This window comes from Chaetodon auriga, chromosome 2, assembly GCF_051107435.1.
Source record: "Chaetodon auriga isolate fChaAug3 chromosome 2, fChaAug3.hap1, whole genome shotgun sequence".
NCBI lineage: Eukaryota > Metazoa > Chordata > Actinopteri > Chaetodontiformes > Chaetodontidae > Chaetodon > Chaetodon auriga.
In genome coordinates this window covers 11,375,330-11,444,894 of record NC_135075.1, presented here as the reverse complement: position 1 = coordinate 11,444,894, position 69,565 = coordinate 11,375,330, and the positions used below count along the sequence as shown (strand labels likewise).

Sequence of the window (69,565 nt, the reverse complement as noted above, 5' to 3'; positions counted from 1 at the left end):
TGTCATCTGTATTTAAATTCGACTCTCATGCGTCATTTCAAAATGCTTGACCATCTGCAGGCGTTCTCTCCACCCTCAGAGGGACTTGGACAGCATGGCAATGGCTAACAGTCAGCCCACTGTGTTTGCACAGGAACACAGTCTGAAATCTGTCATGGCCTCTGTTTATATTTAGGCACTGCTTCGTGTCTCACCCTGCTGACGAGTGTGGGTCTCAGTCTGGAGTGGGCCTGCTCCTTTCTTGATACAATAATAGTGATTCTATGGCATCATTGTCCTTCAACAAGTTAAGTCACAATTTGGCCTTACAACAAACCCTGAAATACAAAGATTGGCTTTTACTGTAGATCCTGAACCACCTAATACAGTATGGGGGCAGTTAAAATATACCACTTTGCAGAGAGTGGTGCAGCTGTCATCTGTCCAGCTCTGTTTTCTACAAGTTGTATTCATACACAAATCTCCATTAGTCATTTCAAGAGAAAACTTTTGTGCCAGTGCAGGAAGCAAAGTGATGCTAGAAAAGATAAGAAAGAGGTGAGATCAGAGTAGAGTTTGGTTTGCTTCCCTTCTCAGACTAGACATCAGTACTTTAATAATGATGACCACAATCTTCCTTTAACCGTCCAGCTGGTGAGAACAATGTGGCAGAAAGTTTCCGAGGGTGACTGTTTGCATTCTTATGGAGGCCAATATATGTTTGTTTTTTATTACTATAAACTATTTAACCATTTAGAGGCACATAGAGACCATAATCCCCATGACTTCTTTCAGCTTGTTGTTCAGTAATGTTCATATTGTATCCCATAATATCAGATTAGGTACTTCATTATTATTATTATTTTAAAGTTGTCAAGAAAAAGCATACAAAAGCAAACGAAATCATACCCTAAACATGTTTCAGTTTCCATATTCAGATATTATGTAGTCATAAAAACCTCAAAATCAGCAAACCTTTGCAAAGATGTCCACTATCAATATTCTGCATGTCAAGTTGCACTTATCACACAACATGTACTGCAAAACTTCATATTTAGTCCCTCTAGAAGGATTTACTTGCAGCCACATCAGTGAAGGGAATAAGGTGTTTACTGGACCAAAACAACCGCAGTGTAAACAGGTGGTGCAGCTACCAGCCCTCACACCACGCTGTGTCTCACTCTGCCCACACCACTAATCTAGAAAGCATGCACAGAAACACTTATACACCACCATATGAAGAAATCATTTGAACTTGCAAATGCAGATGGAGAATGACTTTTATGAATTAGTGTTGTGTTTCTGTGGCGTTCGAGGAATCACAAGTTTGTCTCCCACATTTACTAAAGGTTGTTGCCTCTTGATATGTAACTCCTCCGGATAATCTCAGTAAAACATCTCAATCGAGTTCCTAGAGAAAAGGCTGAAAACTGCAAGGCTAAATTACTGTTTGTCACCAATTTTTCAACTGATGGCAACACATAAAAAAATCTTTAAGTGGACATATACATTTTCTGCGCGGTTACGTCATTAAGCTAAGAAAAAAATCACACATTTGTCCTTTGCTGCCACTGAGGGTCACCAAACAGTGCAAGCAGCTTTACCCATGTAGCTCTATTTTGAGACAAAGGGACAAGAGACAACATTGGGATGAGTGACAAGCAACAGCTGGGAAGGAGGATAACATAAGCCTGGAATACAGTGTCACAGGAACACAGGTGTCAGTCACAACGGCTAATTAAAACAAAGCCAGCAGTGTTAATGAGAAATGATGAGTGAATGTGCTGCAGCTCTCATTTCTGTCAGTTTAACTTTGACAAACTTATCAGCGAGGAAAGACTCGGCGATCTCAAGAAAGTTCATAGACAAACGAGAATTAATTGACTTGAAAAGCAATCTCCTCGTTCTTATGCACGTACAGAGTGATGTTGGATTAGCAGCGAGTGTAACCGCATTTCATGGCTACAAACCTTGGACAATGTCAAGAAATAACATGCTGAATGACTATAAGCAAAATCCTTTTTGGACATGAAAGCTTCCCTGAATTTCACTCACTGAGCCATTTCCCACGCGATGCAGGCTGACTTTGATATGAGAAGAGAAGAGCAAAACCTCATTTTATAACTCAAAGTAAGTAATTAAGGGTAGCTGAATACCACTGTTTCTGCATTCATGTATGCAGGGTCTCTTTTTGGGAAGTGTGTGGTCTATATATATATACAGTCTCCCATCCACACTCTCAAGTTAAGTTGTTTCCTCACTTGCCAATGTGGAAGGTCACTGAGAATTTCTACCAGACACTCAATTTTTTTTTGTCTGCCACTACTGAAAGCTATGCAGGAGACTGACTCATTGGGATCTGAGAGTGTAAGCATGGAAGACATTGTGTCATCATTTAATCCCCGACAATTCTTGAGAATAGCTTTTTAAAAATAGTCCTTAATAGTTTGAGAAAAACCACCATTTCCTGCCTCCACCCCATGTTCATCATTCATCTTCCTCACCTCACTGAGGGGATCAGAAGAAGCCCATCACATATACATGTTAATAAGAGGGTTTTGTTTTGTTTTTTTTATTTTGTATCTTTGCTACCAACATGGAGTTTCTAAAAACAATACAATATGTTGTGTTACTGACACTGCTACACTGGTTAAACAGCAGAATTGACTAGACATTTCTTAAGAGGATGTGAGTCCAGTCAAAACCACCAAAAATATCTTCAAAAATGACCTAGCCAGGTTTCACTTCTCCCTGCTGAGACAAAGATTGATGTGCCAAGACGTTTGGCGAGAAAAGTGACACAGCCAGACATTCATCGTTTGACAGTAAGAGAATCCAAACAGCTGATGTAAGAAAAATCATCCACTCACATTTATATTGCAATTATATTTCATTCATACAAAAACAAATGGAAATTAAGACTTAAATACGTGCAGCAGGGTTACAGTCTTGCAAATGTTTCTTTAAACCTGCATTCATTTTTTGGCAACTTTAAACAAAATATTGACATGTTATTATCCTTTAAAGGTTATATGACAAATCACAAAGAGTTGCTTGTTTACACATCCAGCAGAGATGGAACAGCATTAGCATTTTTTTTGGAGTTGTGTTTGTGTTCACACTCCCTCTGGTCTCCACTAACTGCTGAGGGAAATGTTTGGTTTTTTAGCCTCTACTCTGGTGTTAGTCTGTCTGTTGTTTGGTGCTGGGCAGGTCACATACAGCGCAGGTTTATCAAAGCTTTTTCACTGAAAACAGCGGCCTGCTGAGAAGACCTGTGACACTGAATCAAAACTAACGTTGCGGCCTGTAAAACCAAAGACCCTTCTTGTTCTCACTCCCAATTCATTACATACAGATGCTCGGTCAGGACTCTCTGGTGTCACCTGGGTACCCTGTTAGCCTCATCAGTGTGAGGGGTAGTTCATAAGACTTCTATATACAGCCCAGTCTCACCCAGCACGTCAAACGATGATGTTGGGGTGGTTTGGTAGATCAAGCACAAGACTTGCTCCCAGGAGACCAGGGTTTGTGTCCCATGTGGAACCAAAGGTGAAAGCTGATGTTTAATATTGTTCTGAGCAGGCTTAATTTTGAGAGTCCAACTGGACGTTGCATATTTATTATTACTAACTTGATTGCAGAGGCCTGCACATTGAAAAATGACACATTAATATAAAACAGATGAATTTCTATTTAAATGTACAGATTGAAGTGCAGAGTAGCTGTAAATGAATCTTAGTGATAAAATGTTTAACTCACTGCAATTGTTCAGCACTGCATGAAAGCCCCAGAACACATGACGTCACACCAAACATCACAGTTATTGACCCTGTTAAACTGAGCCTCCACAATGTGAAAATAGTTGAGGCCTCATGACTCAAAGGAGCATGCAGGTCACAGTACTTGGCAAATAAGTTGGCCGCTAGCATATTGTCCTTTTAGCTAATCAAATGTTTAACAGGCAAACCCAGCAGTGGACCAGCTGCTGTTGCATGCTTGAAGTCTTGTACTCTTGTTCCCAATGCTTGAGAGTGGTTTTCAGTAGTGCCCGCTAATCTCTGGAACGACAAATTCACCCAGGGAACCAGACCCAGACTCCTGGAAATAGTCATCCGTTTTGTCTTCAGTCAATTGAATGACCTTGTTGCTTAAAAGGTCCCTCTCTGTTTCCAAGGCCTTATATTCCCTCAGTAGTCTTCTCAACAGGTTGTTGCAGCAGGAACATAACTGGGTTGAATTCTGTTGAGACTTGTCAATCTGGCACATGTCGGCTGTTACAGAGCTGTTGAAAGGAAACTGATCTGTATCTTCTTTTGTATAAACTGGCAGAAAACAGAAATTGCGGGTTATGATTGCAAAACTTTCCATTGAGGAACCAGATTAAAGCAGAGGCTGTCAATGTGCTAAAGCTCATGTTGCATTCGTAAGGCAAAATGTTGCTGTTCACAACTTACAGGCGAGGAACAGGGAGATGTTGAGTGTGGCTTGGATGATACACAACACTCCTAAAGTTAAAATCCCAATTCTGAAAAGTCTTCTCTGTGTGGGTTCAGCACCTGCTCACACACACACACACACACACACACACACACACACACACACACACACACACACACACACACACACACACACACACACAGCACAGTCAATCATCGTGTAATTCAGGACAATGACACTGGTATTTGACCCCCTCTAACATTTGATCACACTGCTCTCTGAATGTTCCGTGTAAAACTTCTATAAATCAAAGTTCTTCTTCTTGAACTGAGCGACAAATCCAATCACCGTGGAGTGTTCCCTGATGCTTCATCATTCAGATATCACATTATTAAAACACCAAGGAAGCAACACAAGAAACTATCATTAATGTAATCCCTGACGAACAAAGCTGTTTTGCAGTATCCTTCAATTGGAGCTCTTAATTAATTTTTCATTTTTTAGGCTGTATTTACTTGCGCTCTTACCTGACTGCTGAGTCTGACTGTGGCTTGTTTCAGCTCTGCTTGGCTCATGTATGATGGTGTAGTCAGAAAGCTCAATCTCTTGTGCCATGATGATCGACTGCAAAAAGGTTTGGTCTTAAATTCACTGGAATTCTGACACACTGTCTGATATATGGCTTCGGGGGGGGGGGGGGGGGGGTGTCAAGGGAGGAACTTGGTGTTTGATTTGAGGAAACACAGAGTTAGGAGTCAGCCGATGACTAAATTTAGGTATAAGAGAGTCCTAATTTCTGTTCACGCATTTAATCATTCACCTTTCACTGTATATGAAAACTAATTATGAGTCAATTTCATTTTCATTCTTTTCATAGACGTCTTAAACAGCTAATCTTTATGCAGTTCCAGGTTGTCACAAACTGAAAAGAGAACCAATTTATTAAGGTCTTGAACCGGGCCGGTCAGATCTAAATTGATCGGCAACACCAAACATTCTGTTTTGTCTGGGGCCGAAATCAATGTTGTGACCCGACAGCAGTCCTTGTTTGGAGCACAGTTTTGTTAAAATGGGCATTTCACCCCGTATCGCATGTTTTGGACATATTAGCAACAGGAAATATCAACATCTAATGGGCAAGATTGCCATTCAATTAACTGGGCACATTCACGCTCCTCACATGATGAAGCCTTTCATTTTGGACAGCCATCCAGTGCCCGACTCAAACAAAATTGTCATTCTACACAAAAGATTTCCAACTGGCATACAGTGGAGCTATCTGTCGGTTCAGTCATTACATTTTAAATCATTGATAAAGCTCAAAGAATACCAAAATTCTAACTCTCTTGTTCACACGTTTGGAATACCGGTCGTATGTAATGATGTATATTGCATTCAAAACAATGTTTAAATCACACACACACACACACACACACACACACACACACACACACACACACCATAGCTGGACAAGAATCAACTCAACTGATGTGCTTAATCTTTTGTATTTTCTCTACTGTACAGCAGCCTATAGGTTAGGATATGTTTCCACACTATAACAGCTACATCAGAATCAGAATCAGAAAAAACTTAATTGCCAAGTACGACTTTACACATACCAGGAAATTGTTTTGGTTGGCGCATGACAAATCTTCTAAAAATAACCTATTAAAAAGTAAAAAATATAACAATATAAATGTATACACAGTCTGGTTTTTTTTTTTTTCGGAATATATAACATCACCACATGCTTCCTCTATTGCCGATATAAGTAGTGTGGACTCATGAGGGTTGCATTCACATACCTCTCACCACCAACCTTAAAAAAAAAACTGAATAGAGAGCCCACTTTCAACCCTTTATTCCTGACACCTCGACTGCTAATTGAGAAGCAACAGGTGTTTGCCCGTGTGAGGAGTTAATGGTGTAATTGGCTGGTTGAATTTATCTGAATGGTGGCTTTTTTTCAGTAAAGGCTGTGCCAAACCTCGAGCTTGGGATGGTTTTAGTGGCATCACATGCCGGTGTTAGAGTTTACAACAGACACAAACTGTAGGTGACATTTGAAAACTGACCAATGCCTTTCAAAATCCACAAACACAAAAATGTGTCACTAGATAATTTGCTTGTAAAATTTAGGTACTGTCCCTAAACATGAACAGCATGTTGATGTATCACAAGCTGAGCTGAAGCTAACCCTGGGAAGCATAATATATAAATATATTTTAACAAAATGGAATGATTAAATTTGCTGTTAGGACACAGTGCAGGACATTCAGAGCCAATTTGTGACTTGCGCACACCCTTCACCCTGCATTTTCAGCAAGAGCAGGAGATCACAAGGAAATTGACAATAGCAACAGCTGGCTGGCAAACATTTAGAGGCATAAAAAGAGAATGAATACATATGCAAACAGCTGTCGACCTCACAGTTGAGATGAACATGTGAATTACATGTGTGATAAGGCACACATACACCGGAGCCTGTTTGGCTTACATTTATGTGTGAACTCTGATCCAGCCAATTTAAAATTTTCCCTAGAGGTGAAATCCAGGGGAGGAAGATGTTAATACCTGTCACCTGAGCAGGCTGCCACAGTGAAAGCAAAACTTTATCAGTTCAAATGAAAGCTTCAGTGGTGCAAATGATACAAATACTGACAATACTGTACAACTCTCATATCCTAACAACCACAGGGGAACCTTACATGATAGAGTTGTGGAGGTGGGTGAAATTAATGGGTGTGTTCGGCCAGAGAAGAGCTGCTCCATGATGCCAAGGTGGATTACAGGGTGCAACAGTGCATTCTAGTGGCCAATAGGAAAATCACAGGAAGCATTAGGATAATCTGCGCAGCTTTGAATATTTTTGTGGGGCCAGTTTGAAAATGGTTTAAAAAAAATGATTGAATCATGTGTAGCAGCACATAAACTGAGCCCTTATTATTTCTGGTGCTGCTTGCTCAGATAAAGCTCGTTTAAGGGTCTGTATTGTCTTTTTGCTGTGGGGAACCATCATGGGAGGAGGCCCAGGTTATGAATACCAGATGACTTGGCAATGCTTTACCAATGCTGCTAAAAGTTTCAACTTTAGCTACACTGATAAACCAATCGGTAATGCCAGTGGTGTACTGGCGTGCTACAAGTGAAGCTCATGAAAAGAGACTACAATGAGATTTGGGGGATGTGGTTTAGATGATATGAGTGTATCATGTATGACGCTTCCACAGTATTTATAGCTGAGTCCATCCATGCAGAAAAAAACAATATCAAACTCAGAAGCAGAGGCGCACACACATACCTGCACACATGGTGACTGCACACATTCACTAGAAAACGCCCAGCCATTCATGCACACAGCCCCTCTCACAGTGTTCCATAGCATGCACCTGTGCACACACATTCACATTCAATTACATGGATTCAGATGCACTCATGCAAGGGGGCACACACAAACACCCAGCTGCATGCATACAGGTGTTTTGTGTGTGAATGTGGATGCACCCACTATTGCCTACAGTGCTGCCGAACAGGCCATGATGTCACTCTGCAGGCAAGAAATGGATCACTGAAGATCTTCATTCTTTGAAGCAATATTTTTAGCCGTGCTAACAGCATGGCTCTATCGATGTGTCTCAGTGTCTGCATGGCAACCAGTCCAGCACTTTGATCCACACTGAAATATCTCGACTATTAAATGGATTCTGAAGAAATTTTGTACATATATTCATGGTCCCCAGAGGATGAATTCTGTTTACTGGGTGAACCCTTGACTTTTCTGCGAGCGCCACTAGCAGGTTGACATATTTGGTCTTTAGTGAAATCTCTGGATGAATAAATGGATGAATTGGAACAACATTTTGTGAATACTGTCATGGTTCCTGGAGGATGGGTCAAATTTTGAATTTATATGAATGATAATACTTGACGGGCGGCACGGTGGCGCAGCAGGTAGTGCGCGTGCCTCACAGCAAGAAGGTTGCTGGTTCGAACCCTGGGTCGGGCAGGGCCTTTCTGTGTGAAGTTTGCATGTTCTTCCCGTGCATGCGTGGGTTCTCTCCGGGCACTCCGGCTTCCTCCCACAGACCAAAAACATGCTCGTTAGGTTAATTGGTCTCCAAATTGTCCATAGGTGTGAGTGTGAGTGTGTGAGTTGTCTGTCTGTGTGTCTGTATATGTAGCCCTGCGATCGGCTGGCGACCGGTTCAGGGTGTACCCCGCCTCTCGCCCATTGCTAGCTGGGATAGGCTCCAGCCCCCCGCAACCCCGAAATGGGATGCGCGGGTAAAGAAGATGAATGAATGAATGATAATACTTGACATTGCCACCCTGTTAGCATGCTAAACTAACATGGTGAACATGATAGACATCATGCCTGCTTAACACTTGCATGTTGAAATTACTAATGTGAACATGTCAGCGCGCTAATGTTTCACTCAAAGGTCTGCAGTGCCTAAACACAGCCCCACAGCCCCACAGAGCTGCTAGCATGGCTGTAGACTCTATGAGTGTTGTTTATTCACCAGATACTGCTGCCCTGATCGTGAGTTTCATATCAACACTGACACTTCTTTACACTCTGGACTTTTCTTGTCCTCACGTACAGTCAAAAATTGTCCTTGTACTGTCACAGTTTATTTGAAATATTATTAAAACTGTTAGTTTGGCATTCTTGACAGCCAGAGCCATCTATTTTTTGCATCATATCACATTGTGTGCAGTTATGTCTGCGATGAACAGGGTGACCAAAGATTTATCTTCTAGGGAGGAAATGAGCCAGATGTGGCGTGTTGTTTCTCATTAGTGACATGCAGCTCACTCTTTTCCCTGTTAAAACAAATACGCTGCCTCGCCTGTGTGTGTGACAGCTGGAGATGAGTACTCAGTTAAGTGGAAGAAAATAAATCAAAGCACTTGCCATCTTTTTGTGATGATTTGTCTAATTCTTGTCTGGTATGTCGGGGGGGTGGGGGGTGGGGGGGGCAGGATGGGAAGAGATGAAGAGGGAGTTGGGGAATGAGGAGATTGTGTGTGTGTGTGTGTGTGTGTGATGGGGGAACAGATCAACTCAGAGACAGACAGACAGACAGACAGACAGACAGACAGACACAGAGAGAGAGAGAGAGAGAGAGAGAGAAAGTGTGTTTGGACCAGCTGCACAGCAAATCTGTTTATTCTGCACAATTTGGCATCAAACACAACAGACTGCTGAGTGCTTGCTACTGCTTGTGGTGCCCCATTAAAACGGAATTTATTGCTGCCTTAAGAGCAAGCCCGAATTACACATTTTTCCCTCTGCGCTCCATCCTCCTCTCTCTCTCTCTCTCTCTCGCTCTCTCTCATTGGCACTTGTTCTTTTCTCCCGGCTGTGGTGATGGTCGTGGTGGTGGTGGTGGTTTTTTCCTATTTCTAGCAGCAGCCGTCAGACAAGTCATCATAACGGTTCATTACAGACCCAGATGGGCAGGTATGGTTGGCATGCCCGCCCACCCATCAGCACATCACTGCCACCTCCAACCTCACCTGAGTGAGTGGCACTCAGACATCACACTGAAGACAGCCTGCGCTGTCCGCGAATGTGGTGGCATCTCACACAGCTATCACTCAGCACATCGTACGGCTCACAGATGCTAAACCATTTTCAGTGTTTCACTGGCCTTCACTCTCCCCTCAGAGGCCTTTTGGTCAAAAGGTGTCATCTGAGCAAGTAAGACATTCTTGTCATTTGCAGGTGTCCCATGCTACATGCATGCTGAGACATTTTAATGTCACATCTCTGTTTCAGTTGCATCCAGATGACAGTGACTAAATCAAGTCCCTGTAAGATTTAGGACACATAACATCGCCAGCCTGACAATCTGTTACCCATTTAATTTACACTTGTAACCAGACTTTGAACTTATGCTCTAAAGAGAGCGTGAACTCGGGGCCCACATCTCGCTCCATAAATCTCCTCAGCCAATGATAAATTCATATTTAATGACCACGGCTATCGTCTGGGAAGGAGGAGCATTCTTTCATTATTGCCTCTTTCCCCTGCTGCTTGGTCGAGATAATTGATTTCTCTGTGGTAACAAGGTATCGACCACGCATGGTAGCTGGCTAAGACGGTGGTTCGATTCAAAGGAGGGGTGGGGAGGGAGCAGAGGGGAGAAAAAATAGAGGGAACGAGGGATGAAGCCAAAAGAAGAGATGCAGAGCGAGAGAGCGAGAGCACTGAAAGACGACCAGCCAGACAATTATTTGCAGTTAAAAAAACTCACTGGCTTTAGTGGGTGTAGATTGGACAATGACTCGTCTCCTTCTTCAGGGCTTTTATAAGCCCGGTGCAGAACGTAGTTTGGTATATGAGCGTTGTATGTTTAATTCACCAAATGGAAAGCATATTGGTCACACAATCTGTCACATAATTCAGTGAAAACAGTGTCAGGAACAAATCTGGAGGAGCACTTTTTAAGCACATGCTTAGCCTGCTAAGGAAGCACCGTTTGGGTTCTGGTGCGTATGTTTAGACATTTGCAGTCTTACACTTTTGTTACATGAACCTGACAAACTGCTCATTCTCTCCTGCCCATTTTTATGTGATTCCAAAAGCAAATCTGTACTATGCTCGGCCTAATCTGTCAGCAGATCTTCCAAACTTGAGAGCGGCTTCCACATTAACACAGCAAGAGCAAAGAAATGCTGCTCAGTTTGTGACAAAATATGTAAAACACTTTGTTACAAATGCACATAAACAAATTGTCAAACACAAGGCACGCAAGGACTATTTGTCTAGTGGTTAACGTGGCTTTTATATGAATAAACACATGATTATATACATGATCAGATGGGTGGCTTTGACTGGCAGTTATTGAGTTAACATCTCTGAGGTGCTGACATTATTGGCCCTGACCTAAAGGCTACATTGCAGACACCCAATACATGCTGCACTGCCAGACGTATAGACTGTATTTTCAATGCGTCAATTCCAGCGATAACTGACTTAAATAATGTATTGATTGTTTTCGGCTTGCAGAGATGGTTAATAGTTCTGCTGGTTCCTTTGGCATCACTGCCTGCAGTTCACTGTATAAATAGAGGAATTAAATAGTGCTGTTGTTGTTGTGTGTTTACCAGCTTACATTGTAATTTATTTAAGAGCTCTTAATTGGACTAGTTACTCATTTGGCCCTCGCTGGTCCCACAGCAGAGTGGAGCTCTATCACTGCACACTGGGGCATGCTGGAATATGGAGCTGCAGAGACACACTGTACACAGCCAGCTGTTTGATGTCTGCAGCCGCCGAGCGTATGCTGCACCGTACAGCATAAATAAACACACAATCCCCGGTGAGAGGACAGATCGACACACTGGAGACCTTATTTCAGGCTAATGAACTATTAATGCTGATTTGAAATTCAAACATTTTTCGAGGGTCTTCTCTGCAGTCATTCGTGGTTCTTTGTGTGTGTGCGAGTGAGACGGAAAGGGAGCGAGAACAAACTAATTTGGATGAACTCTGAACACCGTATTTTCAATTCTCCCCCAAACAGCTGGGCTTGGATCTCAAAGGGCCTCGTGTTGTTGAAGCTCTGTACTGAATGAGGCCATATAAAATGTGTGTCAATGGTCTCAGCCTGGCGTAGCGCTCTCCACAGCAACCGTTAATGGCATAACTATAAGATGTATAAATGATCCCTGCTTTAATTCATAATAATGTTAGACCTCATCGCCTGCCCACTCAGCCCAATAGATTATGGAAATAGCTGTAATGACTATTGGAACAATGAGCCAAATTGCATTATCATTCAGTGCCACGTCGGCTTTGGAATAACTGGCACTGTGGTTTTGCTCTTTCACTGAAGATCTTGAATAACAATGGCCAACATTCAATTTACAACAGGAAAATGAAGATGAAGAGTGTTAAACACGAATGGAGGTTTTAGGCTGCGTGAATTAGGCTTTAATAACATTCTCACAGTTAATAGGGTAACACTAATCCATATCCAGGTGTAAAAGGGTTTTTTTTAAGGCTGCATTGCTGCTAACAAAACCCACACATCCTACATGTGTCGCCCCACACGCCCATCTCCTGCATGAACACCCACTGAGACAATAAAAGCCAGTCTTTTGATGTTTTATTTTCAGCTCAACCACTGACTTTTGTGTGATCTTATTTGAGCGAAGACAAACGATTGTTAACAATCTTGGGTGAAAGTAACTTCATCAGTTAGACAAGATTTCATTAGAGAAATATAGACCCATATAATGGAATAAATGTACAACAGTGTATAAAACATAATGTAGTATTACTATAGTCTCACAGCTCAAACTATGCACATTTCTTCATCTGCTGGCAAAAAATGTTAGATTTGGTTTTAATGACTCAACACTATGAATCCGGTTTGGTCAAGTCCTCCTCTAAATACCTAAAAATTGAACCATTAATTGCATCATCACCCTAAAATCTGGAGCAAAGGACAAAGGCGACAGTGAGAGAAGCAGAAAGAAGAAATTTCCCCAGAGGAAGCATCACTTCTTGTGCATTACTGGTGATGTAACCGTGCAAGAAAGCTCCAGTGGATTCAAATATTTAAAAGCGCAAGTGTGCATGCAAATCAGTTTTCACATTCAGAAATTAAAGAAGCTCCAGATTCTACTTTGCGATGACCACACAGATGTAAGGCTCAGATTTCTGGCTTGTGAGAGAGAGAAAATATTGGCTGAACTGTCAAATCACAGGAATAACTTACAGCATTTCCAATGTGTCAGTAATACGGACTGGTTGAGTGCATAATGTATAGTAGATCATCTTCATTGGTTAAGGCTTGCGCAGCAAAAGTGGTGCAACAGCAGCCTCTTGTGGTGAGTACTCCCAGGTAGAACACACGTTCACTTAGATTGTTACAGTGCAAAATGCAACATTATTCCCATTTAGTATCAGTGTTTACATGTCGTATTGTTAAAGCATATAAAGTGTCATGATTGGTATACATCATGGCAAACAATCAACATAAATATAAAACAAAAATGTTAAATCGTGAATACAAATAAGATGTCAGTTTCAGGACAATGACCAAATCCAAAAGACAAAGAGACACTGGCCAATAATACAACTTCTTTTCTCTTTGTACATGTCATGTGTTCAAACACCTTTGACACTATGGTTACAACCACAGCAACATGAAAGAACGCATGCACAGCCTCTGACGAAGATAATGACTTCAATTAGTTTTCAGTGGTTGCTTGGTCATTAAATCCCTCAAACTTGTTAAAATCACATAGATGTTGCCACAGTTTTAGTCAATAATAAATCATTAGTAATCAAAGATATAAAAATAAACTTAAACAGAAAAAAATGGTTATAAAGTCTTTCATAAAATGCTTGAATAAAAAAATTCAGTAATAAAACTGTTACATGCTAACATTGCACAGTAGTTTTCCCACATGATTATGTGAATATATATTCAGTTATTGCAATAAGTAACCCAAAAGTACAATATGATGAACTTTTTTTTTTCCTTTTTTGCCACATTACTTCAGCTGTGGAGAAGCGAAGAAGTTGCCCTGGCGGTTAGAGGCAACTGATGCTTTGCTCTTGCTCCCAAATCTAAAAGGGTGGGGGGGTAAGAATTTTTAGCTTAGTAACAGTAATTTTAGCAAACACAACTGACAGAACAACTGTGAAGACAAATGTTTAGAGGTACATAAAAACAGGAATCCATTCTTAATATATGTACAACTGAGTTAGCTTCATTTGATTATTGACGATTTGATAAGAGCTTAGTTTTTTTTCTTGACTGAAACTTTTAAGGTTCAACTGCTCTTCCACTAAAGACTTGCATATGTTCAACCTCCCACACAGTGTTAACATGTGTGGGGTCAGTTCACATTAAACCAGACTGGTGATATTTTGGTGTCATGCTGTTTACACAAGATATCAATAAAAAATGCCTCAGGCAATGTGTCCCATATAAGGGCGGTTATATGCCGACAATATACCAGCATGCAAAATGTTCAGTGGATTATTGTGCTGATTATTTCAGTGTCTCCCTTAATGTAAAAACCCACATGGCCCCACAAAATGAAGTTCAACCAGTAGCTTTTATGATAAAGGCCTCACACCCTTAGCACGCCTGTGTGGGTTTACCCAGGATGCACCTTATTATGCACACATTTATTATCCCAGATTAGACCTCTTGTCAGGACATTCTGATTTGGCCTAATAGGGAAGGCACAGGTGACAAAACTTGCTACCACTGAAAAAAAGAGCTTACATGGTGGTGCTGGAGAGGGTGTGCATCACGCGCTGGGACAGTGAGCTGGAGGAAGGCGTTTTGGCCATCATCTGGTGCTCTGGAGTGGTCACTGGTCCCAGTATGCTCACTACAGATCAATCAAAGATCAATACAATAAAGTTGACTTTAATCTGTTATCCACTTACACACTCACACACACTCCCACACATGCTCACACTCACACTCATTTTCCACTATTATTCCAAACGTGACAGTATTCCAAATATGCTGACATTATTTGTGTTTTAGGGAGCATTCTTTGGACATCTGAACAGCACATTCAGAATAAGTGTCTAAGCCGGGGTTTTTATCGCCTCTTGTTTACAGTCAGCTCTGCATGTTGGCTAGCCAGCAGTTTGCAAGGCTGGCATAGACACACGCTCCAAACAAAAGCCCACATTTCTGGTTGGAAGGAGAAACACACCTACTCTTAAATATGATGAAACACTTGGATTTCAACAGGTTTTTGGAAAGTGCAAATATTGCAACACCAACCTTTTCAAGGGCGTTGATAACTTGTGAATATCAACATAGTCTGTGTCTGGAACTTGTATTGTTGGTCATCGCCTGTCAGCAGCTTACCTTTGTGGTCTGGAGTGTCAGCGCTGTTCATGCCTGTATTATCTGGATAAGCAAACTGGCCCCAATACTTTGCTGGAATACTGAGCAAGCGCTCTACCACCTAAAAAGACAAAGTAAATCCAGCATCTGTCACCAAACCCCTTCTAAAGAGCAGAAAAGGACACACAACCATGGACTTAAACAATGTGCTACTTGACTAGGGACTTCTCATTCATTTTACCCTTGGTTGTCGGCTTGTGTCATGCAGGATGGTCATAGGTTCTGGGTTGGGAACAGCATGACCCACAAGAGTAGGGCCAAACACCCTGGCCAGGTTGTTCACATCCATCTTGGTGTCAACGCTCTGAGAGACCCTGGGAAAAGAGGAGGGTGGGACATTTCACACAGCCTTACTCACAATGAAAGTTGATCTGTACCACAGATGTAGGAGGTGACAAAATACTTGCTCACTGTAGTCTCAAACATGAACAACTTGGACAAAGTCTCTCTGGCTTACAAGTAGTCGCTGTCTAATGGGTGGAGGGTAATGTGAGCAGATGGGAGTAAGAATAGAATAAAACAAAAGGCTTCTTCGCTCTTCTGAAATGTAGTGAAAATTACTTCTGCAGATGGATCACCAGACAGGCCAGAGTGTCTCGGTTGGGTTGAGGCAGCTCACTGATGGTCTGGTACAACATGGCAAGACTGTTGCCATCGTCCTGGATTTCTGCAACATTACACCAGTTATTCATAGTTAGTTATTTAATAATCATGAAGGTGCCTTTTCCCTCTAACCCATGAAGCTTGATAATTCACTCAATTGAAATACTTGTTCTGTAAAGAACAATGTTCTGTAAACAGATAAGAACCCTCTATAAGTGACTCTACTAGTCTCAGAAAGTCTCACCAGCTGCTTCCATGAAGGCTTTGTTGAGGTGGAAGGTGAGCAGTGGCTCTGGAAGGGATCTGAGGAAGTCTTTGAGGACACCCGTAATAACGTTGATGTCTTCTACTTTTTGAAGCGGAGGCAGAGTCTTTCCTCTAATCAGCTTCTCCTTCAGCTCTTTCACCATGCGTTCCTGGCCAGAGACTCTGTACAGGCCGACCTGGGGCAAGGAAATGTCATACCACACTACTGAAAGAGATGACTAATTAGAGAGTATTCATTTATTGTAATCGCTCCAGGGAAAGGGATCAGACTATAACATGAAGGTTACAGGTAAGCAAGGACTTTAATAAAGTCTGTCTCACCTCATGTAGGCCTCTGTGCTCAATCTCCCTAATGCAGGAGATAACCAAAACTGGGATCATTGGAGAGGTGACTGGAGCAAAGTCAGCCAGGGTGGCCTGCACACAAAATATGTCAATTTATATGTGCATAGGTAGAATGAAAGTAAAAGATAAATACTTATGGAGTGGAGACATACCATAAATATGTGAGAAAATGAGAAAAATGTACCTCTTTGTTCTTGATGGGAGTGCTAAGAGCTGTGGGATTACAGGGCAGGGGACACTGGTCCCGACACTCTGGGTGAGTCACCACCCTACAATCCTGGCAGCGAAGGTATATCTTGCCAAACTTTGTTCTTCTTCCGCATGGTACACAGAACTCTGACTTGATCACCTTAGCGACAGAGGGAACAGAATACCCAAGGTAAGTAAATACTTCCAGTAGTACTTCAAGGTGAACTGTCTTGTAGCATTGATGCAGGTAGACACAGAGTCCAAATCTCATTTCACATTCACAACATAACTAAACAGTCTCACTGTTTTGGGGATGAATTGGTGCTTCCTTCCTCCTCCATTAGTTCTGGGGGGCCGCGGTTTGGCTGGAAAATCTTGGACTGGGGTGCTGGGAGCCTCACTGGCAGTTTCAGATTGGTCAGTAGTGGTTGTGTCAGCCCATGCTAGTGCAACTGTAGACACAATCACATGTAGGAGAAACCCCAAAACCAGTCAGATTGATTTTGTTGTAAGGGCCGATGAGGTCCAATCATCATCCATCCATCCATCCATCCATCCATCCACTTAAATAAATAAATTTAAATAATCTCACCACTCTTTCTGCTGCGCGTCCAGTAAGGCACAGTTTCAATGGTGGAGACAGCCTCGACAGCACCGCCACTCACAGGGACGGTGATGGTAGTTTTGGCCACTATAGACTCATTCATCTGAATCATATAAAAAATATATAATGCTCCTTTCAACCAAACTGATGGACATTAATTTTGAGTTGGTTTATACACTTAATGTTTTCAATAAAGAAAGATTAAGACCCAAAGTTGTTCTACGGAAACAAAATGTTTCTATGGTTAATGTTGTATTGCACATTCAGCTGCAGAGGTCAGCATTACCCTGTCTGATGTGCGTCCAGTGGAGCGAGGTTTCTTCACTCCCTGTGGAGGGACCTCAGAGAGTTTTCTGGAGGAACGCTGCGAATTAAAATGAACAGTAACTTTCACAAACACTGGACTGGCTGCTCAAAACAGTACAACAAATAGCAAGACAAAGTTGTGCTGAAGTATAGAAACACATGAATCAAACCACTGGTTGCTTTTACACCTAACCCAAAACAATCACTTGACCATCAATACATGCAAGGAAGCATCTATTCACAATCAAACATAACTCACTCGTTTCTGACGTTTCCGCAGTCTCACAGTCTTCATCACGGAGGAATCCCAATCCTACAAGAAAAGTGAAGAGACAGACCAAAGTATTTACAAAGTCAGTTCATTACAAGAGTTCCTTAATGAACACTGTTGTGCAACCACTTGATGCTCAAATCATCAGTTCCCCTAAAATATACAGTGATACTTTTGAGAAAGAGGGTCAATATACCAGAGAGTCGTCTGTTTGGTCAAAGCTGATGTCTGACAGCAAAGAACCTGATTCATCGATGGTAGTTAACCTGTAAAATGAATTAAAGTCAATTCAAAGGCATTTAATCTTGCAGTCTGAAGTACTTCCTGTGTCCATGGATAGTTGGCAAATGACAACATTTTGTTGAATTACACAAGTTTTAATATAGTCACTCATATTTCACATATTTAACTATATTCCCTACAATCTACAGTATGTATGCTGCACAGGAAATGGCTGTATTGACTGTATTCACTAGCTTAAGAAAGGATGAGGCACAGTGGTAAGATGCGCACCTAAAATCATTATTACTGTCATATAAGTACTCTCTGGGGGGAATAAAAAAAAAAACATATTGGTTGTTTCAGAACCAGACTAGGAGGATCTGACCTTCGACTGGAGTTGAGATTGTTTTTAGCGGTCTGTGCTGCTCGGGAGTGGGCACTGAGGAAGGCCAGGGCTGAGCGCTGCTCCTCGCTCAGGTGGACACTGTTGCCGTTGTTCTCAGATACAAGCAGCTCCCGGATCAGCTCTAGCTGACGTTCCTATTACACATGCAAACCAGCAGGTAGGTAATGTAGTAATGATCCATAAACAAAAAAAACACAGACAAATGAGGAAAAGTCCATTATTTAGTGATAATGAAAAATCACTCGTGACACAAAATTTACTGACATATGAGGTGAGCTTTACAAAATGCAGTGCCCAATGACATTATCTGAAGATTAACTCCGAGCATTTCCCTTTTTCTAATTCCCAGTGTGTCCCCCACACAACCCTGCAGATACACAAGATTTATAATAGTGTTGCACCAACCAGCTTCTCATAGACTGCCTCAGCCTTCTGCCGCCGGCGGATCTCCACATCCACCTGGTTGCGAGCATGCTTTAGTTTGACCTCCAGGGCTCCCCTCTCAGTCTCTACTTTTGCCAGCACCCCTTTACAGGAAACCAGCTCTTCATCTGCCTGCAGCCACTTCTTACGGCACTCCTCAAAGTTCATTGCCATCTGGAGGAACTCTGAATAAGACAACAGAAGAGGAGATTATTGTATTTCCTCCCTGCACAATATACCTCTTTCCTCTGTGGTGGGCATGTGTGATGGGCCTCCAAAAGTCCACTGGTTTTTAGTAGCAAATATGCAAAGTAACCTTAGATGGAGGACAAAAAGACAGAGTGCTGTGCTGTAAAGTGACAAAAGACAGAGTGCTCTGCTGTAAAGTGTGCAGATAAGCAACAATGCTTCCCCTGTTAGTTAAAATGGAAATAAACTGCATTATCTGGACTATTGAAATGTAAATTTTTACTACACCCCAATAGCTACTTCGACCCCCATTTGTGTCATGGGCTGCAGCATCAGTTTCCACAGCATGTTTCTAATCCTGGTCGCAGCGTTTACTTAGTAAAGCAGAGGTTCTGTAATCAGTACTGCGTTTGCATTCATTGTCTGTGGCCAATAATTCATTGCACCAACTAAACACATTTCGGAATGGAAATGCACCGCATAATGCTGCGACTAACGTTAGCACCATGCCACCGCAGACCATTTGAGCTGCACTAACGCTACACAAGTACTTAAACTCCATCGTGTTTCACTGACATGATTCTTAGGAGGTGCCAAATACCAAAACAACGTGTAGAAATAACTTACGTGGTTCAATGCCCTCATTCAGACCGTCCACCTGGGCCCGTAGACTCTGAAACTGGTTGTACAGGTTCACCACAGACGACTCCATTGTGTTTTACTGCAGCTGGATGAGCTAAAGTTGACATCAACATACTTAGATTAGTCGGGAAACATGGGTGAGCGAGTAGGATAAGCATGCTAGTTGCGTCATGGTTACTTTTTTTGTTGAGGTTTTTCATTGTTATTAGTGTTGAATGCATTTAGCCCCATTCGGGACTAGTGTTAGCGTTGAATGAGCAATTTACTACAAATGTTACGTGTTCGTAAACAGGCTAACGTTCAAGACACGTGAAATGAAACAAATACTTGACAGTCCGGAAAAAACAACGTAACTTACTTTTAGGTTAACTCTCCACTGTATTCGGTACAACTCCAAACCACGCTACGCCAGGTTTAGCGTTCCTGTTCCTGTGAGTTTCGGCATGCTAACTTTAACGTTAGCAAGTTTAGGTTGACCTGACTTAGCTGCCTATCGATACGTGGTTCAGAACAACAGAAACAAAACACTTACCTGTGCAATATGTTTCCTGTAGCAGTGCGGCTGACATGGGATGTAACAACGTCTGATGTTAAAAGCAGAAGTTAGACGTTTATTCCCACACCAGCATGAGCAGTGCCACACCTGTTTGATAAAGTTTGCGTTCTTCTTCAAAGTTCAAAATCAGCGCCGGTTTTCTTCTTCGTCAGCTGCTGTGACTGAGGTCAGAGCGCTCTATCGCCCCCACGCATCCAACGTTGTAACTGCAGGAGATTGTAGCGATACGTTCCATAGAGTCGGTCTCCAAGGATCCCCTGGAGCCACAGAGGGGCTTAGAGGTATACCATAAGGTCCCTATGACATGATTAGTAATTTATGTAATATTCAAAACACATTTATTATATGGCATTATATAATTCGAACAGATGACCACAGGAGGCTTAGATTATAGTAAGCAGAAATTGAAACTGCACTGTACGATATAAACACAAAAACTAACATTTCAGGTTCCATAAGTTAACATATTCATTTGTTGAAAAAAAAATTTAATCTCTGTTTCTGTCATCCAATTCATCATCGGTTATTAAACTATAACCATGTCAAGACTTCAGAGGTCCTCCATACATTAGAAAACGACATCATGGTCTACTATGTTGGTTATAATAACCCTGTGTATCTATTAATTGACTGTAAACAATGTTTGAGGTCACTTTCTTTCAAACCTGCTTCTAACTTATTAAGTGTATCCAGTATCCCCTTTGGTAATATCAATAACTTTGCTATATGAGCCATTTATTTCACATAAAAATAGGACAGACAGTTTTGCTTGAGGTGAGTCAGTCCAGTATCTGTGCCTCCTGCTCTCCTCCTGCATATCAAAGTATGCAATATAGTATTGTGAAATTATGTGTGAAATCATAAAATCCTTTGAAACAGTCAGTGACTGTGTCCTGTTGTCATGGCCCTGGCACATGGGCTGCACACAACAGCACCATTAATCAGCCACGGATGGCATATCTGGGTGCAGCAGCAGCTCTACTGTGCAACATTTAATGAGGGTAGCGCGCACGTGCGCGCACACACACGCACACACACACACACACACACACACACACACACACACACACACACACACACACACACTCAAACACTAAATCAGTTGCAGTGTACATGTATGTGTCCATAACACATTAGGGATTCTTAAACAACTCAAAAATAGACTATAAATGATTTGTGTGAGCTTGGGTTTTTATAATGCATTAGCAGTCTGATTTAGCATTACACTTGTCCCCAGAACATTGCATATGCTTGTGTATGTTCTTAATATTGCAGGTCCATTACAGTTGATTTTGGGGTAATAGGGTCTGTCAGTCAATATGTGCTCTCTGTCTTTATCAATTATTCATCTTTGTATATATGTCCTCCAGTCACAGATCATTTAGCTGCCAGAATTCTCTCTAACATCAATCACTGTCAGCCCTTTCTTCAACTGAGTCCACTGTTACTGTTATCTGCTCAGTGTAATCTGGCAACAACTAAGTGCATCACTAAGAGAAAAAATGCAAAATAGTTCATTTTGCAAAACAGAACAGTTGCTTTCAGGAGATATTTTTCATTCATCATTATGTTTTTAAATGTGATATGACATAGTGCAATTAGGTCTTAATTTATTTCTTATCAGATCAAACAACATATTGTAAAAGGTACGTTACCACTTTGCCAAGTTTATTCAGACAGGCAGCATAAGGCGACATACACTCCCACAATCATATAAAGCATTGCACAACCAGTAACTTGTACTCTAATACCTGCACATATTTTCTTTGATTTAGAAGCACTTTTTAGGACAGAGTGTTTACCTGAAGAATGAGTTCACAACTTTGCAGCTGTCTGTCTAAAAGGTGCATTGATACCACAACAACAAGGTCCAAATTTCATGAGTGAACAAAGTATCAGGAGGCTCCAAAGCACCGAAGTTTCAGAGGACACACCTGCAGGTTGTGCTGACTACAGGGTTAGGTTTTCTCAGTGGCACCATTGGAAGGGTAATGGATGTACAAGCAGCCTCATGGGGAACACTTGGCAGATATACATGTACTTAGGAGGATGCATTGAAGCAGAACACACCCTCTATACATCCTGTGCATTTGTGCTCACAAAGCAAACGGAAGTTTAAGGGTCTTGATACAGATAAAGCAAACAAGCTTTTGAAATAGTTTCCCCCAACGTTATGCATATAGCTTCTGTCCACTTTGACATTTATCCCATAAATGAACAAATGTGCTTATAAATTATTGAACATAAAAAAATCATCCATAGCTTTAGAGGGAGTGGACACAAAACATGAATACCTGGCACTGAGATAGTATAATGTATTGAATTTTACTGATTATACTGAAGTTCTGTGTTCATGATGGGGTTGTATTAGATGACAATGTATTGTAAGTGTGTCTCTTATGAAGACCACACTGTGATACGCATTGCACACTACATTACAGTCTTACCTTAGAGTTCAATCAACACCTTCCTGACAACAAAAAGTGAACATTTCAAGCTTCAAAAAGGTGGTCTTTATTGCAGAAATAATATATTGACTTTCATCGTATTTTAAAAGTGTACATTTTCTTTTCTGTCAATCCTCCATCGATTTGGCAGTCTGGCACCGAAAGTCGATTTAAATATAATAGTCCGGCGTTAACAGGATGTTTTTATAAAATGGAATGGCACACCACCGGCAAAACTACTTCCATCATCTGTGTGAGGACGCCGGATGAATCTGTTGGTGCTAAGTGAGTCTGCAAATCTGTGGAAACGCTCTGGCCAAGTGAGTATAGGGAAAAGATAATGTGCATAGGTGCACTCCAACATCCCATCAATTGGATTATAAGTGGAATATATCTCTCAGAGAGTGTTTACTGGAAAAAGGCCCCCTCTTTCCTTCACTGCTTCAACAACAACAAGATTTCCATCTTCCCTTTTTTGGAAACCTGACACGTAGTAAACACTCCAACCCAAACACGTTCATGAGTGGATTAAAGAACAAATATTTTCCAGTTTGAAAAATGGGAGGGAGCTCTATAAAAATATTAGTTTTATTGATTTAGGCTTGTTTGAGCAGGAAAATATCTTGTTGCTTAAAGGAAAGACAAGGACATTCAAACTAAAAGAAAATAAAAATGCTGCTCCTGTCCACAGAATCCAGTACTATTTATAAACTGTAGATGTAAAACACTTACGTACTGATAAAACTATTATATTACATAGAAGTGAGATAAGCCCTGTAGTGTTCTCAAGGGAACAGCAAGAAAGAGTCAGGCAGTGCTCAAGGCTGAAGCCGATTCACAATGCATTTGTAACAGTGTTGTTTCCCAGAAAAGAGCAGACAAAAAGAGGAAAGAAAAAAGAAATTGATACTTTTGCAATGGCTCAGTATAATAGTTTCAACATTTCCTCTCAGAGTTGTTTTAGATTTAAAACCTTCATCCTTAATGACTTCCTTTTGCAGCCACCTGAAATTATTAAGAACAAAAATCATGAAATAAGTGACAGTAAATGGGGGAAGAAACTTGGCATTGGAGATTTCTTACAATTTGCTGTAACTACGTGAGAGAGTGATTTCAAAGTAAGCTACCGTCCTCCAGTTTTTCTAGAGTCATAAATAATGTTGCTGCATGCAGAGAAGTGTGAGGAGGTTCTGAATGTTAAATGATCACTGATCCAACTTTAGCCCTACTGTCACAGTCTCTCATCTACTAATCTCCATGAGAATGGCGTGCAGGTTCCTGGGTACAGCACAGCTGCTGACAATGGCGAAATTAAATGTGGCCTTTCTCTAAGGGTCTTCATGACCCCATGGTGCAAATGGGAATGACGATGATCAGAATGATAACCACTGCAGTGCCAATGAGTGCAAGCAGCTTGCAGACCTTGGCCCGGCGGAGGCCAGCCTCCTTACGCCTGAGTAGAGCATCGTAGCCTGGAGTGTAGATGTCGTCCATCCAGAACTCCATGTTGTTTGGGTTCAGAGACTCCTGGCCCTGAGGAACAGGATGCCATTTAAAGATTTTTAGAGGAGATATACAACTTAAATGGATTAAAGGCAAATCCTAATCTGATCTAAGATGTTGAAGTAAAATTCAAATATCAAACACTCTTTCCTGTTGTGCATCATTCACTTATGTTGTGGTTATTTCATGACAAAATGTAATTTCATCTAATTTTCTTGAGCTTGCATTTATAAAAATATGTCTACGTAAAACAAAACATTTAGCCCCATTTAGTCATGTATGGACTACGACCACTGGCTCTGTATAGGAGACATAGCAGGAAACAGAATGTCATTAAAGGACAAATGCAACCCTTTCAAAGTCAACAGATCTTACTTGTAAATCCAAAGGGGTGACTCGTGCCTCTCTGTCGTCTACGGTCCATATGGGCCTTCCTCCCCCCTTAGCCAGTCTGGGATCCATGATCTTCCCAGAGGTTAGCCCACCTGTCAGACTGCTGTCTTTGTGACGGAACAGGGACGAGTTAAACACTTGTTCCACCAGGTTGGAGGATTTATGGGAGAGTAGATTAGCTGTGCTGCCGGATTGATCTGCCTGGAAGGAAAACAGTCCAAACACATTTTATTTAAACTGTACATACAACAATTCAAATTTTAGCCTTTTAAAAATTTTGATTGATTTGATGAAATTCAGGCAAAGTTGACAATATTAGCTTTAAATCATGACTAAACATGCACATGAATTTGAATATATGTGAGCTGTGTTTCTTTGCAGCCCTGAACAAAACACTGTTCACTGTAAAGGTTTGAACTAATGCCCTAAACAGTGGCCTGATTAGCTTGTCAACCAACCGCATAATCACACACAACCACTAAATATGTCTACCCAGCAGACCACAGGGCAAGCTACAGGCCTAACATTAAGTGGTTGCAGAGCATGTATTTACACACGGTGCAAACACTGAACTTTTGCCTTTGAAAGTGAATCCGTTTAAGAACTGATGCTTACAGGGTGAGAAACCCATCTCTCATCTGACAGTTATTTTTCATGTATCATGGAAAATATAGAAAAGAATGTCCAGAGTAGAATCACTCTACCTGTCCATGTGACGCTTTGCCATCTTTGCTTTTCGAGAATGACACTGTCCAGTCTCTTGCAGAGGTAGAAACACTCGGCTGTTTGGCATCAGAGACACTTTTCTCTTCTTGCTGGGTTTTGGAGGCACGGCGTGACGACGCATCCTTCTTCCCCTCTTTCCTCCCTTTTGAATCACCCTGACTTTTGCTGCTTTCTATTTGCTCCCCAGGAGTGTTCCACCGACTCCAGTCCAGACTACTAGTGCTGGTCCCTGGAAACAGATGCCCAGACGCAGACAGAGGTTGAGGCTCAGATGACTCAGATGGGGTTAGAGGGTGGCTCATGAAGGAGGAGACACCACTGAGAGGCTCCAGCCATCTCCCACTACCGCCTTGTCCACCACTACTGACAGGCTGCTGGATCTTTTCATCCAGTCGCTGCAGGGCAGACAGTACCTGAGAAATCTCAGCCTTAACATCATTCAGTGACTCCAGTTGTCTTTCTATCTGGCTCATACGGAGCAGCAGCTTACAGACACTGGCCTTAAGCCCATCATCACTGCTTTCCAGAGAGTGGAAAAGCCTTTGGAGTTGACCTAAACGGCCACGTCTGGCCTCGGGGGTGTCCTGGTTAATGGCTGATGATCCATCGCTTGGATGCAGGACTCCCGTGGAACCACACATGCTTATGTCATCTAAGAAACGAAAGATGGCACTGATGTCATCCTCACCAAACTCGGGGTCGTCTAGTGAGGTCATGAAAGAGAGGCGATCAGCGTGCACCAGGCTACGGAGGCGCCGGGGGTCCGGTGGGTCTGTCTGGGTTCCCTGAGCCTTGACTATATCGCCTCCACTTGGCAATCCACTATCCCCACTCTCACCTCCCGAGGACTCTCCCAAACTGCTGATAGCAGGGGTTGATCGTCTTGGAAGTTGCCCCCCTTGTGATTCCATCCCCTGTCCAATGCTTTCCCGGCTTATCCGGTCCTCTAGACTGTGACTCTTGTTGCTCCAGATGGGCCTCTTGGTCCTGGGAGGTTGAAGGTGCCGGGGGGACCACTCTGGGACTGACCCAGGTCCGAAATAAGTTGAGTCCTGTAGGTCATCAAGGCTCTCGTGTTTAGCCCGCTGCTCTGGCGATTGGTGGACTGTGGTTGGTGACGGGTAAGGATTTGGGATCATTTCAAAGCTCTGATTGTCGAAGCCTTTCTGCCCCGTGCTGGGGCTAGGAGAGTCACTGTTAATGGTCACCTGGGGTATCAGAGGCGGCTGGTTATGGAAGTCCTTTCTGAAGATGTTTCTCCTCTGGTCGACAGATGATCCCTGTTCAGGTTCAAACACCTCCACGGGTGCAGAATCTCCACTAGACTCACTGTCCGTCTCCAAGGGCAGGTAGATATTCTTCATGACTTCGTTGGGAATTTGACCACTAGGGTACAAAAGTGTTGTGTGAGGCAAGTCGAAAGACACAGCCCTCGCTCTGATTGGAGGGGAAGACACGAGTGAGATCGGATCAGGGGGAAGACTTGCTCTCTTGCGGGCCGAGTAATTAGATCTTGGAAACAGCAAGTGCTGGTCGATAGGCCTGCCACTGGAGTCAGAGTGGGAACGTGTTTTCTCTCGACCATAAATGTTCAGCTGGTGGATTCCAGGCAGACTGGGGCCTGGAGACTGGTCGACAGGGAGGACCGTCTGGGCCCTCATTGGTTGGCTGTCATCAGTGGCCCCACCCGTCATCTGAATAAGATTGAATATAGTTACAATATCAGCAGCGACGCCTATGGGTGAAAGCCCCTGGCCTCTGGCAGAGACCCGGTCTCTGAAGAGAGTAGCTGGGAAACAGGGGTCCCGGCTGGCAGCCGCAAACAGCAAACTCCTGAGCTCAATGAGGTGCTCCAGGTCAAAGCGGGTGCTGACCATACGACAAAGGTCCTGGAAGGTCAGAAATTGGCGCATATTGGCCAGTTCCTCCAGGATCCCCAGAAGGACCCCAGAGTATTCCTGCTGCAGGTTAGCCATGGCTGCCCACCTGAGAGGGAAAACAAGGCAGTTAGCACAGCAAAGCAATATCATTTGTAGAGCAGCTATATAAAATAAATAAAAAAAAAAAAAAAAAAAAAAAAAAAAGGTAATTCAAAGTGCTTTACAAAACAGATAAAGTCACCAAGACAAGATTAAAGACACAGACATGATTACAGGTGGTATTAAAGCCACACATCCAATCTGAAGTGTGATAATAATACATTAATAATATAAAGTATGTTGTGTATTATTGTGTATTAATACTACATATTGATAAGAATAAATAAAGCAATAGTAACAAAACATTATTGGACATTATGCGTTACGGTATAATATTTGTTTTTTATTCTCTAAAACATTATTATATATCTTTATCAATGCTATTGTTGCATTACGTGTTAATCATACAACAGTACTAATAATACACCGACGTTTCGCATTAAGATATATTGGATAGCAGTTCTCCACTAATATCTGACTGTTTTAAATGAAAAGTTTCGCTTAGATACAGTATCAACGGTGTTTCAGATTTGATAGTCTGCACAGAAATGGTCGTATCAAAGTAGACTTTTCAGCTCAGATGGAAAAAGCCCTTTGAGGGGGAATCTGGAAAGCGACCTTATTTTTAGGCCCTAAAATAACCGATCATCTGATCTGATGACGCCGTCACATTGCGCACATCTTTGCCTCACTGGACATTTTTCATCTTCTCGTTTCTACAAACAGCTTCAAACTCGCCACTTGACTGAACAAATGCGGGATGTCTCGATGAATAGATTAACATGCTTCCTGTAACTTTATTCCAGGCTTCTTTAAAAACGGTTTGAGGACGTAAGACAGGACATTTCCTTGGACAAGGCGCATCAGTCTGTCCTGCGAGTCCCCTGATGCGTTTGCGTACCAGCTGCGAGAAAATCAATGACATGTCAGCATTGCAAAGGCAGTTTGGGTTATAAACATCTTACTAAAGGTGTAGCTTAAGCGGAGGTGAACCTGATCGCATGTTGACTTACCTGAATCTATTCAAAGAAAATAACAGTCACGGCTGCGTCCATGAAAAATTACAAATAAAATCCAGTTTTACGCAAACAGCGAGGCCATATTCCAGATGGATCCGTGTCGGCTCATACTGTCACAGTCCTTTCATGGGCTTCTCTGTTAGTAGCACCGACTAGCCGAAAGCCCAGGCAGGAGAGGAGAAAATGAGAAATCAGGTCATCTTCCCACAAGTCCCTGCAGGCCCCTAAGGGACCTTAAAATACATCCAAACGGTTTCCCCTCGCCACAGATCAGCGATGATACACGCAAAGCCAAGATTGCACCTACATTTCTGATTGATAGGTTGGAGGACAGACACGCACACCTGGCAGGACACTCCAGAGTGTATGAGTGGGTCTGATCCAGGAGCATATTTTCTCAGGGTCCCATAGCAATAATTTGTTATGTGTGCAAGTTGAGTGTACGAATAAAGGTCAGATTAAAAATTGATGTTTGCTAATTGACACTCCTAAAAGTCCAGACTGACAGTTAACCATAAGGTCTTGGGTAAATTGCCTGCTAGACTGCTGGCTTCATGCAGAACTGTCTGCCAGACTTCAGCCATCCCACACTTTTCACCATTACTCTGCATTATCATCCATAAAGGGTTGTACTTAAAGCCCCATTAGAGCAAGAGAAGGGCAAGGCTTTCATCGCTGAGTAGTAGCACTCTGCTACAATCAGACTGGACATCTCTAATTCATCTAACAACTCACAGAGCAGCACATCCATCATCCCATGTACTCAGGAATCACCAGGAATCAATGCAGTGAATGAGCCGTGGCATGAAAAGCAATGTGGCTGTATGTGCGGGGCGGTAATGTATTACTGTCAGGCCTGCAGCAGAGGACTTCTGCATACCAGGTGAAAAAAAGCAGAAAAAATTACAATGCTTTCAAAAGATAATTTGCTTTTGTCATTTTTTCAGTTTCATTATTTAATGGTACATTTAGAAAAAAAATACTGTTTTGTCACTGTTGCAACTTTTCAGCTCCAGAAACATTTAGAATTAGACTGACGAGCCCATTTACACATAAATTAGGGATGGATCCCTCTTGCATAACGCAAACAAACCTGAGGTTCCAACTGGCACCAACAGACAGGTACTGGCACTACTTTATAAGAGTAAACTTTTTTCAGGACATTTCTGTATGAATAATAGAAATAAGACTGCGTTAAGATTTCAGATGAGATTCCTGTTCCCTTTTCTTCTTTGGTTTTGATTTCACCACTGGAGTTACAATCGTTGGAGTCAGTGAAGGATTCAAGGCTGGATCTAATGCCGGGTTCAGGGAAAGCAGGTCCAGTATAGTAGCACTGTCATTACCTGTGGAAGTATGACATCATGAAGAACAGAGACACGGACACAGGAGTGGCATGTGCATATTTTTTCTATATGAGGTAAAGGTGCTCACCTGTGTTGTCCTCGTCATCGCTGGGCTCTGGATTTGGACTGTCGAGAGAAACCCGGGCCAAAGCTGCCAGCTCAGTTATGAAGCCTTCTTCTGCCTCCTAATGGACACAGAAACACAGTGCTGACTGACAATAACAATGCAAGCTTGTAAACCTAGTCATAAATCTATTATGAGATAAAAATGCATAGAAGACAGGAAACATACTAACCAGCAGCTGGGCTTTGATCCTTTCCATGGTCTGATCCTGGGCTACTTTCTTCAGCCTCAGGTCAGCGTATATCATTTCCTGTTCCAGATCATACTGCTCTAACACCTTCCTTTTGTGGAGTTCAACCCTGACACACAACAAAACAAAGAAATTGTATGTATTTAATGCATTTAAGACTGACAAAAGTAGTGCAGTGCTCCATTGTTGTACCTCTGTTGAAACTCAGCAGAGGTTGGTTTCTTGCCCCAGTTCGCCAGCTCCCTCAGCAAGGATCTGTTCAGCTGACTGCTGCTGTCTCCTTTCTCATTCTCCTCTGAAGGAATAGTTTAGAACAGAGGAAAAAAACATACAGGAGTCTTTGTAACTTCACTAATGTCAGGGCTTATACAGATGTATATGTGCATATGTGCTGTCATCATCATCTCACCGTTGTTAACGTCAGACTCATCCTGTTGTAATTTTTTGATAATGTCCTGCAGATGGGAATAGTAGCTATGAATCAGTGTGGTGAGAGAATCTTTGGTCACATACACACTCTCCGAGGCAGCCTCCGTCAGGTGGTGCTAAGGAGAAACACGTGTTACAGAAAGTTGATTCTTACTGATGAGTGATTAATAGCATGATCCTCACAGAGAAACAAGCCAAACCCTACCTTCAGGCTGTCATCCTGTTTGGGGGAGGTCTGTGACTCAGTGGGCGGGGTCTCCATCATCTGCTGGATGGCGTGGCTGAGGGCGTTGCCTAGCACCAGCTGTGCATGGCTCTGAAGAAGCTCTGTCCCTGTTTCCAGCTCAGACAGGAACTCCTGCTGGAAGCTGTGGCCCACCAGCTGACTCTCTGGACCCAGATGCCTCTCTGCTAGGCTGGCGTTGCTATTCTGTGATTGGAACAGGACAACAACAGTGTTCAACATGCTGTGAATGTGGGAAGCGCTGTATTTTACTGCGGTTTGTAACTTGGCTTTGTTTTGGGCTGCTTAAAAGAATGTATTAATAAAAGAACACATTTTCCCCACCTTGAGATTCGTATTGACACACGACTGACTTTTACTGGGATCTTCCAGTAGCCCAGCTCTGAAATCAGTCTGAGAGAGCGCCTTCAGCTTGGACAGCCTCATCTCCTTCAGCATGTGCAGGCAGAAGTGCCTGACCACGAAGTACCTCTGCACTGCTGCCAACAGGTGCTCATGTTTCTTCTCTATCAACCTCCCCACTTGGCTGAGAAGAAGATTGTACTGCATCATTTCTGAGTAACTCATAAAAATTGATTTAGATTCTGCATGAGTGGATATGGCCACACGGAGGACAGCTGTACTGTAAATCTATCGTTAGGGCACATTTAGTTGTTGCTTTCATCGACACCCTCAATATGCCATAAATACTTTTTGTCTTGCAGTCTCACCTGTTGAGTGTGTAGCTCTGTCTGGCCACCATGACTTGGAGGATCTTCATCTGTTGTTCACTCAGATGTTTGAGACAGGCCTGCACCAGAGCCATCTCCTCACTCCAGACCTGCAGAAAAAGTACGATTAAACGCCTGCAAATATCTCATGGACTTGGTTTAAAGTAACATGAAACAATGTTTAAGAATACATGTGAAATAGTTTTTGGCGATTCGCCAGATGGTGTCTACCTGTCCATCTTTATCCAGCTGAGCCCTAATGTCCTCCAGCTGCAGCTTGGTAGTGCACTCTGTCTGCTGCAGCTGTGAAACCAGCTCCTGCTCCAGGTCCAGCCACAGCTCCTCACAGCGCTGAGCGGGGAGCTTTGACTGGGCAGGGACAGAGGTGAGAAAGACCTCCTTGGATAGCTCTCCAAGCCTCTTTGACCAGTAGGCACGGAGTTTCTGACAATAAAAAAAACATATGGAAACACATTCGCACAAGTATATGCACACATAAAAAATAAAGCATTCGATGCCTTACCTTCCAGTGTTCACAGAGGGCTTCAGCCATCCTGCTGTCCTGCTGCAGCTCCAAGTCACAAATCTGCTGCCTGTGTTTCATCTGCAGCTCCTGGTACACCTGGACGACAGGTTACAGTTCACATTCAGACACCAGTGGACATACTGTACATGCACCTTATGTATTTCTACCTTGTCTGTCTTTTCATCTACTACATATGCAATCACCAATTGTAAAGCTAAGAGTAGAGACTTAAGAGCCAAACAAGATGATTAACATGAAAGCGGTTGCTTGGCCTATGTATCGTGTACCAGGAATTCCTGATCTACATACTGAGGTAAGGGGAAGCAAAATGTTCTGACCTTGGTGAGCTGCTGTAGATCACTGTGAGCCTGTTCCAGGGCACGGTTCTTCTCCTTGGTCTGGCTCCTCAAAAGCTTCCTCCTCTTGGACTCCATTCTACTGCGCTTGTCGTTCACCAGCTCCTTTGTCTTTCTCATGCACTCTGGAACACGATCAATCAACTACTGAATGAGCCGGATGACTTGAGCTTTGTCAAAATAACTGCAGTTTATGCAGACTATGGTCTAAATGTTCATTTATATGGATTGTTCTTTCAATAAATAAGTAGCTGCACACTGACTTTCTGAAGGATTGAACGTGATTGTAATGCAGCTCACAAGTTATTCTGCGATAATGTTTGATTCATCCACCACATGATTAAACACTTTCTGATGACAAAATGTGTTTGAATTAGAAAAATATAAATTCAAATTAAAATGGAAAACCATTGAATTTGAGGAAAAAATTAATCAGAATCTGCGAAAAATCATAGGGACCTGTAAGAGGAAACATGGTAAGCGTCCCTTTTATCACACAGTAGATCAGCAGCAAAAATCTGTGTCAAGTGTTACAGTATGCTGAGAGGTTGTGCATGAGAGTCTGAGATGCAGTAATAGAAATGATATTCTGTCCTGAAAGAACCTGACCTTATTTAAGGAGCTAAAGAAGATTGCCAGAAAATGGTCTATTTTGAGAGAGTACATCATTTAAGTCTGATAAGTAGGCTAGACATTGTCCACTGCTACCTGGCACCGAAAACGCGTCGAGTACAATGTCAGAAAATGGCACACACATTTGGTCAGTATTTGGGTAAATGTGTTACTACACTCACATCACTTCTGCAATCACCTCGCTTAACACACAAAATGCTTGCTCGTGTTTTACCCTCCGTGCACTGTTGAAGGCCTTCAGTCAGAGCTGTCTGAACCTCTGAAACTATCTTTTCCATGTGGCTGAAGGTCAAGACGTCATCGCTCGTCAGCTGCTCCAGCGTTCTTGCTATCAAGCCCTGCCTGAGAGACACTCCCCTCTTTAGCAAGGCAGGCTGAGACTGAAGAAGCCCCGTCAGCTCCTCCCACCACAACAACTTCTGCTGGATCCTCTAAGAGAAGTGGAAAAGAACACTTTCTTTACTATACCCAGTTCCTGACATGACAGAAGAGATGATACAAAATGATTGGTGTGTCAACCAAGAATTCCTACTGCTTTACTTTTAGATCAGCTTCTTGCGTGTTCATCAGGTGGTTATCTACTGACACAAGAGTCTGGACGAGGGAGAGAATTACACCCTGGGCTTCATCTGGAGAGAAAATGCTGCTTTTCTTCAGCAGGTGCTGGCACAAGTCCTCCACCAGTTTGCTGAAGCGTTTGGACTGTGAAGAGACACGGACATTCATTTCCCCATCAGAACCATCAGTGTAAACAAATGCGGTGTAAGACTTATATTAGTAGTATAGTTGTTAAATAACTGGCTCTCTGGGTTTGTCTCTCAGCCGTTACCACTTGAAGGCCATGTTCAAGATGATCTTTCTGAGCTCTTTCTATTTCCTCCAAAGTACAGGGAGCATCATCATTTTTCTCACTGGCAGTGAGGCCTGTTGGCAGCTGTTTCTTCAGCTCATTCAGCTCCTGAAATGACAACATAAACATGGTTTCAAATTGAAACTGAAGTGTTTCTATGGACAGTCGATCAGTAATTCTGCATACATAATGCTTTAGTAAAAGACGTCTGGCTTCACCTTTTCTTGCATTTGAAGAATATTCTTTGCGAAGTCGGCATCATTTTTGTGTTTTGGAAAATGACAGTTGAATATTATTTTCACCATTTGAAGGTAAATCTATAGCAGGAAAAAAGTCATAAGGGAGAATAAAACAACCATGTGAACATTGACACGCTTAAGAAAATATACTTGATAACTGTTTGCTTGCTGTGACAAAGAAAAAAAATGACTCAACTCACCAGACATTTTTCTTCCTGAAGCTGGGAGCAATGTTGTTGTATATCCTGGAGGGCCAAACAGTAAAGGCTGATCCTACCTTCAAATCTGCAGAGATAACAAGAGTCTTACCACTTTCAGCAAGCTTGGGTTTGTGCATATTTGTTGTCAGGTTAAGGTGTATGACTATGGCTCAACACTTAAGAGACTAATGCCTCCTACCCTGGGTGTGTCAGCGTGTGAGGGTAGTGAGAGACCCTGATGAAGCTCTGGTTCTGCAGGCTCTTAGGGACCAGCGAGGAGGAGATAAACTGACTGCTGTCATCGTTGTCCTGCTCTTGGCTCAAAGACTCTCCGTCCGTGGAGGAGGATGACTCCTCGTTAGGTACTGCTGGTAACTTGGAGTGCTCGTGTAGTGATGGATTGGACGCTCCGTCTGCTAAAGGCTGGCAGATACAGCAAAAGGCAGCTGGTAAGATTTTAGTGTTATTTCAGTGGCCAGTTTGGCAGAGTAACAGAGGTATAATCATGAGTTATGTGATTGCAGCAAAGTGTATCATGGATTCCTTTGCAAAAGGTTACCTTTCTATATATTGTCTTTGCACTGTTTCCAATTGAGTACAAGTCAAAAAGGATTAGGCAATCACCAAATTCTGTTTTCTTTCTGTTTTACAGTGTCCCAACTTTTCTGGAATCGTGGTTGTACATTTATGACAGACTTACTCTGTATTTTTGGTTAATGGGATAAACCACCTTCGCTCTAGATGCAAATGCAGCCACATCACTGTTCATGGGTGGCTGCCTCTTCTCCTGGACAACAAGGACACAGACGTCATTGGTTAGTGGGAAGTTAATTAGTAAACATCAAAAATAGGTAACCATGAATGAAGCATTTGTTTGTCATTTCCAGGTATTTGACATCACTTTGTCAGAACAGACTTCATCTAACATCCACCTGTGAGAAGCTAAAATAAGCCTCAGACAGTGTGTCTCGGATGTTAAACACAATAATACTTTGTCATTAATGGTGCCACTCGGAGCTTCCTTTCTGCCGTTGCTGATACAGTCACTTTGGTTGTTGTCTAACTCCCCATCATCAGGTTCAAGCAGCCGCCTTGCATTGTAGCCCTTTGGGATGACACAAGAGAATATACGTGTAAGGATGGAATAAACTGTCTCCATGAATCATGATGATGATGATGATGATATTTGCTTACTTGTCTGGTCAACAACAAAGGTTTCAGGCAGAAGACGTACAACAGAGCAGCAGCTAATATCCCCGAAAGCCCTCCACACACTGTAGCCACTGTTAACAGTCCTGTGTATATGTGCAGCGACTCGGCGAAACTGACCGACACATCGGTGCCGCATCCCGGTATCAGGTCCTGCTGTGACATTTCTTATCAAACTGGAGGAAAACTTACGTTACGAGCGCCAGTTAGCATTTTGTCGGTGTCATCCAGCGAACGTTACATCTTAACTGCTCGGCGAAAGTAACGCTAGCTTCTGGCTGTTCTCACTGTTTCTTTCACGTATCTGAAATGTTTTTCTCCTTCAAATGTTTTACATTTCGATACTTTACAACCTACGATTATAAAAACTTTTTCCAGCGAATCCTCCTTTTTCCTGAAACGACAAACTTGGTGTATATTTAAGCCAATGGGTGGACGAAGATTTTTGAGGAGGACCCAACTACGTGAAGACAGTGGAGCTAGCTAGCATTACACCGGAAGTTAGACGAATATGCCTTCAAAATTAAAACACTATAGTAATTGGTGGTAGAAAAGGAAGACATTTTTCTTCACAATAACATTGACGCAAATGCTATCTGAAAATAGCAAAAAAAAAAATGCTATACAGTATTATTGTTTCTTAGCATATTTATCTATTTTTAAGGTACCTGTATTTTCTATGACGTTTTAATTTGAAAGCAACGACCAGAAACAAACTGAAGTAGTTGTTGGTAACGCTTCTTCCCAAGTTTTGGAAATCTTTTCTGAAGTTGTGCAGCAACAGTGATTTTGGATCTTGAGGACGTGTATAAACCTTTCGAAACGGCGTCCATAGCTACTCCTGAAATATTAAGTGAGATGTTTTGTTCGTTAGAAACGCTGCTACAGTTGTTATTTGTCAAGACAAAGCTGCGGAAAATGTTTTCATCGCGGTTTTTCACAGTGGCAACGTCCAGAAACAATGCAGCCCGTTAGCTAGCGGCTCTCCTTGGTGAGGGTGGCACAGCGAGATACGAATGCTTCAGGTACATTTTCTCGCGAAGAGGGTTACGATATGGTCATTTATCTTGAATATCCAAGCGTTGTGTTGGTTTCCACCTCCTTTATATTCCCGTTGGTGTCACAATGTAACCCGGCGTGAGACTCTGGATGCCGGTGTGTCGGAGTCCGATGCTTCACATCAGCCTTGTTATGACGGCACATCTCAGCATGCGTCATGGCACACAGCACTGCCACCTCCTCCGTTCTCGGAGCAGCAGGAGGTGAGAGGCCTAATGGAATAGAGAAATAGTATTTTCCAACTCATAAACCAAGATTTGGTGTAATCAATCCCAAACATTGTGATAAATGTGTAGTCTTTCAGTCATCACCTTAGATCATTTTCAGTGTGTGGACATGTCCCGACAGCTACACATCATATCTCCCTATTCTGAGCTGTATCCTGAAAATTAATGTGAGATTGTTTATTTTGTTGTGTCCCTGAACCATTGAGGGGCTCTGAGAGGTCCCCATGTTTATGCACGTCTAAGATTTGTTAATAAGCAGTTAACATATTAAATATGCCAATTTCCTATTATTCAGAGGTTCTCCAGTATCCATGAGATGAAACATGAGCCCGGTGGGAAATCAGCAGATCTAGCGTTGCTTCAGATGGATGGTTTGTTTGGACTTTTCTGCATCAACAGTACAGTTAATAACACAGCTCATATCTATGCAAATACCAGCTGAACAATTGTAGGTAGGACTTCATGATAGATATGCAGTTTGATTATCTGATTTGATATTTTGCCATTGTTGCACACATACAGCTGATTCAAGAAAGTTTTACTTGAGGCATATATAATACACAGACTGTTGGACTAAAGATCTGTAGTACATTGGTAAATACAAAACAATGCAAAAGTTTTGATTTATGTATTAATTGCCAGTTTCAGACTTTTTAACTGTTTTTCTCAGACTGTTCAAACACCTTATATTTAACCTAACAGGTATGATGAAAGTCAATGGGCCCACAGTGTTTTTGGCAGAGGGCCCACTCACTTCCTCAGCTCCTGATCCATGGGGACACTCCTTTTACACTTCGTTTACCTACATGTCAAACATCTTGCTACCGCGGAGCCGCAGAAGCACACTCACGAGAGTCAACCCAGGCCACACTCTGCCTCAGGTGTGTTTTGGTCATTGTTACGTGGTGACTTTGCAGATGAAGTACCCAATACACCTTTTCATGCAAGTGATAATTCACAAGATGTTTATAACATTACTTAATATGATTCAAGTAAGGATTATCATGTTGAAACAAGCTAATTGTACATTGTGTTGAATGTTTCTGCAGGTTCAGAGTGTGCCCCCTCCATCTGCATTTGGTATTAAGTTTCACAAGTGTGCACAGGTACATCAATAACTGTTTGTGTTAAGCCCATTTTATCTTTGCAAATTTAATTTCAACATATTTTTCTGGGCTGATATTAAATTGCAACATGGAGAAGACCATCCAGTGATGACTCTTCCTGCTCAATCACGTGGTCCCCAGGTGAAGCTTGACACGGATCCACCTCAGCTGACATTCTGCCTGCTGATTCATAACATGGGCCCAGTGGGTGGCACCAACCTGTCTCAGGTGGCTATCCGGGACTCCATCTCTGGAATAGTACCCCTAAAAACTGAAGGCAGGGTGGTGGAAAGAGGCTACCAGACGTTTGCCATTGATTCACTGTCTGGTATGTCTGGGAGTGAAAATGTTTTAAAAGATGAAATGTCTGGTTTGAACTTTAAAAATGTCAAATATTAGAATTTTCTGCATGCTGCATCCACAATGAATAACATGTTATTGATTTTACTTCTTTAGCTGGATCCCAAGTTGTTGTCAATTACACTGCTCACATAAGGAGTCATAAGAGTGAAGTCCTGGACCTTCCAGCTTTTCTCACCTTCTCTAACGCCTCACAGGTACTTTGTCTGCTGCCCTCTTTCTGCCCTTTTTAACGTGAAAAGCAAAAGATGAATCTTTGTTGTGGATATTTGCAGTATAATAGGAACATTTTCTGTCTTTTGTGTATTGTTCTCTTGACTCCGCAGAATGACGTCAGTATGTTTGGTCCACTGACAGCTAATCTAACCTTGAGGGTGAATTCCACTGACAGAGTAAGTCGTTTACGGTTCCTTAACTAGAAACACACCTGCAGCTTCTAGCAGCGCATGTTTTTTTCTTGTACTCTTTTCAAGAAGTCTGATTTTTCTGCCCGCTGTTTCAGATTTATCCTAACCATGGGGTCCATTTTGCTGGATTTGTTGTGGGGTTCTTTGTCACATTGGTGCTGCTGTCACTGGGGTTTCTGGCCTTGAACCTAATAGGTCCCAGAACCAGGCTGAACCTTCTTCAGCAAAGGGTATCACACATTCAAAAATCTATGTGTTTTGTTCCAGTTAATCCCAATAACAAACCTTCATTACAAAGACACTAATTTGTTTGGTAGATATGGTATTGTATTGGTCCAGCCAAACTGTACACAGTATATGACAGTTTGATGTTAATGCACTGTGCATATATTGTCTTTCTTCAGAGAAAGAGAGCTGATTCAGACCCAGAGTATGCAGACTGCAACTTGAGTGAGACAGTAAAAGATGAGGCAACATTTGAAGACAAGATGGTGGACACTATGGTGCTGGAGGATCCCCAGAACATGCATCAGGCTTTAGAAAAGTGAGTGGATCAGTCAAGAGGGAATTAAATATCTCTCCATAAGGCTTTATAGAGAGGAAGAAAGCTTGTGGAAAAAACGTAGTGTATTAAACAGAAGTCTACCCTTTAATTCAGTATAGTTGGTTTATTCTGAGGTCAGCATCTAACAGTCATCAGACTTAATATAAAGGCAATTCTGTATAGGCTTCAACATTTAGTTACGCTGGTTGTTGGTCCTGGCACTTGCTGAGCTACTGCTTCACCAAAATGACTCACAGAACATCTTGGCATTTCAACATTTTGATTCTAACATTTGTCTCACATTATTATCAAATCCACCAGGGACAATGAATGTTATTGGCTTTTTGCAGCATATCTCAGCAAACACCCACATGGTACAAATTTACTCTGCTTGTTCTACGTTTTATCCTCATAAGCCTTGAAATGTCAACTCTGCTGCGTGCCACTAATAACCTGGAGGCCACCCGGATTCAGATCTACAAGGACGTGATGTCCTCCCTGTTGGGTGGCCTGCGGTCCCGGGGCCAAGCCAGCGCCCAGGCCCAGCAGAGGCTCCTCAGTGTGCTCCATGGACAGCTGCTGGGCATGGAGGGTCGGCTGAAGGAGGAGAGAGCTGCCCGCATGGCCGCCCTGGCCGACCGGTGTAACCTAGAGACTCGTGAAGAAATGGAGGCAGAACACCGCCGAGAAGCCTCTGAGAAGGCCCGGGCGGAGCTGCTGTGTCAGCATGCAGACCAACAGGTAACAATGAGAAGTCATTTGTTTCAATATTTGCATTGTGTGCGTTACTTTTGTTTTTCTCACTTAAAAGAGAGAAAGAGAATCATTTTAAAATGCCAGTAAAAATGTATTTGCCTGTGAAATATAATATAAATAATGAGATGATTGAACTTTCATGCCAACACTAACCAGCAAACCTCAAATTTTAATGTTACTAGGAGCTCCTCCACTGCAGTGTCCTTCTGGAGAAGTTGCACAAGCTTAGCCAGAGTCAGCTCCAGCGCATCCTGCTGGTCCGACATGAAGAAGCCTCTGCAAAGGTCCAGAGGGAGATCGTCGAGTGGCGCCGGGTGGAGCTGCACAAGATTTTCTCTGAGGAAGTGGAGGAGGCCACCAGGATGGGCGAGTTGGAGAAGAGCACAGCCAAGAGTCTTCAGCACGATTACTTTGTCTGTCAAGTGAGTTATTTTCCTCTTTTTTTCAGCAGTCTGGATTTGTGGTAAATAGTACATCTAACCAAAATGTAAAATACGTTATGAGATATGTCGTTCTCCTTTCTGTGCAGGATCAGTTAGAGGAGGTGCTAGATGTGGTCCTTGCCAACCAGCGCTATGTGCTCGCTGAACGGCATGCCCAGAGAAAGTTCTTGGTGCACAGCCTTCACAGCCTCAACAGCCTGATTTCTGACACCTTCTCCAGCACCTCCAGCAATTTAGACAGCTGGTTCACTCACATCAGGAGGTTGGTGCCTATTGTAGTTACCAATCATTTCACACTGTGCCAGTACACCACTCTATAAATGTGGCAAAGTAAGCTTCTTCAACACTATGAACACACATTTTTAAAATTTAATCTGATGTGTTTCTGTTTGTGTTATAATAGAAAATATAGATTGGAAAAAAGTTTGGGCCTGAACACAAATATTTTACACATACATTTTTAAATATAATATTCTAATATTTAAATATAGAAACAAAAGCAGGACCAGAGTTGTGTTTTAACCTGCCATGCTTTTCTCTCTCCACCAGGGGGAGCGACGTGCCTGCAGAGCAGATAGACGAGCTCCAGGAGACGGCCCAGAAAGAGCTTGTGATGGTGAGGCAGAGGCTGGATGAGGCGCTGAGCCAAGAGAGGAGAGCCATGCGCTGTGGACTGATTAAGAAGAGGCGGGAGCTCATCTCTGACATGGTGAGGAGGAGGATTTAGGCTTTTAGTCCAAACACCTGCATTATATATCCATTGCGGATTGATACCACAAAACCTATATGGACTGGCTTTAATCCTGCTTCCTGCCTTCTGCAGTTACGCATCCACAAACAGAGACAGAAGGATCTGTCGGGTCTGTCCAAGGGTCTGGAGGGAAGGATAGATGTAGACCAGCACCTGCACTGTTGGCAGAACTTACTGACAGCTCACAGTGTAGAGCTAGCAGAGCTCATCAACAACCTGGATGAGGAGGCTGCTGCCGACATCCGCAAGGTGCCACTCTAACAGTCCACATTAGACACATTCATGAGCTACTCACTTTGAAAGATATATGAAACCACACACTGAAACATACCATTGAGCTTTACCCAGTTTGATTAACACCCTGTCTTGATCATCTACCTGTTCTATAGGTGACCATGCGTGTGATCCAGGGTGCCATAACAGAAGTCAAAGCCATCCAGCCCTCTGCAGCCCAGGCCCTGCTAACACTCTTACCTCCAGGGGCGCAACGCTCCCTGCTGCAGGTAGAACCAGAGGCGGGACAAGGAGCGAGCACTCTTCTGCAGGGCCAGGAAAAGTTGCACCAGGAAGGCAAGGCGGCCTTGCGCACCCTCAGCTGCACCAGGGAGGCTCTGCAGAAAGCCATGGAGAGGGAGCTGCAGGAGCAGAGGGAGCTCAGGTCGCATAGCAGAGCTTTCTTCAGGTAAGTGATATAATAACAGCTGCCATTTCATTCAGATAAAGGATAGGTATGTGTTTGTGTTCCCATTGACCGTGGATTTTCTGGAAGGAGAATGAATGAAAAATGAGCACTTTCTGTATAGCATGAGACTAGATTTTACCTCAAGTTCAGGACATCAGATGATGGTATTACAAATCTGTCAGTCTTCCATTTCTCCTTCTGTCCCAGTTGTTTGTGTTCGTCCCAGTTAACTCTGTGCGAAGATGACCGGCTCAGGATGAAACTAGAGTTCCAGAAGTGTCTCTCTGTGATGGACCGCTGCCTGGTGCTGCCTCACGCTGTCTCCAGAACCAAACTCCACACCGCTCTGGCAGCTTGGAGAAAGGAGAGTGAGCAACAGATGGTGAATTCATAATCACACATTGTTGAATTCAGTTGTTATTTTCTTAAAACCTCAGTGTGTAGGATTAGAGAAATGTCTGACTATGGCCACTGCTTGTTGAAGTATTTACTAAAAGGTCACAGAGGCATGCAGCACAGGCCACTGCTTTCTTGTTGCAGTCGTGTTGGTTTAATATTTGCGTCACTAGTTTTATAGCTCATAGCATTCAATCTATTAGATTGGAAATGCAGGTGAAACACTCTGAAATGCTAATTAAGTGAAAAGTTATCCAAAAGTGTTTCCTTTTCCAAGACATGAGCCAAGGTAAATTGTAGTTCCTGCACTGAAACTGTTCACATTATGAACAACTGTGATGAAGGAACATAAGAGACAGAAAGAAACCACACATCACTGTGTGAGTGTGCAATGAGTTTACATCAGCATGGTGATACGGATATCATCTAAATTTGTCTCTGTGCTAACTTTAATGATGCTACCACTTCTTCTTCTTTTTTTTTTTGTTTGTTTTGTTTTAAATCTCCTTTTTGTATTATTGTAAATGCAATTCAAGGGGAGGATCCCATTTGTAATGAACTACAGCAGGAGATGATGGTGCATTTAATGTTCTCTCAAATGAATAAGAGACTGTGGCCACCAGTGCAAACCACACTGAGATCAGCCTCAATTGTGTGGCCGCTGGACGAGTGCACATTGTTATTCAGAAATAATAAAGGGCTCCACAGAGTGGTTTTATTTCTAATCATCATAACAGCTTAACTGCTTGGAGTATTTTACCCAACCACCTTATGGATATTGTGGTTTTTGCAGACGAATGTGCTATCCAAGGGGAAAACCAGCGAGGCCAGACAGAAAACAGACACATCTGAGCTGCTGCTTTTCCAGAAAAGGCTTGAGGACAAAATCCAACTGTTTGAGAAGGAGAAGGAGATGGAGAGCGGTGTCATGAACAAAGTAAAGCTTTTTTCTCAGTGATTTCTTTCCAGTTACCTTTACTATAAGTCACTTTTGACTGCAGTAACTAAGAAAGGCAAGAAGTGACAACTGTATGAAGCTCCTTCACTGTTGAAGTTCATGAGTTTTCATTGCACACAAGGTGGTTTGGATTCATACACGACAACTGAGATCCATCCATTCTAAATTTGGCAGGTGATGGAGGAGATGCAGATGGAGAGAGAGGATGATCTGCGCTCTCAGGCCGACAGCCTGGCCATGCAGATGGCCACCATCCACTACCAGAAGGCTGAGAGGAGGACTAAAGTCTTGGAGACCTCCAGAGCGATGCTCACTCTGCACAGCCTGCTCATTCAGCAGCTGCGGGAGAGAAAGAGCCTGGAGAGACAAGACATGGCCCAGGGTATACAGAGCCACTGCTTGGTAGGCAATGCCCGACTCCCAGGTTAACCCCTGTGTTGCTTTGGCTTTCCTTTGAGACTTCTCACTAAACTTTGTAAGCTTTAATTAGGTTGTCATTTGACTCTTGCCACAGGGCCTAGAGGAGGCAGATCAACAGCTTCAGAAGGAGAGGACAGAGTTGGCCGTCCTTCAAATGTCTCAGTCCAGACTCAGGTCAAATCCAACGCAGAGAGAGGCCTCTGATGAGGGCGAGGAGGAACGTGAGGAGGAGCGGCTGTTTCAGCTGCGGCAGGATTGCAGGATGACATCCATCCTCCAGGAGGCGCTGTACAAGTGTGAAGAGGTCATGGCACTGTTGGCTGAGAGGTGAGCTGTCACGGCTGTGGTCTCAGGAGCAATGAGGAATGTTGTGGATTGACACAGACCATTAAATTTTACAATGTTTTCAGGTCACAAGAAATGACTGGCAACAATCAAGCTATGGAAGATTTAAAAGAACAAATGGTGCTCAGGAGACTTTATGCAAACTGTGACCAGGTCTGAATTTATCAACACTTTATTTTTCTAATGTTTTATTGTAAGTTATATCATAAGTGTATTAATGCCATGGAAAATACAGGGACATCCTCACTTCTTTGTGTCAGTGGACGTAGAGAGAAGCTGTTCTAAGGTGGCTCTGTGGTGACTCTGTCCTGCTCTGTCTCAGGATCTGGAGTTGGCGTCTCGGCTGGTGAAGCAGAGTCAGGTGTCTGCTGAGGTTCTCCTGGAGGCTCTGCGTCTCCTCCTTCCCACACTGCCTGAAAGTGAACTCCTCTCCATCACTGATGCCCTCTGTCCCAAACAGCACCCTGCTTCATCATCTGCAGAGCAGGAACACTCAGGGTAAGAGCCGAGTTCAGCAGCTGTCTTTGAGAATTGAGAGACGTCATAATTATTGTTAATGTAATAACAATAAGGATATATTTTGATTTTAGTGTATTTTTTCGTTTAGTTAATTGATTAGTAAGTTTCATCAGCTTTCCTAACCCGAGGCACCAGAATTCGTCCTTGGAAACTGTTGGAAAAAGTGCAGGAACTTTCAAAAAACAAAGGAGACTGGATGAACTATCGTCTAACACTGTCTGTCACGACCAGCTTCAACCAATTAGATATGACTTCAGTGCCATTCTTTTCTCGTTCTTTTAATAAATATGTTCCAGTTCTGATATGACTGATGCTATAGCAACATCTAGGCTAACCTCCTAAGGAGCTGCCATTGTTGTTTTCCAACAAACAGTAGCTTTTCTGGCTGTCGCACCTAAACCACACCCAGAGCTGTCAGTAGTTCCTTATAGGACGCTGATTGGTCCAAACGACTGTGGTTAAGCCACAAGTGCATAACTTAAAGCCTAGCAAGATGGATTCTCATGTCACATGACCTTGTGTGATCTTGAGATCTTGCAAATCCAGCTGCCTCGTAAGGTAACAAATTACCCTCCATTATGCAAAATTGGTCTGACGGGGCTTTGAGTTTGGTTGCCGATTTTCTTTCCTCCCTTTTAAAGGAGAAAAAGAATAAAACTTGAATACGATCAAAATCTTTTTGCCCAAAGTGCGTAGCCACAGTCTCAGCAATTCAAGTTCTGTGGTTTCAGAAAGTCGTTTTCTGAGTGAAGTCACTGATTTAATAGAAGCAGTGTTGAAACACAGCGGCTGGCTGAAACAAACCCATCTGGAAGCATTGTCTTAATTTTAGACAACAGATACTGTTTGAACTCTGTTCCACAAGGGTCCTTTTCCCCAAGCCAAGATGAGAGATAAATGATTTTACTCATCATTTAATTTCCTTGTCTTCCCGCTGCACTGGAACACTCTTGCCCCCGCTGAGTTTGGATTACTTTGCTGATGAATAATGTCTCATGCGTGAGTCTCTTTGGATCGGAGCTGTCTGGCTAAAGGACAAGGGAATGAAAATGCTCAGTTTGGAATAATTTGCAAGATGTGTTTTTCTTTTCTTGCTCAGCTCTTTTGTTTTTGTGTTTTGTTTGCAGGATAGAGTTTGCCCGTTCTTTAAAACTGTTTTAAATTTTACTCCTCATGTAAATTCAAGTAAACAGGATGTAAAACTTAAAACATGCAGCTCACGTTAGAGAAAAAGGAGCTGGGAAGGAATTTGTTGAATATGACCAGCCAAGGCTAATTAACTGGACTGTTGATACTTTGATGTTGATCCTTAAAAATCATTTCATTTACAGCCGTACAGTCGTCCATATTGAACCACAGAATGAATTATCAAAGAAAGATGAAGTAGACAGAAGATAGACAATGCAAACGTGCATCGGCGAGATATGTTTTAACATTTACAAGTAAACATTCAGACCCCTAATCAAATGTCTGCCTTGCTCTGGCCAAGCATTAAACACTGTTGTCAACTTGTAAAAAAACAAGTTTTAGTTATCTCAAAAAACCCTCTAAATTTGATTCCTGGTGTTTCTTTCCTCCACTGCTGGTCTTTGCCCTCCTGCTCCTTGGCATTCATCGGTTTACAGTGCGTAAACTCCCAGTTTGACCATTAACACACTGTCTAACATTTGTTAGTAAGTGTGGTCAGAGCGTTTAACATCTGGTCCATATGCAATCAAACCCCAGTTAGCTGTGAAATACCCATTTAAGACGTAACATCTGTTGGTGCTACTGACAAAAATGTAACTTTCCATTCTGCTTTTGTGAACTTTGTAGAAGAAATTCATATAAACCAGTGATGCATATGATTTACTGCTTGTGTTGACTATCAACATGAAACATGATTTTTAAGCAGCAGCAGATGTGTGTTTATGAGGCAGTCTGAAATGTTCACTCTCCTGAAGGAGAATATCCTTGTGTGATTTTGCAGTAGTAATTATCTTTATTCGTTAATTAACTTGACCGGCCTAACATGCTGTGCCCTACCAGGAACAAGATTAAATATTTAATCTATTTTACTTTAATGGAAAAGATCACAAAGCTCTCCCTCTAAACTAATGAAAAGTTATTACAGCACATCAGATATCCAGGCATCCCTGACCGCTTTTTAATCAAAGCCAAAGCAGAGATTGTATCGCAGTTACCGGCTTTATAATATATTGATGACTCTTTGACCAGGTGTGCTGCGGGGTGGAACAGACTTCTTCCTGTCAAACTGCGAGAAGACGTGGTGCATAAAAATATGCTAAATATGCCGAGCTGCTCCGTGGAGCGAGAGAGGTGAGTGCTACCCGACTGGCTGCTATAAAAAGACTTGATGTTCCACCACCATCATCAAGACTAATTTGTAGTTCAGTGGTCAGCGACATCACAGACAAATCCTTTATTAACTGTCATCAGTTCCATGGCTGGGCTACAGTGACCACATGCATGAGGTAAGCACTTTAACACTCCAGCCCCACTAACAACAGCTCCTTTGTCCTCCAAATCTCAGACTCCAGGAAACGAGGCAAAGTCTGATGGAAAAACTGTTCCCCAGATCTCGTCTCCCGGTTACAAGAGATGTTGCACCACTGCTGGTTGAAGAGAAAGGAGAGGAGGAGAGTTTCACTAAGCAGCCTGTTTATAAATCAAGCTCGGTTACACAGCAGCGCAGTGACAGTGCACAGGAAAGGGCCGTGGACACAGAGAGTGAAAGGTTTCACGGCACAGCGGAGGAGCATGCGACGCAACCTCACGCTGGAGAAAGGCTCTTTGTGTTTCGGGATCCACCTGAATCATGTGGCCGTGCGGACGCTCCGAAAAGAAAGAAGAAGAAGAACTTCCTCAATCTGAAGAAAGGCTCAGTGGCTCCAACAAACCTACCTTGACACTTACAAATATTGTCTTTTGCAAGGTTTTTTTATGCTGATGTATGATAATACTAAAATCCAAAATAAAGTGGCAGTTGAGCTGTGTAGCTAAAGCTTTTCTGAATGTATGCAAGTCAGTTTTAAGTAAAGGCAGCTGAGTTGTCTCCAGAGTTGTTTCCTTGCTTCAGAATGTTCATTTTCAGTGGTCTTGTCTTGATGAACGTCTTTTAAAGTAAACATTTACTGAGGTTACACTTTACAGATGAGTTCTGGGGAAGAGAACAGATAAACCCCCCCTCCTGCAGTATCAGTGTAATCTGTCATTAGTGTCACGGACTCTTGTTCTAGTTATTGTTGTTTAGAACTCCAGATATTGGGCCAGTTGTTGTGTTTTGGTGGTTTGATGTAAAGATTGCAAACCTCCCGTTACATTCAAAATGCACAGGTACATGAAATGAATCGGTTGAAATTCATTTTGTAAAATAAACCTTTGTGTGTTGCTGGAAACCCTTGGCTCCCCTCGCTGCTCTTGTTTTTTTTGACTGGTGGTTGACTTGAAGTGTTTGGCTGCTATCAGCAGGAAAAGCTCAATCATCCCTGGTATTTTGAGCTCACATGACCAGAGACTGCTGTCCAAAACACAGCAGACCCCCCCTCAATGTTTTCCTCAGCCTTTCTGCGCTCCCACGTCATCGTCCATCCTTTTTTTTCCTCTACCCCTCCATCCTTAAAACTGCAGCAAGTCCTCCTCTTACTGCTTCAAAGACTGGAGTGTCCCCGCAGCTGGAAGCAGTCCTGAGCAGTTAGAGCCGACATGAGGCTGGGACCGACCGCTCTCCTGTGTTTCCTCAGCTTTGTGTGGCTGTCTGCAGACTGCGCGCCTCCGACCTGCTCCAGAGCGGTCACCCTGAGCAAAGAAGTCATGGCTCTGCTGGATAAAATACACACCTACCACCGCACGGTAAGCGCTTCCACAGCCCACAGACGAGCGTGCGTTGGCCATGTCGTTGCGCTTTCTAATGATGATGTTTGTCCGTTTGCAGAAAACGTGTGCTGAAGTTCTGCCCACGATCTTCCTCGATGTGCATGTAAGTTTAAGCAGCGGGATAATACAGATGATGTGGGGGGGGGGGGGGAGCTTCAGAGGACCTGGGGATGTTTACATATCGCTTTTTACATGAATCCAAGTTAGATGTTGAAAGCTGTGGGGTTAACCCTTGCAGTCCCAGGCCAAAACCCCATTTTCTACTATACTTTCATTCCTTCTCTCATTTAGCCTATTCGTAGCAAATATGGACGTATTGCTTGTTTCTTTTTGCAGAAGTACCAGGAATATGTGAAAATAAAGATTTATTTGATTGATGTGAATACTTGCTGTCAAGATTTATAGTAGATTTTATACACACCTAGAAAGAAAATGCTGCAAAATGCTTTTTACTGGAATCTACAGAAAAGTAACCCAGCTAAACGGTGTGATGTGGTGAAAAGCAACCATGAGCCCACAGCACCCCCATAGCTAATAAATAACGCAGGTTTTACTCAAATCAAACCATGCCACTAAGTATTCTCACTTCAGAGGGGTCAAGGGTCAACAAATGTGAATATTTCTCCAAAGCATCACAGTAGTGAACCCTAGTTTCCCTCTATAAAGAATGGGACATATCGTCAAAGGTGATGCTCAAATGTTGCTGTAACAGCATGGATTAGGGGGTTACAGCCTGGCATGAGAGTTCATATTGTTCATAATGTGCAGGGCTATTGATATGGTGATGAGCGGTCGGACAGACCAATCCATTTGTATACAAGCCTCCTTTAAACAGTAGGCAGGACACAGGTGTGCTGATCAACAAGCTGACAGAATGATCCCATAAGAGCTGTAACTTTCATTCTGGCCATGCGCTGGAAGTAAATTCAATGCAAAATCAATCAAACCAATGCAAATGAATGTGTACTATGATTTCTGTGACAGCATCTTAGCTGATGTGGATCCAAGGGGTTCTGAAAATATTTGAGAGAATATAAAGAGTAAAATCAAACGAGTTTACATGACCTACAGTCTGAATGCTGTCACGCAAAAGCAAGTGTTTTTATCTCTAGAACGGATGCATCACAACCAAGCTCCGGGACTTCCTCTATGTGGTGCTGAACCATCCTAACCAGTACTGCAGAGAGCGTCCCAGGATGGTGCTGCTGAAACGTAAAATCCAGAACTTGTACACCATCATCACCAGAATGTGTTATCGGGTAAGAACGTGTGAAACGTCAGTACTGTTTTTCACCTCAGGATTCTTGTTTTCAGGCTCGAGCGGCTCATACATGCGTACCTGTCTGTGTTTGGTTGGCAGGACCTGGTATTTTTCACAGATGACTGTGAGGCTATTGATACCGGCCACAGCAGCCCGTACTATGCAGAGGACAGGCTTCAGCTGCTGCAAGAGGAGAGATGAGCAACAGACAGAGCAGATGACAGACATGCATTGGTCTTTTCATAAAACCACATACTGTATGCAGAATGATAAAGCGTGCACAACACACACAGCAGCCTGCACCGCATTAGATGCATCATAAGCAACACACACAGTGCTGTTCCATGTCGCACCCAGTTGGCTCTGCGTTCGCTGCAGACTCATGTTAGTGGACATGTGTGGCTGCATTCCAGCAACGAGTGCAGAACTTTCCACAGGAAATTTGCTGAATGCCAACCATGCCGAAGAAAACCTTGGAATAATAAACCAATAAGAGATGCTTGTGAGCGGGGCTTAACCGCTGCTTACTTACCAGGGCTGATCAAAGCTTCGTGTGTCATTAAGAGAAATATGTTGTGTTGCCATAACCCTCGGCCTGACTAACATGTCTTAAAGGAGCACTGTACAGCGTTTTGTAAAACATGGTTGTTGAAAATGTTACATAAGAAATAGATGTTCCAGGCATTGCTTTCCCACACTGGGCCGTACGGTGTGTTCCCTCAGACATTTCCCAATAGACATTAACGTTTGTTTTATGTCAAAGATGATAGGACAGTGTTGCTGCTTGTAGTGAAGCTGAACAGAATAAATACTTTCATGGCTTTAAGCAGAATGGATATGAAATACTAGTGCCATCACTGTCATAGACATATTAGAAACATGCCTATTTTTATGCAGACTTCATCCATATATGTGTTACTCACTATGTAATAAAACTTCTCTTTATGTATCAGCTTGTCTTATTGTTCGAAGTTTTTCTCCAAAATGTCTGCGAGTTGATTCTGGGAAACACCACACAAACCAGTGAGAGCAAACTGGCTCATGTGCAATCTGTGAATCAGCACAATTCATTTTCTGAAATGTAAAACAGGAGTGAAGTTATTTTCCCCCTGACTGACACTCTGATTTTCACCCAGCATGTGACAATTACTGGCAAATTTTATTTTTATACGAACAGTACGAAGTTTCCACATGTCACTGCGGGACTAAAATACAGCTGTACTTTAAGTAACTATTGTTGCAAAGTACAAAAGCATTTTGTCTCTGCAAAGCAAAATAAACTGGTCTTGAAAACGAAAATGTGACAAGTGAAGCAAAGTGGCTTTTACACAAACCACAGTTTCCACTCTCTGATTATACATTCAGAAGGCAAAACTACAGAGAAATATTAAGTCACACAGTGAGGACATGTAGATGTTTCAATGGCATCATTATTTTCTCTACCATTAGAGCTCTCAGGACAAGTAATAGCGCAGCTTATGACTTGCTAGACTTGCCATCAGGTCAGCCTCTCTGATTTAATTTATAGCCTCTGCTGCCCTCCCTTGGCCAGACTCTGTGATCTACACAGAGAGGTTGCTCTCAGTGTTTTCCATGCAGACTTATTCAACATGTTCTGAGATTTGGGGGCCATTTCAACCTAAAATATATCACAAAATTTGCTTATTTTTCTTTTTCTTTCCCGTTTTACCTGATATGTGCTGCATTTTTTTTTCAACCCTGGATATCATCTAATCCATACTTTGAATACATCTGGTTACATGAGGCCATGATGTCAGAATTAGCACAGTTCAAATGACTTAAAGTAGCCAGAAACGAGTCACCTTGGTTTGGCCCTGATGGCCTCTGAGCAGCAGCCTCACTGGCCCTGTCAATAATCCCTCCTTTCCATGGGAGACACTGGTTTCCCTCCGTGTCAACTAGTGTGAATACCTGCATGAAAATGACTTGTAGAGACTTGAATCCACTTGTGAGAGGTAGTCTACCCCAGTGAACATCCAGCCAGCCTTTCTTTTTGTCAGAGGATATTGTCGTGTGTCAGTGCTCTGTGTTGCTGTCGGTCCACTGACAGACTTGGCTGCCAAGCAGCAAAATATTTACTGCAAGGAACAATCAAAATTTCACAGTGTCCATGTTTGTGTTTGTGGATTTGCCTTCCTGACAACATACAGTGGATCATTAATGAGAAGTTTTTGGCAGCTCACCCTCAGAAATTCATGCACCACTGATTCTCTAAATGGCACCTGTTTACATCTGCATTACCTCTCAATGATGACTCGTCGTCTTGATATGCCTACTGTGATTGTCTACACACATATTTGCTGAAGTATTTGTCCCACAGGGAGCCACGGTGTCTGCTGTGGCTTGGCTGTTTATTGTGTTGCTGCTTGGACCTGGCGCTGCCAGTGTTATTGCCATTCAAAATACCTTCAACTTTGAACCACGATGCGTCACATTTGTCCTGCTGAGTTTGCATATGGCTTTATCAGCAGCATAGGTACCTTGTGTACTATGTCTGTTCCATGTTTTATGCCTGCAGCCCGCTACTATACACAATGACATCATCTTAGTCTGCTTCACACACCTCGTGCAGGATGCAGGAGGCACGAGTGCCTGATTTTATTGAGACTTGTTGAGGCACCAGTCATGCAGGGGCCGAGGGGCTCCTGGATCAGGACCATCAGGCACCTCTGGAGGCTGATCCCCAAGGAGGGCTGCATGTTCGGCTTCAATCCTCACGGGGAGTTGGCAGTGCCTCTATCTGTCACAAGGTGGCGCTGGTTGTATACTCCCACATTGCCACATCAGATGAGGTTGGTTTATGGTCATTTTATGCCGTTGACCATAGACTGTACATAAAGGTGTCTCACTGACAGTAATGTTAACAATTTCTGAATGAAATCTGATTAGAGATGCAGTACTGAAACCTGTCAAAACAGAGTAAAGTCTGCAGCCATTTTGTTGAAAAGCTCCAAACTGTTTCATGCAGTGCTGAAAACCGAGGAACAGAGAAATGTTTCCGGAAGAGATCAAAACAAAATGTTACAGTAGTAAGTGAATCACAAAGATTTCACACTTGTGATGCGACAGGACTTTAATCAGCATCCTGAGACGAAGTCCAGCCGTCATTTGATCCTCCTGTGACTATAAGCAACACTCAGCTTCATCAGTCCTGTGCAAAAGATTTATTCTGTCTTACAACACATACTAATCAGTTTAGAAGCATTTAATAGCCTGCAGTTTAATTTGAGCGGGGCCCATGTTGCTCTAAGCATCTTTTTTTGTGCCAAGAATCAAGTCCTTGCACTTCTGAACCATCAGGCCTGAAGCTCTCACTGCTAATTAACCAACCCTACAAAATTAAAAATAAAAAAAAAAGAAAGAACCTTTATGTCAGCAGCATGTGGATTGTTAAGAAATCAGCCCACAGTGTGGTTATAAAGCTTAATTGCTTTGCTTGTTGATCATCATTAGAGGGCCACAGAATCCAGGTTATTTTCTATCATTAAGGCAAAACGAGAACAGAACATTTAAACCGCAGGCGGCCAGGTAATTTAACATTTTTAATGTTCTGTGACACTGCACCAAAAATGCTAAATGCTGCACAATAAAAGAAACAACAACTTAGCCGAAGGGTGACAGCAATCATTCTCTGCTTTGTTGAAATAAATTGCCTTGTAAAGGACAGATCAGAAACCTATTTACATGAAAGCATCGGTGATGCAGTTTGTGATTCACTTTGGTTTATGGGGTTTCCAGGCAATTTTCCATCACATTTAGCACTTTTATTGCATCTTAAAAGAAATGTTGCCTCATTAGTCCACATAAGAAAATGTTTCCCCCTTAATTTCCAATAGATGATTGGCACTCTCTGCACACCCTTGTAATTACGCTGAATGGAGGTGTATTATGGTGCTCAGTGAGATTCAAAACTCTCACATATTAGACCAAAGCTTCCCCTCCTGTCCACAGTAAATGTACCTTATAAATGTACAATTGTTCCACTGATTTCCACGTTGAAGTAATTTTTCAATGAAGGGTCACCGGAGGACTTTAATGAATAGGGACTGTTCAGCAGGCTAAAGACAGCTATTTGTAATCAGTTCATAGGGGATGACTCTCTTTGTGTCCCAGTGATGACTGCAGGAGCCTCGGCTAACAGTATGAAGTGGTCCGAGTGTGGTCATGAACATGGGTCAACGAGAAAGCTTTCAACACCACCGCCCTCTGGTGGACACTACAGGCCACATAAACAAAAATGAGGAGGTTCACGTCTTTAATTCTCTATTAATTAATCCGATTTAACTATATTTGTTTGTAGAGAACAGTTCAACTCAATTAGTCTGGTTTATAACTGAAGCTGACAAACAGTTCAAAAAATTAAGTACAGTAATAAATGGCACGAGCAAGGCGGATTCTTTATTCTTATGGTATTCATCCGCTTGAAGATCAGCATGTACACCTAATGGGGCCACTGAAAGGTCCAACTCAATGTTGTGTTTTTACCTTTGCTTTAATGTTGACTTTTAGTTGTACTCAAAGCTGACTTCATGTGGAGCTCACTGCATTTCTTAAAAAATAAATGAACAAAAGAAATCTGTATCCTCTGCATGAGACCATCTGGTTTTAGGACACTGGTTTTATAGGTCTGTTTGGGACAGACAGCCGTCAGACATGGCTGATGATGGCTGTGTTTGCTTGATTTCTAACTTCCCCGCTGCATTATTAGAAAGAGTATTTACATCCAGAGGCTCTGACAGATCGAGGACTCCCACCGTGACGCTCACTGCGCCTTCCACTTAACACCGCAGTTAAATTAGGCTGTTTGTAGTATTAATGTTTTAAATAGAAATGGAAACATGAACCGTTTTTTCTGAGTCTGAAAGCATTTATTTTCCCCTTTCCCCTCTTATATCTGCTGGGACTCTGAGTCCACATGTTGGGGAAAAAATGTGCCTCGTATTTTGCGCTTTAAAATGTTCTCATCATAAACAGGCAACACATGGACGTTTGACTAAAGTGTCCCATTAAAAGCTGTAAGAAGGTGAAATCACAGCATCCCCAAATGGTCAAAGGACTTCCAGTACTTTCCCATCACAGTTTTATTTTATTTTATTTTAAAACATTTTTTAAAACAATTATTATTGGGTTTTATTCCCTCACTGTGAAAATTGCCTGAAAATGCTGGAAAGGCCCGAAGCCTCCACAAAGGCCTCACCGGAGATTTCTTAATGTTTTAGATGCATTAAGGCTTTAGGCCAAGTTTAAGGATTATTTTAATTGTGCAGTATTTAATTTCGTGAGGAGAATTCAACCGTTTAAACTTTGTGCTTTTTAACTGAAACTTCTTTAATGTCACTCCGGGTCTGAACAGAAGGTGGTGGTGTGGTATCTGAACAGACAGTGACTTCTGCCTTTGGATTTTAGGGATTCTTCAGGCTTTGACGTGATGGTACAAAGTCACTTTTTCTTTCCCGTATTTCACAGGGTTATACTGGACATGTTCAGTGTTTTGTTCGTGCAGCCTTGATATTTGGAATAAAATGGAAAATACCCGATTAACCTTTGTAACTGAAATAAAATAAAACGTGGAGACATTTATTGACGCTATTGCTTTGAAGAAAAATTAAACAAACAAATAGATGCTTTAATTAAAAAAAAAAGAAAAAAGAATCATATAATACGTTTCTAATAACAACTTATTTGAATTAAATCATCGTATTTTTGGGTAAATGATTGCTTGGTTTAGAAGAAAGTCTCTCTAATGATCAGCCTGTCATTCAGGTTAAATAAGAATTTGCTGGTAAACCTAAATTTAGGCAGAATATCTCGCAAAGATCATGATCGACGAAGCAACCAGCAACGGCTTATATTTGGAATGGACGCCTGATTAAATATGCTGCTATAAAAGCGTAGTTTAGCTGCGTCGCCCCAAACATGCACATATATCACCATACAAATGAATTTAGCTTATAAAAAGTCCTATAACGTGTCATCTACACGTCTTAGAAAGAAACAAAACAAATAAAGGTTAAAGGTCTAAACGTCCATCGACCCCTCTGCTTTAATCATCAGTCATCCAGACTATAGGCGACTTCTAATAAGCCGAACAGCCTCCTGTGATCTCGTGGATGATATAAAGCAGAGCGTTTTGTTTTCTCTTTTGCTCCTGGCGAGATAGAGAGCTGGGGACAAAAGAGTGAAAGAGTTGAAAGAATGGACGGGTCCCCTTTGGCTCTTTTGTGTCAAGTTTCTCTCCTTTTCAGGCAGAGCGTTCATCCGTGTGATTTCAACTCATTGTCAGACATTCTGTAAGTCATACCTCGTGGATGAAATGAGGAAAACACACCACATACAGAAATAAATCAAAACATGGCCTTCAGTCAGGCCAAATCCACCATGAGCTCAATTCAAACACACGTTATACTAAAAGACGCAGTGATATTATAAATGGAGTGGGGGGATTAAAATGTGTCTGAGTAAACCACAGCTGTGTGTTGGCCGTGTTTGGGACAGCAGCTTGTCAGCGCACAGAGGAAATCGCAGCGCAGAGCGCAGAAGTGTTGCCCGTCCCAGTCCCCCGTTGACATTTTAGGAATGATAAAAGTTCCGCCTTGCCTGGAGCTACAGCCTCGCTGGAGCCGGCCTCCGTCTGCGGCAGATTGCCTTTGCTCATTACAGCAATTATTTTACTCCAGTTTAACCCCTGCCTGAATGGCAGAGAGCTCCAGAGAAAGCCTGAAAAAGTGCCGCGCGGCGGCCTGTAATTTTCCCACTATCTGATCCCTGGTTTGTCATGGAAGTCTTCCTGAAGGATAAAAGATCTGTTTTACGCGCTCCAATCAGGTAATGTGTAGAGAAACACATGGGTGCCCTGTCCTCTCCATGATGGGGTGTCACCTGGCTCATTTTACACCCTAAACACTCCATAATGACACTCTAGTGGATTGTTTACAAGCAATTTAGCCCAAAGAACCAATCTTCAATATTTATCGGTGTGTTTTGAAGTCAGCACAACTGGTTGCGCCCCCCTCCCCAAACTCTTCTGGCGCCAACAAAATCTAGGTTGGTTGTTTCAAAGCAATAGGCAACAGCTGTAGCAATACATTCCAACAAATAACATGTGACAAGTTTAAACTCACAGTGCGCACCGGCGCTGAAAGGCTGGAATACCTGCGCAGGGGCGCAGAGAGTGTGGAAGCTTTAATTAATCATTTGAAACTGAAAAAATGTGAATTTTCAGAATTGCTGTGTGTGGTGTGGGTCACATAAAGCCCCTAGCCTTGTCAATGACATGCCAAAAAGAATAATTTTTAAATCAAGCTGCTCAGTTTTCCTATTTTCTGTTTTTTTTAACAGCAGGCCTGAAAATAATTATTCCCTCCTGCTTTTCTCCCCATATAAACTGGTTTGTCGTAAAATGTTGTCCAAGAAGTTACCACACTCACAAACAGGCCAAAACGTCATCCTACAAATAGATGAATAAATGTTAGAATTTTCCGTATTTCCTAAAGTTTCCACTAAACATAATAAGATTTTTTTTTTCTCTGCTTCGTAAAAGGACCATGAAGTAGTCAAACAAGTGTCAGTCAAAACGAACAACTGCTTAATGAAAAAGAATAAACAATTTATTGTTAAGTTATGTCACAAATATATTCATAATATAAATGAGGATATTCTTCAAATATACATTATTTTACAGTACACATATCCCTTCCGAAGGGAATCATTCCAACAACAGACAGTGCTGTTATAAAAACAAATGCTGTGGTTCTCCAAATTCACAAAGAGCATTTATTGACACTGGATTCAGTAACCCACTATAGTTACGCATTGATATGAATGCAACAAATGAAGAAGTATGGCTCTTGCAGTGTGACAGCAGCCCACAGACGCGATGGAAGGCCAACCTAAGTTTGCTGGTGCAACATGTCAAGCTGCGCAATAATGTCTGACTTACTCACAGGAGCTTCATGGCATAACGGCTGATCTACCTGGCTGTAAGCAGAGGGTAGCGGAGTGGGCTCTCTTTGACACACTGTGGCACAGCCCAGTGTCCATACTTGACTGTCCAGTCGTGATTTATCGTTGGCTTACAGGTACTAAATTGTTTTCCACCTCTGCACCGCAAAAATGTCCACCTTCAAGTCATTTAGTCTCACGCTCAGATTGTTTTTTTTTTTTTTTTTTTTTTTAATGAACGTTGCCAGTATCAATGCATTCTTGACTTGTTACTTCAAAGTCCACGGACAAAATCTGATTTAAGGCTCAAGATTAAATGACTAGTAAAGCTGGATTATTTTTGCCGTGTGTAAACTTACTGGAGAGGTCAAGAGAAGTGGATAAACTTCAAGGTCCTCAGAAGGGGGTCTGTTCGGAGGTCTCGGCCCCCTCACAAGAAGTGACACTGAGCTCACCGCCAGGACGCCTCTTTATTTAAGACAGTGTCACCTCGCCTGTCCGGAGAGCCCTCTGGAAGTATTCTCAACCCCCTTGTGTCCCACTGCGCTGCCCCTCGTCCTCCGTCCCTGTCAAGCCAGGTGGTACATACTGTATCCGACGTGAGCGGCGTACAGTCCCACCGGGGAAACCGGCAGCGAGTGCCTTTGGAACGGGTGAGACCCAGCGTAGGACGCCGGGACGTGCGCACCGAGAGGAAAGGAAATCCCGAAAGCTGGTGGCAGCATAGGCTTAGCTGCCATTTTCAGTTTTTCAAGTTCTGCCTCCTGCAGCCGCTTGGCTTTGGCCCTCCTGTTCTGAAACCAGATTTTGACCTGGGTCTCCGTCAAATTGAGGGAACTGGAGAACTCTGCGCGCTCGGCGATGGAAAGGTACTGCTTCTGGCGGAACTTCCTCTCCAGGGCCAGCAGCTGGGACGTCGTAAAGGGGGTCCGAGGCTTTCTGTTCGTCTTGTGTTTTCTCAGCGGACAGGCAGGAGGACTCAACCTTCCTGTAAGAAAACAAAATGCTTTCATTTCAATCTAAAAGCTTTGAAATGCGCAAAATGCGCAAATCTACAAGAGACAGACAGTAAAATTTTCAATTCTCATGTAAAGCATGTCGGGTGTGAGAGACAGACGAGATCAAACATTCATTAGACTACGAACAATTATAATAACATTTTACTTTGAAGTTAATTACTTCTATAATCTAGGCTTTGCACTGATATCGAACTTACGTGGAGGTGTGGGAGAAAAACGAGGACTCTGTATCCATGAAGTCCTCTCTTTACTGTCCGGGCTCTCGGGTTTAATCAACACGTCTTCTGGCATGTTCATGATGTCGCCCACTGAAAACGAGGAGCTCATGGCTAAACCAGGAGCTGAAGTATCCAGACTACCGAAAGCACTCATCCTTGCGCCCTTTCCCAGCGCCTGGGACGTCCCGGGAACGGACGTGGCATCCGGGGATGCCACCTCTCTGCTGGGTTTCCTATCAGCCATCAGTGCCTCGACGCTGAAGGGCAAAATAGCAACTTTGGGCTTCCCAGCCTCCTCTGCGGGGCTCAGACTGGTCTGCATGTCGCTTCTGCTGACGAGACCTGAGCGGGGAGGAAGGTCTTCAGTTTTCAAACCAGCGGTCAAAGCTGACATGGCGGTCGATGGGGCCATACAGGTCCGACTGGCACGGCTGAGGTGACTCGTTGACTCTCGTGGGCAAAGTGGAAGGAGATACGCAAAGTCACTGCGGTGCGCCCTTCGGTGACGGTATCCTCATGTTTATGTGACCAAATTGGAGAGCAGGGCTATAATAAGGCAGGCGTGGAGAGAGAGACAGCCAATCAGAGGCGAGATGGGCTGGTCCCTGAGACTCTCAAGAAAAGGAAGACAAAAAAAATTCAGAGTGGGAAAGTGAACAAAAGTTACTTTTTTAAAAAAAAGAAAAAAAACACTTTAGATAAACATAAACACAACAAACTCTTAATGGGCCATGGTTTCATCAAGACTAAATCCCCTGAAATGATGTCTTTCCAGAAAGTAGACTGTAATTATCCTACAACTCAGTTATTGACATTTTATAACTGGGGCCGTGCGCATTATGTCTATTATTAACTCAGCATGTTTATACCATCTTTGATAACCTCTCTGCCCCAAACATTTTGACGTGTTTTATTCCAGCGGACCCACATGTGATGGCTGGCTTTGACATGCGCTCAGACTGCTCAAGTGCGTCTTGAATATTGCACAACAGTTTACTGCCCTCTCTTTATGTGACGAACCTCTTGCAGCGCGCTGTTTATTGATGGCTGCGGGGCTCTAATCAGATTGAAACACACAGGCCTTCGCAGTCATTTAGGGGTAATTATCGGGCTTGGGGGGAACGGATCACTAGGATTTTTTTTTCTTCTCCCTTTGACTACATCCATTAAAGTCAAAAATGATGTGGAGTCGGGGGCAAGAGGGGAGGAGGCAGCGCGGAGCCAAGGAGAGATTTAACCCAGGACTGTCATTGATTTACCTGCCATACCTCTGCGTGCCTTCTCATTATCTGCAGTCCATAAAAAGAGGGAATTTCTGTTGTTATGGGCCGAAAAAATGTCTCTGGGTCTATGCTCTGTGTTTCATTTAGAGAGGAGACGTGCGGATGTGCGCATGAAGTTTGATTTGATATCAAAATAATGTTGCTGCTTGACATCAAAATTTAAAAAAAAGGCTTCATAAACCTTAAGTTCAGCCATGAAAATTGAGCTTTTTTGCTGTGTAGTCAGTTCTCAGGAAAAGCGTCTGCGTCGCTAATTGCCAAGCATAAACAATCTGTCACGATTTGTCAGTCTCCCTAATGGGCAGACAAGTTATGTTGTTTTTAGGCGCCAGCAGTGCCCGGATCAAAGCGCTCGACTTTAGGGAGACTATTGAAAGAGCCGAACCCGCACCGAGAGCGCAGCGCCGCCTCCTCCTCCTCCACCCGCCCTAGCCCAGGGACACTGAGCCATTCAGCCTGAAAAATTTACTTTTTCTCAGCCGATCGCACGCCAGTCCCATCTATTCAAATGGGCGCTATGGTCGGGTGTAATAGTAGGCTCCTCAGAAGAAAAGGTCAGCGCCCACTGGCTACTCTCAGAGAGTCTCTGGCTGAAAAGGATTCCTCGGTGCGAGGGTTTCCCAAGATACACATTCGACCACAGACCCCTGTCTGTCTGTCTGAGGAGGTGTTTGTTGTTGCGGCTCTGTGTGCGGCGTTAAATACCGATCAGCCTCATGTATCTGTCACCGCGCCATCCCTTTAGGAAGGGACATTAAGAATGAAGCAGAGCCTCTGTAGGAGCCAGTGCCTCATGAAGTTTGTTGTGGTCATGGTTGACATATTCAATGGCCTCCTTCACTTGAACATTGCAATTAACATTCAAGGTGAACCAGTGATTAAGCAGGTAGCTGTTTTGCATGATTGAGCGATAAATAATTCAATAGGTCAATAATTTGCTATTTGGTAAAGCCGGTAAGTGATCATTTCAGAAATAATCCACGAGCTCTTTTATGATGCGAATTTAAAGGGAAATTATTTTAGAAGCAATAAAATAAAAAATAATAAAACTAAAAGTCCTGTTTCTTTGTAGAGCCAGAGCGATTTCCGGTTGACACGTTCATGTTGAAAGCGCAGCCACAGGTGCTCCCTAATTGTTGTCTTGCATTTTTACAGCAGACAACTTGGTTCCAGTCGGTTTATAAAAACTTAACACAGGTCTTAATTTATCATTTCCTCAGCAGCACATCCTCTCTCTCTCTCTCTCTCTCTCTCTCTCTCTCTCTCTCTCTCTCTCTTTCTGTGTGTGTGTGTGTGTGTGTGTGTGTGTGTGCGCGCGCGCAAGTGCGGCGTGTTTGGAAACACTTAAAACCTCTAACCTGGAACGAGTGGCCTTGCTCCGAAAGCTTTGAAGTCACCGGAGTCTCAGGGCTCCCTCGCCCGTCTGAAGTCCCCTCTGCTTGGGGCTCAAACACTTAACCCCGTCCTCCAATCCCAAACTCGTTAAACTGGTGTGAGTCAACACGAAGAGGCGCACAGGAGACGCATGAGCGTGTGCTCCTTTAGTTAAGATGTTGGGAGGACGCACAGCCCGCTAATTCCTCCTGGAAGTCATAGAATTATCCTGAAGTTGCGCCTCCCAAAATGACAAAATACTTGATGAAATGATGTCTGAACTACCTTGCAATTCATGGTGTCTACCCTAAACACCACACTTTTGTCATTTCTCATCAATAGTTAATGATTTAATTATGATCTCGGCCCAGAGTTGATTAAAGAGCATCAGTTTAACCTGATTGCAGGCCTCGGTGCTTGCAGTGTCTCCGGTTTATTTGTCTTGTGGACAGAGGGGACGGTGGTGCTGGAAAACAATGTCGCTGGCAAATTAGCATCCCAAACAGTCTGCTTTAAGAGGACTGACATGCCACGGAGAGGACGATTACCATGCAGTTTTATTTAAATCCAGAGGCAACAAATGAGCCGAGCTGAGCTTCTAAACAACTGTAAGGCTCATCGGGCCTTTATTCCACTTTATAAACGGCTTTGATTCCCGGTCAGGAGGCAGGCACTGCAGACAAAGGCCCATTGTTGCCTCCCCTGAAAGTTGTCTTAACCCTTTTCATGCAAGGTCTGTCAATTTAGACTGTAAAGACATAAAAGGCAGAGTCGATGTCAAAAGGCATTTTCAGGCAAAACATTTGCACTTGGCGCATAGATGACGTTCGTCTGCGGACGATGGCATCGCTCATGTGAGTAGCTTTAATTCCTGTGTCTTGCTCACGCTTTAGATTTAGAGTTGAACTGCGCCCTCTCACACTTTCGGGGGATATTGTCTGATGAAGTTAACTCTGTTAGTCAAAGCTGTGAGGAATCCTTTCATGTTTGGTGAAATGATCTGCACTGTTAGTGATTTTCAGTCAACTTGGAGGCGACTTTGTGATGCACCTCAGAGAGAGATGAAAGACAGCAGCCGACGGTCCAGCCCGAAGTCTCCATAATTATACATAATGTGTCCTATTTCAAAGCAATTAGCGCAATCAGGCGGATCGGAGCACTTTGGTGCCAGTAAGAAACAATGCCTCGCGGTCATATAAGCTTCAGGATGCCATTCACACTGCGGCCCACAGGTCCGCCTGCAGACTGTGCTTCAGTCGGCTTGGCAGGTGTATGTGCGTCCAAAGTCCACAAGTTGTCCTGTTCTGAAGCCAAGAACTTAATGTAACCACAGAAAAACCGGTTACAATTAATTAAATGAAATATTCAACCTGAAATACTGTCAGAAGGATACAGACGATTAGGCTTTGTATTGAATTTTTAATGATGGGATGATATTATCATAACACATATGCAAAATAGAAAATAATGATGATGTAGGTTTTTAATATTCATATAGTGGTCATATTTTTATTTTTTAAACATACTATAATCATTTGATATAATAGCCTATATTTACTATATTAACTCAAATATTATTATAACTGCGTTGATTTTATTGCTCAAAAGCTGCACGTGAAAATTAAAAAACGCATATATACATATATCACAGTGTAACAGCTGCAGTATTTAGCACCAAACGCACATTTAGTGGCACCTTTCAACTTTGAATTGTGATGTTTGAGAGAGAATCAGCAGCGGTTGAGGGCTCAGCAGCCGGCTTTAAAGTCATCCAAGCCTCGCTGAACAGCAGGCAAACAGCAGCTCCGACACAAACTCACTCCAAATGTGGCGGCGCGCCGGATGACGATGATGAATGCATGTGGAAGCTTCGGCGATTAAACGAATTCATGCGGCGCGTGGAACGAGAAGAACACGGAATATATGTTTTTTTTCGATTTTTTTCCCCTCCCGAATTATTAATTCTGTAAGTGAATCAGATCCACTGCTCATTGAACTCTGTCGCCCATCCATCTCCCTCACCTTTCCCCCGGATGACAGGCGGGATGGACGCGTCCCTCGGTGATGAGGAAAAGCCGCTTGCGGTTCAGAAAAAGACGCGTCGTCGCCAGCGCAGCGGGGGGGCATATTGTTAGAGGAGAGCCTCTAAAAAGAAATATTCGCACGGCATCGCCTCAAAATCACCCGGAAAAGATGAATGGAGATTTAAGATTGTCAACTAGAGAATCTCGGCATCCTCTTTTGCCTCTGACAGCCTACGATGACAGTCGGAAACCGGAAATATTGTCTTATGTCCTCTCTCCTACTTTGTTTTTCAGGATAGGACATTCAAAGATTGATAGGTAGGCCTATGATTTTAGACACACAACCGGACTGTCCGACAGTTCGCGTGCTCGGCTATGATTGGCTGTTGAAACCGCAGCAGCACACACCTGTAACCGCATCACTGTTCGTTTAAATATTAATGCGCTAATTGAAAACCTCTGCCGTTACTTCAGAGTCACTGAACTTGTTTAACAACTGTAAAGCTTGTCGGAAGAATATCAGTCAAGGTAATTAACCAGGTGAAGAGTTATAGAATAAGTATCTTTGATTACACGTGGCTTGTTTTCAATGCAATGTGTGTTAATCATTTCTCCACTCACCACTCTTAACATTTCTAAAATCATGGCCTGATTTTGTGTTTTTAGTATTTTCAATCTACACCCAGAACGCAAAACATTTATTAAAAACCCCAAATGCACATGAAACTTGCCCAATCTTATTTTCAGTTATTAACTGGAATTTAACTGTATTTAATGAGTGATGTGCATTTCCTAAAAGATTTGTTGTTGGCTGTTAAATTATTTTAATTTTTGTTCCTTTGATAACATTTAAAAATAAGACCAAGTGTCTAATAATGGCCATATATTCGAATTATGCCTATTTTGCACGGTATAATTATTATCATCATTATTGGTATCATTATCTCTGTGTGGTCCTTACTCAAGTTTATTTGTAATTTATAGAAAATATATAACATTCATTATTTATTTCAAAAATTACAGAATCAGGGGAAATTTCAAGCAGGCCCAAACTAATTATAGGCCGTCATTGCATTACTTTGTAGAGAGGTTTTTCTGCTGCCTTTATAATACATGTACAACATTTCTTTTTGTTCCCCCCTCCCCTCCGTGTTTCAGCCACACACACACACACACACACACACACACACACACACACACACACACACACACACACACACACACACACACAGTCAGATAGGATCACTATCCCTCACACCCTGACCTCTGCATGACTTTAAAGTCAAAATAATTCCATCATGTGAGCGGCGGTATCAGCCTTTCTGCCTGCCGTTCACTCCTCTGTAAAACTTAGATAAAACTGCGCCTTTTTAGATTTACAACATTCCATCGTTCAATCAAAGACATCTCAATTACCCGAGGTATTGGTGTGAAATTGAATTATAGCCCCTTTATTTCTTTCGCGCCATTAAACAGGAGGCTTACTAAAATCATTTGCAAATCACTGGCCTGGGTAATATGATATAGGCCATCTAAATGGACTGATTAACTAATGACTAATCACGGGATTTATTTTGATAAGTCGATCATTTGGGCTTTTCAAGCGCCGAGTGTGCTTGTTGATTAGAAACTAAATAGAGTCTTAAATGAAATGCTTAATAAGCGCATAACAAGCAATACTTAGAGCAACAAATCATTCCTCTAATCGGGATTTCAAAGATGCTTAATGATGAGCTAAATGATGCGGAGCGTCAAAACGCTGCCGCCCATATTTCCCAGCGCTCAAAACAAATTGCAGGAATAATGAAAACATGTTCAGTGTGACTTTAGAACAGACATGCTGCTGCAGCCACTGTTTATGCTGTTGCTACAGTAGGCCTAAGTAAGCAGTATCATTACACAGTGTATTATTACTGTTATTATTTTAGTGTCATCTACTAAAAGCACACATTGTTGCTGTTAAATAATGTTTCCTTCAAATTGGTAATTTTGTGCTTTTAAAAAATTTTGTTTGTGATCATATTTATTACAGCAGCTGCGAACTTTAAATCACTCTTTTTTGCAATTTGAATAAAACCACTGAATGTAAAATAGACAAATAAAATAAAGATAATAGCACCTCTCAGCAGGTATCTCTTTTTTATTTGACAGTACCAAATATGATATCCCAAGACAATGACATAAATATCAAATAATTACAAGTTTTTATGTTGAAACGGAAAATATTTCCTCTGAAGATACCATCAATATTTGCCATCTCCAATAAATCAATTTTCCCCTTGAAAAACTATAACCATTTCCCATTTTCATCAAGATAGGCAAGAATAATAACTGTAGGTAATTGTGTTGGGAGTTAATTCTGTGGGAACGGACATCAGATAAAAAAATCGGTTTTGAAATGCAATCATAAGGATTTATACAGTGGTGTGTGGTTCAACCATTTTAAAATATCGCCGCAAAATCTCTGCCTTGCCCTTCCAGTGACACCATGTACATAAACCATCCTTCACAAAAACCTTAAGCCCATCATTTTGGGCTGTTCCCTCCCGCTTTAGATCTGGCCAAAGAAAAGCAAACCAGAACAACAAAGGGGGCAGAATCAGGGGGTTTGTCTGGGAAGTCGTACTGTGGACGGCGAGCCGCTGCGTGCCCTGTCCTTCAGATCACAGAGTAGCAGACTTGGCTCCATCCTAATCTCACAAGTCTCAACAGTCTGCAACTCAAGTTTATCCAGAGGGGGCCTCTCGTAGCCCCCCATCACCATCCCATCTAACCCGCCCCTGTCCTCCGCCTGCCTCCACCCAGAGGAACACTCTGCCAGTGACCCTTTTCTGACTCGAGCTGCCTAATCCTTTAAATGTGGGCAAAGCCTGAAATGATGAGGAGTTGGGCTTTCTTTATACAGGTGATGTCCTTTGCCTCTCCACGTTTCCCTGTGGCCAACAGGATCAGCCTAAAGACACAGGAGATCCTCTGGTTGTAATGAGCCGGGCAGCGAGCCCCACATGGAGCGGCCTGCAGCAGGAATGCGGGAGGATTTGTGACACATTCACGCAGAGTGGGGAACATCCCCTCTGTTTGTTGTGAGCAAATCTGTAATGAAGGCGGCCAAAGTTTTAACAAATCAGAAGTTTCTCTGACCTCTTGCCACTCACACAAAGTGATACTCGATAGAGCAGATTTGTTAGACTAATATTGGTTTGGGGACATGAAAAGGAAAATTCTCCCTGTATATATCTGTTCAGTTTTAACTCTATGTTCAATTTCTGTCTTGTTTGCAACGTGCTGTGACTCCTCTGTGAGATATAATGAAGGTTATGGCGTTTTGTGGTTGCCTCTGTGTTGTGCTCAGGGCCATGAAACAGCACTGCACTGGATGTTGGATAAAGCTGCCCAGTAAATGCCTGAATGCCTGAGTTCCCAAACAGTGGAAACACAGCGAAGCTCTGCCTGACTGGCATTGCTTTAGATTGTCCAAATGTGTACAGATTTCATGTGAGTGCCATGAATGCAAGCTCCCTCCTCCAGCTAAAACGGCCTTGCGCTGCCTGTAGTTTGACATGACAGCTTGGATTGTGGAACTTTAAAGCGAGGGTGGTGCAAGTTCTTGTTAATTTATGCTGTTTGTATTCAAAGGTCAGGAGAAAGCTCAGTAGGATACCACACTCGCCACTGCCCGTTTACTGACATCATAGCATGTCACTTTATAATAAAATCATTTGCCATTTCGGGGTGTTGTCGCACAGTGCATACACACCAAAGATGCCCCTACCGTCCAGCTCCTCAAACAGTGAGCTCACTGGGGCAGCAGCACTTGTACCCACCTCCTTCCACAACCCCACCCTTCTCCTATGGGAGACATATTTAATTTAATTAAGGCCTGTCATCGCTATTGATTTTGGCACTTTCAATTATGGCCCAGCCGTTTATGGGCTCCATGGGCTGTGGATCTACTGATCTGTGATGAGGGGGGCCCTATCAGCGCAGGACCACATGGACGAGGAGCCTCTCTGTCTTCCTTATGGGCCTGGGCTGTCTGCAGGAGACACTGACATATGGCTGCTGCCTGGGTCCCACTCCCCTCCTGCTACCCATAATTAATCCCTCATTAGACAGGTCTTTATTGTTTAATTTGTGCCGTTCGTAATCAAATTGGGCAGATTAATTGCTACAGAATTTAGAAACGGGAGTGAAAAATAACCACTTTTAATTGCCTTCAGATTTTATGACGCCCAAGGCTCTTTAGTGAGCCATCAGTGGACACGGTGAAATATCTCACACACTCAGGAATTCTCTCTACATCAGGTTTTGAGTGATGAACCGTTATTGGGGTGCTCTTTTTAGAAAGCACGGCTGCTTAGCAGAGGCTCATTAAAATGTTTATCAAAGATATATTTTCGCTTGCAGTCCTAATTGCAAAAGTCAACCTTACAAATTCTGCTGTTTATTTATGGTCGTGGCCTTTTGCTTGTGTTCTGTTTGTCAGAGCCGGCTGGTCAGCGTTTTGTGTGTGTGTGTGTGTGTGTGTGTGTGTGTGTGTGTGTGTGTGAGACAAGGTTGAGTAAAGTGTTTCAAGGAGGGAGAGATAGTTCATGTAAGAATAGATTTCTGAGCTATATGATATGAGAGACAATGTAAATATGAGAAGTTTGTGTTTGTGTTTAGAGAGTGTGGGGTTTCTATGGGGGCTTCTCAGAGCGTAGTTTCCTCAGAGTGCAGTGGAGGAAAGTGATTTGGATGAATAGTGGTTAGGTGTGACAATAAAACTGTAACAAGCTATTTGCTTGACACATTTTTACAGCGTATATTTAAGTGGTGACTAAAACACCAGTAGCTCCTAACACCTAATAATAAAGAAATACTTTTTGCATGCTTTGCACAGGCACCTTGTAAATGCAGTTCTAAGCCAGATTTAAGTGAAAACAGAAATTATTATTACAGTCACTTTGGATGGGTTAAGGTTCACCGAGTTGACTGAAAAAGTAAAGGTAAACCTTTGTTCTCTGTGTACTTTATAAGTTTTGTTATTGCAAATATATGAAATATGTGCATGACTTAAAGCTGCACTGAATCAGAAAAATGATTTCTGGCTTTAAATTCTCTCTCTGTATATATTCTTTGTTTACAAAATATAATAAAAAATAATCATAATATACATCCCAACCAGAGCAGGAAAATAAGGTAATAGGAAACAAGTACAAAATGGATGAATAACTTTTTCTGAACTCCTCAAGTTATTTTATTTTCATGTACACAACAATTACAATGAAGCAGTTGCTTGAAATTTACAGCTCTCAGGCTCCCTCCAACTGGAACAAAATGTAGGAGGATGAAAAAATAAAATGGCATAAAAAAAATGTAGCAGCTAAAACAGAAGAATGAAATGTAATATAATATAAAGTAAAGCATGAAGTAAAATATAAGTGTGGTAGCCTGGTGAGCAATAATAAAATGTACAAACGGTAAGAGTACATATATATATATATATATATATATATATATATATATATATATACACACACACACACACACACACACACACACACCACACACACACACATACTGTGATGAATAATATATACAGTGAAGGGTAAAAATCTTAAAAATAGTGGCTATTAAATATATACAGTATGCTGTGATGTGTACAGATGTAATCAGGCAGTAATTAATACATATGCTGAGCTATAAACAGATAAGTAACCAGGTATGTAAGCAGGTAGAGCCAGTGCAGTAGATGTATGTACAGAATCAGTAATTTTAGTTTTGTTATGGTGATAATATAAAGGTAAAGAAATAAAAAAGAGTACTGCTTATTTTAACTTAATTGCAAAGCTTTTAGCTTTAGCTTTTTAAGCTAAATTAAGACATTATTAAGACACTTTTGAGAAACTTTAAAATACAGTAAATGCAATTTGTGCAAGTGCACATATACACAGAAATACCTGCGAACCCTTTTACACACTGTGTTTTATGTGCATGTGGCCACGTGGGTGCAAATGAAAGGCTGACTGGGTGTGTATGTGTATACAACGTGTCATGTTTCAATGACATCATTTAATGAGAGCATTGATGTCAAAAGTTGGGTAATTGCGTCGGCTGTCGTGTCACC

At 42.5% G+C, this 69,565-nt stretch overlaps 6 protein-coding genes across 6 annotated transcripts; 2 read left to right on the top strand and 4 right to left on the bottom strand.

Moving 5' to 3' along the window:
* Positions 1 to 13,920: 13,920 nt before the first annotated feature.
* LOC143332131 (rac GTPase-activating protein 1-like) lies at positions 13,921 to 19,857 on the bottom strand. The gene is made up of 16 exons (XM_076749407.1): positions 19,773 to 19,857; positions 18,939 to 19,141; positions 18,513 to 18,667; positions 18,102 to 18,171; positions 17,894 to 17,947; positions 17,615 to 17,692; positions 17,317 to 17,431; positions 17,028 to 17,176; positions 16,720 to 16,884; positions 16,512 to 16,607; positions 16,168 to 16,366; positions 15,882 to 15,987; positions 15,502 to 15,634; positions 15,282 to 15,381; positions 14,679 to 14,787; positions 13,921 to 14,011 (listed from the first exon to the last, which is right to left on the bottom strand). The coding sequence occupies exons 1-16, from the start codon at positions 19,855 to 19,857 to the stop codon at positions 13,936 to 13,938; spliced, it is 1,893 nt and encodes a 630-aa protein (XP_076605522.1). The 3' UTR covers positions 13,921 to 13,935.
* A 2,228-nt stretch (positions 19,858 to 22,085) lies between these two features.
* Positions 22,086 to 28,510, bottom strand: LOC143332039 (major intrinsically disordered Notch2-binding receptor 1-like). The gene is made up of 4 exons (XM_076749268.1): positions 28,405 to 28,510; positions 25,391 to 27,398; positions 24,669 to 24,887; positions 22,086 to 24,323 (listed from the first exon to the last, which is right to left on the bottom strand). Exons 2-4 carry the CDS (start codon positions 27,386 to 27,388, stop codon positions 24,129 to 24,131), a joined length of 2,412 nt encoding a protein of 803 aa, XP_076605383.1. The 5' UTR covers positions 27,389 to 27,398; positions 28,405 to 28,510; the 3' UTR covers positions 22,086 to 24,128.
* Positions 28,511 to 29,354: 844 nt separating this feature from the next.
* Positions 29,355 to 35,748, bottom strand: evc (EvC ciliary complex subunit 1). Its single transcript, XM_076748002.1, has 20 exons — positions 35,452 to 35,748; positions 35,249 to 35,362; positions 34,958 to 35,044; positions 34,457 to 34,680; positions 34,258 to 34,342; positions 34,037 to 34,135; positions 33,798 to 33,926; positions 33,509 to 33,670; positions 33,183 to 33,399; positions 32,318 to 32,460; positions 31,977 to 32,075; positions 31,685 to 31,897; positions 31,454 to 31,563; positions 31,068 to 31,269; positions 30,705 to 30,929; positions 30,480 to 30,615; positions 30,263 to 30,365; positions 30,053 to 30,179; positions 29,845 to 29,941; positions 29,355 to 29,756 (listed from the first exon to the last, which is right to left on the bottom strand). Exons 1-20 carry the CDS (start codon positions 35,629 to 35,631, stop codon positions 29,605 to 29,607), a joined length of 2,904 nt encoding a protein of 967 aa, XP_076604117.1. The 5' UTR covers positions 35,632 to 35,748; the 3' UTR covers positions 29,355 to 29,604.
* A 483-nt stretch (positions 35,749 to 36,231) lies between these two features.
* On the top strand, positions 36,232 to 47,790 carry LOC143329680 (limbin-like). The gene is made up of 23 exons (XM_076745695.1): positions 36,232 to 36,728; positions 37,048 to 37,123; positions 37,455 to 37,633; positions 37,802 to 37,858; positions 38,000 to 38,186; positions 38,315 to 38,415; positions 38,545 to 38,610; positions 38,721 to 38,855; positions 39,030 to 39,169; positions 39,586 to 39,910; positions 40,108 to 40,347; positions 40,455 to 40,630; positions 40,918 to 41,077; positions 41,192 to 41,368; positions 41,509 to 41,801; positions 42,009 to 42,183; positions 42,991 to 43,134; positions 43,330 to 43,557; positions 43,670 to 43,902; positions 43,986 to 44,073; positions 44,243 to 44,418; positions 46,657 to 46,758; positions 46,973 to 47,790. Exons 1-23 carry the CDS (start codon positions 36,483 to 36,485, stop codon positions 47,346 to 47,348), a joined length of 4,080 nt encoding a protein of 1,359 aa, XP_076601810.1. The 5' UTR covers positions 36,232 to 36,482; the 3' UTR covers positions 47,349 to 47,790.
* A 269-nt stretch (positions 47,791 to 48,059) lies between these two features.
* LOC143327253 (cytokine-like protein 1) lies at positions 48,060 to 50,525 on the top strand. Its single transcript, XM_076741514.1, has 4 exons — positions 48,060 to 48,291; positions 48,374 to 48,418; positions 49,428 to 49,574; positions 49,676 to 50,525. The coding sequence occupies exons 1-4, from the start codon at positions 48,145 to 48,147 to the stop codon at positions 49,775 to 49,777; spliced, it is 441 nt and encodes a 146-aa protein (XP_076597629.1). The 5' UTR covers positions 48,060 to 48,144; the 3' UTR covers positions 49,778 to 50,525.
* Positions 50,526 to 57,187: 6,662 nt separating this feature from the next.
* On the bottom strand, positions 57,188 to 59,301 carry msx1a (muscle segment homeobox 1a). The gene is made up of 2 exons (XM_076748219.1): positions 58,755 to 59,301; positions 57,188 to 58,526 (listed from the first exon to the last, which is right to left on the bottom strand). The coding sequence occupies exons 1-2, from the start codon at positions 59,185 to 59,187 to the stop codon at positions 58,108 to 58,110; spliced, it is 852 nt and encodes a 283-aa protein (XP_076604334.1). The 5' UTR covers positions 59,188 to 59,301; the 3' UTR covers positions 57,188 to 58,107.
* Between the last annotated feature and the right edge of the window lie 10,264 nt (positions 59,302 to 69,565).

What these genes read in the sequence shown, in the direction of transcription:
- LOC143329680 (XM_076745695.1), top strand. Translation starts at nt 36,483, where the DNA reads ATGCTTCAGGTACATTTTCTCGCGAAGAGGGTTACGATATGGTCATTT. An exon ending in ATGCATCAGGCTTTAGAAAA is followed by an intron (nt 39,170 to 39,585) that starts GTGAGTGGATCA and finishes TATCCTCATAAG; the next exon opens with CCTTGAAATGTCAACTCTGC. An exon ending in AGAGCGGTGTCATGAACAAA is followed by an intron (nt 43,135 to 43,329) that starts GTAAAGCTTTTT and finishes TAAATTTGGCAG; the next exon opens with GTGATGGAGGAGATGCAGAT.
- LOC143332039 (XM_076749268.1), bottom strand. Translation starts at nt 27,388, where the DNA reads ATGGCTAACCTGCAGCAGGAATACTCTGGGGTCCTTCTGGGGATCCTG. An exon ending in GCAAAGCGTCACATGGACAG is followed by an intron (nt 24,888 to 25,390) that starts GTAGAGTGATTC and finishes TTTTCCTTCCAG; the next exon opens with GCAGATCAATCCGGCAGCAC. An exon ending in TCACCCCTTTGGATTTACAA is followed by an intron (nt 24,324 to 24,668) that starts GTAAGATCTGTT and finishes CCTGTTCCTCAG; the next exon opens with GGCCAGGAGTCTCTGAACCC.
- msx1a (XM_076748219.1), bottom strand. Translation starts at nt 59,187, where the DNA reads ATGGCCCCATCGACCGCCATGTCAGCTTTGACCGCTGGTTTGAAAACT. An exon ending in TTTTTCTCCCACACCTCCAC is followed by an intron (nt 58,527 to 58,754) that starts GTAAGTTCGATA and finishes GTTTTCTTACAG; the next exon opens with GAAGGTTGAGTCCTCCTGCC.
- LOC143332131 (XM_076749407.1), bottom strand. Translation starts at nt 19,857, where the DNA reads ATGGAGTCGTCTGTGGTGAACCTGTACAACCAGTTTCAGAGTCTACGG. An exon ending in CTCCCATCAAGAACAAAGAG is followed by an intron (nt 16,608 to 16,719) that starts GTACATTTTTCT and finishes TTTTGTGTGCAG; the next exon opens with GCCACCCTGGCTGACTTTGC. An exon ending in ACACAAGCCGACAACCAAGG is followed by an intron (nt 15,382 to 15,501) that starts GTAAAATGAATG and finishes TTGTCTTTTTAG; the next exon opens with GTGGTAGAGCGCTTGCTCAG.
- LOC143327253 (XM_076741514.1), top strand. Translation starts at nt 48,145, where the DNA reads ATGAGGCTGGGACCGACCGCTCTCCTGTGTTTCCTCAGCTTTGTGTGG. An exon ending in TACACACCTACCACCGCACG is followed by an intron (nt 48,292 to 48,373) that starts GTAAGCGCTTCC and finishes GTCCGTTTGCAG; the next exon opens with AAAACGTGTGCTGAAGTTCT. An exon ending in CGATCTTCCTCGATGTGCAT is followed by an intron (nt 48,419 to 49,427) that starts GTAAGTTTAAGC and finishes TTTTATCTCTAG; the next exon opens with AACGGATGCATCACAACCAA.
- evc (XM_076748002.1), bottom strand. Translation starts at nt 35,631, where the DNA reads ATGTCACAGCAGGACCTGATACCGGGATGCGGCACCGATGTGTCGGTC. An exon ending in CCATTAACCAAAAATACAGA is followed by an intron (nt 34,681 to 34,957) that starts GTAAGTCTGTCA and finishes TGTATCTGCCAG; the next exon opens with CCTTTAGCAGACGGAGCGTC. An exon ending in AACAGGATGACAGCCTGAAG is followed by an intron (nt 30,616 to 30,704) that starts GTAGGGTTTGGC and finishes GTTTCTCCTTAG; the next exon opens with CACCACCTGACGGAGGCTGC.